General features: G+C 36.7%; 2 protein-coding genes across 6 annotated transcripts; both read right to left on the reverse strand.

Moving 5' to 3' along the window:
* Window positions 1–8996: 8996 nt before the first annotated feature.
* On the reverse strand, window positions 8997–27041 carry PRR27 (proline rich 27). 5 transcript variants are annotated; one of them, XM_017347272.3, is made up of 6 exons: window positions 26833–27040; window positions 18481–18542; window positions 17448–17471; window positions 15804–15827; window positions 13393–14194; window positions 8997–9144 (listed from the first exon to the last, which is right to left on the reverse strand). In XM_017347272.3, exons 2-5 carry the CDS (start codon window positions 18529–18531, stop codon window positions 13409–13411), a joined length of 885 nt encoding a protein of 294 aa, XP_017202761.3. In that variant the 5' UTR covers window positions 18532–18542; window positions 26833–27040; the 3' UTR covers window positions 8997–9144; window positions 13393–13408. The 5 variants fall into 5 exon arrangements, with proteins under 5 accessions (XP_017202761.3, XP_069904157.1, XP_069904155.1 ...); XM_070048056.1 differs by lacking the exon at window positions 26833–27040 and adding an exon at window positions 22771–22789; XM_070048054.1 differs by lacking the exon at window positions 26833–27040 and adding an exon at window positions 22681–22788.
* Window positions 27042–28350: 1309 nt separating this feature from the next.
* CSN1S2 (alpha-S2B-casein) lies at window positions 28351–50249 on the reverse strand. Its single transcript, NM_001082401.1, is given in 13 exon segments — window positions 28351–28622; window positions 31746–31790; window positions 32524–32652; window positions 33618–33662; window positions 38915–38956; window positions 39963–40091; window positions 41651–41674; window positions 43074–43100; window positions 43863–43889; window positions 44414–44452; window positions 45037–45060; window positions 46433–46495; window positions 50195–50249. Coding segments are annotated over 11 exon segments (549 nt in total). The 5' UTR covers window positions 46484–46495; window positions 50195–50249; the 3' UTR covers window positions 28351–28622; window positions 31746–31778.
* Between the last annotated feature and the right edge of the window lie 21840 nt (window positions 50250–72089).

Consider the following 72089-nt stretch of genomic DNA (forward strand, 5'->3'; position numbering starts at 1 on the left):
TGTGTGAATTTTTTTTACCTATGAATATTTGTTAACACTATTGGAGGGAAGTGAAGGGATTTTTAGAATCATTATGAAATGGCCGGCGCCGTGGCTCACTAGGCTAATCCTCCGCCTTGCGGCACCAGCACACCGGGTTCTATTCCCGGTCGGGCGCCGGATTCTGTCCCGGTTGCCCCTCTTCCAGGCCAGCTCTCTGCTGTGGCCAGGGAGTGCAGTGGAGGATGGCCCAAGTGCTTGGGCCCTGCACCCCATGGGAGACCAGGATAAGTACCTGGCTCCTGCCATCGGATCAGCGCGGTGCGCCGGCCACAGCACGTCGGCTGTGGTGGCCATTGGAGGGTGAACCAAGAGCAAAGGAAGACCTTTCTCTCTGTCTCTCTCTCTCACTGTCCACTCTGTCAAAAAAAAAAAAAAAAAAAAAGAAAGAAATCATTATGAAGTGTCTTCAAAAAATTCATGGAAATGCATATTATGAAAAGCTATCAAAGATTTTAAAGTCTTGCATCAAAATAAACTTACTTCATGATTCCATTTTTTCCATGACCTATTTGAAGTATCTTACTACTTGATTCTCTTTCCTCATATGAATCATTCTGCTTTTCCATTGCATTTGTCAGACTGGATTAACTTCCTTCTCTATAATTATTTGATGATTTTAGCCATAATTAAAATATGCTAATCAATATTTCCTCTGTGTTTTGCTCTCAAGAACCACTGATTTATATGGAGAAAGACTGAATTCTCTTAATTTTACTGTAATTCAGAAATTTATTAGGGTGAGATTTTTGCAGGAAACTTTTACCTTTTACAATCATTTCAGGTATTGATTCTTTTCATTTAACATTATTATTTCCATTCTCCTTTGATCCTTTGTTGAAGAAAGTTGCACAATCAGAAACTATAATAATGCAAAGAAGAGGGATACTGGTTGAAATAGGTGTGAAGGGACTTCAAAACAGTAATGGAAAGATGAAGTTAAAAATAAAAATATAAACTTTATTTTGTAGCATAAGCTCTATCAAGGTCAGGCACTTTTGTAAGTGATGATATCAGCCATCAGGTCTATCCCTAAGGAACTGAGGTTCCTGGGAATTTGACCTTGTCAATGTAGTCTTTTCTACATTAATATCTGAAGAGAAGTGGCCACAATGCTTTTTAATATTAGGGGACAAAAAGATGGTGAAAGGAGCCAAATTAGCACTGTAAGATTGATGCCTAATGATTTCCCAGGGAAACTCAGAAAACTGTTAGATGGCAGGGACTCCATCCAGGTCTCCCGCTTGTGTGCTGGGAATACAAGTATTTAAGTCATCAGCAGCTGCTACCCAGGTACATCGACAGGAAACTGGATCAAAGCCAAGTATCTGGAACTTGAATCAGGCCCTCCCAGGTGGGATGTGAGCATTCCAAGCAGCTACTTAACTGCTCTCTACCATATTCCTGCCCCTCATTCCACTTTTCCATGAGCTTTTCCAAGTGCTCTAATCTTTATAGCATGTGATGGGATGATATCAACAAGGAAGTAAATGTAGACAGAGAAGGAAAATGTCTAAAAACAGATACCCGGGACACTGCAACATTACTGGGGAGAGGGCTCCCTGTTGTTATTCAATGTGTAAAGCTGCCACCTGTGGCACCATTATCCCATATGGGCACTGGTTCATGTTCTGCTTGCTCTACTTCTGATCCAGCTCCATGCTATAATGGCCTGGGTAAAGCATAGGAAGATGCTCCAAGTGTTTGAGCCTCTACACCCATATGGGAGGCTTGGATGAAATTCCTGTTTCCTGGTATCTAACCCTTGTTGGCCATTGTGGCAATCTGTGGAGTGAACCAGCTGATAAGAGACTCTCTCTCTCTCTCTCCTTCTCTCTGTCTGTAACTCAGAATTTCAAAATAAATAAGTATGTAAATAAATACATCTTTTTTTTTTTTAAGTTGGGGAGATGCTCAGGAATCTGCAAACGTGACTGAGACTGAGATCTTCAGGAGACAGGAGGAACTCCATGACAGTATGTTAGTGTGCTGTTTTGGATATTTGCTGAAGAATGTATTTTAAGGAGTTGAGAATGAACAAATGAGCCAAATGTTTTAAATAAATGAAATAAATTAAAAGTCACTAAAATCAGTATCATGAATGTCATAAGTAATTGTTCAGAAAGTTTTAATGAGATAACATAGAGAAAGCCTGAATAGAGCATATTTAAGAGACATTTGGGTGAGAAAAATACAGAAAATATTTTTCATTAGAATTGCTGTAAATACGTATCCTTCATGGTCGCATCAGAAGATAAACCGCAATTAGCTGAGAAGAGAGAACATAGTGCAACTATTAACCCAGTGCGGGAGAACTGCGAAGGCGAAGGAACAACTGCAAGACAGAGCTGTCACCCTTAGGTGGCGCTGCCACTCTTAGGGTGAACTGAAAGACCAGGATGATGGGTAGACTTCGTAATTGTGGAATCTAATTAGACTCCAGATTTCTGACGATGAGGCACTGGCTGGCTAGTGCTGCTGTCTCAGAGACGGATCAAGTTTTCTGATGTATATCGAGAAAACTGCGTGAATGAGTCAACTGATGCTCTGCAAAGCTCTGTTGCTGCTGGGATGAAGACATACTGCTGTGAAGAGCTGACAAGAATAGGAAGAAACAGGAAAAGTGTTTCCAGTATCTCTTCCTTCTGGACCTCTTTTTGAGAAATTTTAATTGACAGCTGGAGGAAGGAGGAATGCAGCGTGGTTTGCAGATTTTCAGCCTCACTATTGTAAACAAGAGACAGATGATGGTTCTGAGATGATACAACAGTTTACTGACAGTCAACCTCTTGGATGGCATGGACTATTGCTTTCACATTTATTTCAATTTTCATACAACAAATAATCAAATCAGTTTCTTAGATTCCATGTAAGAGTATGTAACTATCCTGCATATAAATGACAATACCACACATTTCATGTTTTATTTTTTTCTTATTATTTATTGCTTTCAATCAAGATTTAGGTGATTGGAGCTCTTTACTTGAGTTGGAGGAATGACCCAAACTTGTATTACTGAAATTTTAGGATACTCACTACTTTTAATTTTTAGGTAATCTAGTTTTTCACTGATTTCCATTGGCAGCTGAGAACCAAATATCTGCTCCCTGTCTCCACCCATCTTCTCTATTTATAGACAAAGTTCATTTTGACACTATTGTCTTGATGTAATCTGTGGGATTTTTTTTGTCTGTTCAGTGATTGGAGGTGTTGAATGACCTAGAGCCCCCTAAATTTCCAATTCAACTGGAACATTTTGGATCCTCAAAGATGCATTCTTCCCACTTAATACAGGCCCTACAAATCAACAGAGTTCAAAATTGTAGAGATGGGAAGCAAAAATTCTATGACTGTGTTGTTATTAAGTATAATAGTAAGAAAAGCTATTCACATTCTATTATCCCAGGAACAATATATTATGGTCATGGTGGAAAGAGCACCATCTAGTGATCATTGAATTAAAGGGTATATTGCAACTTATTAGGTAGATGTTCATTTGTTCAGAATTGCTAATCTCTCAATTGGTTCTATAATTGATAACCATTCCAAAACTCTTATCAGTCCATCTACTTCTGGATCTGGGCTGCATAGTAAGACCTATGGTTGTGAGTACATTATTGCTGTTCTTTTCCTGTGAAATGAGTTACTAGAAAAGAAACAACATTGTGTTGAACATTTCTATGGAAAATGAGACATTTTGTAAGATTGTGAATGATGATATTGGTAAAGTATTATGGAAGGGTAGGGATGCAAGTTTATAAACAGAACATAAGCTTATTTCTGTGAGAACAAATGCTGCTCCTTGCATAATAAAAGTAGTTTAGCATAGTCAACCTGTCATCAGCTAGGCTGGTTGGTCCCCTGAGGGAATGGTGTTGTATTGAGGGCTCAGCTGATATCTGCTGATGGCACGTGGGTACAGCTGAATCTTCAACTTACATAGGCAAAAGTCCATGGTTTTAATTCTGTACCTGGTATCCATCTTTGTCACCATGGTCACTTATTACATAGGTCTCTGTCTTTTTCAAAGATTGATTTATGTATCTGAAAGGCAGGGTGACAGAGCAGGTGAGAGAGAAAGATAAAAGTCCTATCTGCAGGTTTATCTCCCAAACACCCACAACAGTGAGGGCTAAGGCAGGCTGCAGCCAGGGGCCAAGAATTCTATCTGGGTCTCCTAAGTGGGTGGCAGGGACCCAAGTGTTTTGGCTATTATTTTCTGGTGCATTAGCAGAAAGCTGTATCTGAGGCATGGAGTAGCTGGGATCTGAACCAGGCACTCTGATATGGATTGTGGGCTTCCTAAGAGGCAGCTTAACCCATGACACCAAAATGCCTCACCACAAAATTCCCTTGAACAAACTTGTGAAAAGTAAGTAGAAAACAAAATATGGCAGACATTCACAGAACACAGATCACATGTACTTGATTTAAGAAAAAAATTGAGAAGCAGAAATATGCAAGAGGACACACACACACACACACACACAAGCACACACACAGGAAGGAAGAGAGAGAGAAAGGTACCATTCACTATTCACTCCCAAATATCCAGAGGCTGGGGCTTAGCCAGGTGGAAGATGGGAGCTTGGAACCCAATCCAGGTCTCCAACATGATGACACAGACCTGACTACTTGAGCCATTGTGGCTGCCTCCCAGGATCTGCATTAGCAAAAAGCCAGAGTTAAAAGATGGGGCCAGGAGAGCTGAGGAACTCCGATATGGGATTCAGGCACCATAACCACTCCGGTACTTGATTTTTTAAAAATTAACATAATTTCTCATTTTTGTAATATATGCACTTGTGGCTACATAACATTATTATTATTATAATATAACATAACATTATCATTCTATTCTAATGTAGAATGGGGCAATCATGTACATTAGTGATGTTTCCAGAAATTACTTCAAACTGAAAATATGTGGAATGTTTGTAAAAATCTTTCCTTCTTCCATGGCTTAATTTATTCTATTTTTTCTCCCACTCCATCAAAAATTTTTACTCTTATCTAATGTGTCTCAGGCACTGCTTTAGACCCATGGCGGGTAAGACATAGAAATTCTTATCTCTAAGAAATTTATATTTTTGTGGACATTGGATAAAGGCAGCAGTAAAGATAAATATACAAGTAAATAAAATCTAAATATAGATGACTTCTATGATAAAAGAAGCCAGTAATAGAACAGAAAGCAACTTGGTTAGAGAGGAGAGACTGATTTACATGCAATATTCAGAGAAGATACTCTGAAATAGAGCATTTATTTCAGACCCCAAAGTAGAAAAGCACCCCAGTCATTCAGAAATCAGGGAAACAATTTTAGATAGCAGCAAACAGAACATATTTGGAAAAAGAAATCAAGGCATTCCACCCGGAATGTGGAGCAAGTAGAAAGTATGGTAGGAAGTGAAGTTGGAAAAATCATTAGTAAGACCAGGTAAGTCTTGTATCTAGGGTGAGCATCAGCATATATTCTAAGTCAGAAGAGAAAGCATTGGGGGCTTTTGAAGAGAGAAATTATATTACTGGATAATTTGTGATTTAGTGTCTGTGGCTGGTCACTGGATAATGTATGTGAGTGGGGAGGTGGGGGTGTGGAGCAGAGGTGGAAGCAGGCAGGCCAGTTAAGAGACTAGTCTGTTAGTCCTATGAGGGATGGCAATAGCTGGAACTGGGCTCCAAGCAGCAGAGAAGGTCAGAAGTGTTAGGACATAGGGGTATATTTTGGAGGTAAACCAAATGACAGTTTCCCACCTCTCCTATTTGGAGTTTATTTCCTCTTTTAGAAGTCTCCACTTCTACCAATTCTATATGATTTATTTCTAATAGCCATGTGATCATGCCACCTGTCTGCTCATAAAATTATATAATGATTGTCTATATTTTTCTCACTGATACAGTAAATTCTTACAGGTGTTGATCTTTTAAACTGGCATATCATATATTTGATGTGTAATAGCTGTTCAATTATCATCTGATGAATAAGCAAAAAATTAAGGCATTCCATTGTTTATTATTGCTAAAATTATAGAACAGGGATTTTTATTGATGTGTTTCAACTCTTAGAATTTAATGATATGCATTCCAATGTTGTCTCTAATGTGATCTTAGGAAGTGCTGAATACATTTTAGATGAATAAAATCAGATCCTTATCTCCAGTTTTCAATCTACATTATTACATTAGGTATTTTTTAAAGATTTATTCGCTTTAGAGTCAGAGTTACAGGGAGATGGGTTTTCTATTTTCTTGTTCACTCCTCAAACAGTCACAACAGCTGGAGCTGGGCTGATCTGAAGCCAGGAGACAGGGGAGTCTTCTCTTTCTCTCACACAGGTGCAGGGGATGGAGTACTTGGGCCATCTTCCACTGTTTTCCCAGGCCATCAAAAGAGAACTGGATCAGAAGTGGAGCAGCTGGGACATGAATCGGCGCCCATATGAGTTGCCCAGGGCCGCAACTGGAGACTTAACCTACTAAGCCACAGCACGGGCCCCTTTACTCTTATCTTTTGCTATCTGATATTTCTCATTGTTTTTTTTCTGTCATGTTTGCCATTTCAACATTTACATAACCAAATAGTGTCCTTTACCTTCTCTTAAAAAATGAAATAAACAAAACTTCACACAATAAACCAAATTGATCATCTTTTTCATGAATTACCTATTCTCTGTCCACTTTTACTTGGTGAAACAGGACCTTTACCATTTACCCCTTAGCAATCAGCAGGTCAGGCCTTGCAAACCACATTTCATGGTCTTTCTTCTGGAAGATATTTTTTGCAAGCTGCCATCACCACCCTTCTATAAAACAAAGTTGTATAGTATAGCCATCATAGAATTTGACTAATATCCAAAATCTAATTTTATGTTTATTAAGAATGGTATGGATCTCAGTAAAGATATGAACACTTTGAGTGACATGATAGTTCATATATGATATTTCGGATCTTGTAGGCACAAGAGGCAAGAAAAAAAAAAGACACTCCAATGAGGCATTGATTGAGTTATTTGATGGCATTGCACATTGCAATTATTTAACAAATATTTGGTATCCACTTGTGGAAGAATGAAACCAGACCCCTGTTCCGCACCATGTGAAAAATAATCTCAAAATGGATTAAAGATCTAGAGTTTCAGTCAGCCATAGAGCAAAGAGGATTAATTGCTAAATGTTATGAAACTTTTCTCTCTTCCTTCTTTTTATTATATGTATATTTTATTTATTTATTTGTGAGGCAGGTTACTGACAGAGAGGGAGAGACAGAGAGATCTTCCATCGGCTGGTTCCCTCCCCAAACGATGGCAATGGCCAGAGCTGGGCCAATCCAAAGCCAGGAGCCAGGAGCATCTTTCTGGTCTCCCACTTGAGGCAGGGGCCCAAGCACTTGGGCCATCTTCTGCTGCTTTTCTCAGGCCATTAGCATGGAGCTGGTTTGGAAGTGGAGCAGCCAGACAGGCAGAAGCTTAACCCAGTATGTCACAGCTCTTGTCCCTTGTGTATACAGTTTAAAACAATTAACAATAAACAAGGTTTGAGCAGGTGGCTTGTCTTTTGAACTCAATTTTCAGGAACAAGATGAGTCACATTCTGATATGGTAGACATCAGAATCCTGAATTTTGTCTTAACTGATAAGAAAGTAAGTTTTCTGTGTTTGAGAAGGAAGAGTGATATCGATGTATTTTAGGTAGTATGGTGAGATGTGCAGAGATTGGCTATTTACTCACAAATCTTGTTCTTTTCAGTTCCCTGTATTGTGTTGAGATTAAGTGATCGCCTATTAAATAGGAAAGGTGGGAAGTAGTCAGGGACTGTCACAGCCATAGGGAGAAGCTGGAAGCAAGGCTGCCCACAAGCCTATGGAGGGAGCATACCACCACTGCCACTGTTGAGTTAAGCCACTAAAATTGGTTTTGGAATTCCAGCCTCCAGAATTGTGAGGCCACAAATTTCAGTTGTTTCAAGCCACCAACTCTGTAGACATTTAATGAAATAGTTGGAAGAAACTAATACAAAAACCTGCCTAACTTCATGTTGATTTCCTTCATCTTCTAACTTTTAAAAAGTTCGAAAAAAAGAGTCTGTATTTTCTTGTTATGCTGTTTTATCCAGTCTCTGACACATTTTCATCGTGACATCTTATGCAAATCATTTGTCTTGACTGTCACTCCATTTCTTAATGCTTGAAATTATGGTTAATAATTGAAGAGATCCCATAAAGTTTTAATAAAGGTTTAACGAGTTAATATTTTTAAAGTGCTTAAAACAGCTCCCTGACAAGTGTGGTATAAATTGGTATCAAATGCATTTTTAAGAAGTATATAAAATATTTTGGGTTTAAGAGAGTGAAGAGACAGCCATGGAATGAAGGTTGCCTTCCCATCAACAGCCTTCTGCCACTTGCAAATCTTCAAAACAATATTAAAAACAAAATTTACTTGTATTTATGTTGCATTTTTCTAGATAATGTTCAGAAGAAAAGTGTTGATTATCACAGTGGGTTTAGATGTCTTACAATGGTTATTTATATATTTATGAAGTAGGCTTTTATATTTTGAGTTAGAAGAAAATCACAATATCAATCTTTTTTTTTTTTTTTTTTTTTTTTTTGACAAGCAGAGTGGATAGTGAGAGAGAGAGTCAGAGAGAAAGGTCTTCCTTTTGCTGTTGGTTCACCACCCCAATGGCTGCTGCGGCTGGCACGCTGCAGCCAGCGCATCGCGCTGATCCGAAGCCAGGAGCCAGGTGCTTCTCCTGGTTTCCCATGTGGGTGCAGGGCCCAAGGACTTGGGCCATCCTCCTCTGCACTCCCGGGCCACAGCAGAGAGCTGGACTGGAAGAGGGGCAACCGGGACAGAATCCGGCGCCCTGACTGTGACTAGAACCCTGAGTGCTGGCGCCCCAGGTGGAGGATTAGCCTATTGAGGCACCATGCCGGCCAGCAATATTAATCTTTAGGTGAACTTTGATATAAATGAAGTCCAGTGAAAAATCATTGCAAAGTAATCACTGTGGTGAAATGGATAGTTTTAATATAATACGATGAAATAGTATTAGAAAAAGAAACAGTTTTGTAGATTTCACTGGTTTCTGCAGCAGTATCTGAAAAAGAAAAATGAATATTAGTTTTATATAATAAAATTACCAAATTATTTGCATATAAAGTAAAATGTTACTTTAAGAGAATTAAGCTTGTTATGCTTTGTCTTATAGATGTTATGCATTCTTGAAATAATCATGCATTCTTAGAATAATCATACATTTTTGTAATAAATATTAATGCATTTTTGTAATAATTCACTTAAACTATAAAGTTAATTTGATGTTATACTTTACTTGCATCCATATATATATCACACAGATGTGTTTTTGGTACTGATTCAGACAAATATTGTCTTCTGATACTGAATGTTGTGAAGTAAAGTTCCTTCTCCACCTTAATGTGAGACTTTATTACAGAAGAGCTATTTTTTTCTTTACTTATTGTGAATTAAGTAATTAAAATGGTAGATATTAAAATCCTAATGCACAATGAAATTATTAAATATTTTTAATATCTTGAATGAGCTAACCAACTTCTCAATTTAAATAGTAAAATAAATATAAAAGAATACAGCAGGGGTCAGTATTTAACTAAAAATTGAGGTTTTAATTTTCTTGGCAATGATCATTGTTAAAAGGCACTGTAACAACACTAATCACTAGTATCTACTACCGCAGTAGAAATTTTGATTTGGATGACAGTGAAATAAAGCTGTGTCCTTTTCTATCCAGTAAATATCTATAACATTAAAATTGGAAGAACTTTGGGACAGGATAAAGGAATCAGAACTTGCAATGAAGGGGACCAAATGTCTTGCTTAGCTCCTTGATCAGGTGACTAATACGAAATGAATCTAATGTGGCTTTTTAGTCAGTGAGTGTCTTCCCAGGAGAGTGCGCTGTTGCACAGGGCGTACTTTATGTTGGAGGAGGATATATGATGGAGACTGGGAGAGTTCAGGTCCACACTGTTTGTTTATATAGAGACTACAAAAAGGTGGAAGTTGATAGTAAAATGATGGCTACCAGAGCCTGGGTATGGAATGGAGGGGACCACAAGTGGTTGATGAATGGGTACTAAAGGTGTGGCTAGAAAGGAGTCAGAAGCTCTGGTGTTCTGTTGCACAGTGAGCTGACTATAGATAATGTCCAGGTACTGTGTATTTCTCTAGAAAAAAGAAAAATCTAGAAGATAGGATATTTGATGTTTTCATAATAAAGAAATGTCAAATATTTGAGGAGATATAGTTATCCTGATTAGATATTTGTCAAAACATCACATGGTACTACATAATTGTATTCAGTTCTATGTCTATTAAAATGTTTTTAAATAAGAAAAAACAGTGGTCCTCAAAGTGGGGTAAGCGAGGTGATGGAATGGACAACACAGAATGACCTTTGAGAAGTCCAACTAAAAACGCATCTGCCCATCCACAGTTCACCGCTTCCCCTCCAACCAGGGAATTTTCAGTAATATTTGAGAATATTCAAGTACTAATTAATTCAGAATTTTCAGTAATATTTGAGAATATTCAAGTACTAATTAATTCAGATCAATTTAAAGAAGAACTTTCCAGTTGTCCAAAAGGAGCCCAAATTGCTTACACAGGGCAGGAGTTCATAACTTCAGCAGTTTTGTGGCACAGCCTACAGTGCTGATCATTTCCGTGCAGTAAAAATATATTCAAAGGTAGTTTCAGATGATGGGATCTATCCAGTCTGATTTCTTTTTTTCTTTTTCTTTTTAGACAGGCAGAGTTAGATAGTGAGAGAGAGAGAGAAAGAGAGAGAGAGAGACAAAGAGAAAGGTCTTCCTTTACTGTTGGTTCACCCCCCAAATGGCCGCCATGGCAGACGCACTGCGCCGATCCGAAGCCAGGAGTCAGGCACCTCCTCCTGGTCTCTCATGCAGGTGCAGGGCCCAAGCACCTGGGCCATCCTCCACTTCTCTCCCGGGCCACATCAGAGAGCTGAACTGGAAGAGGAGCAACCGGGACAGAATCCGGCTCCACAACCGGGACTAGAACCCGGGGTGCTGGCACCGCAGGCGAGAATTAGCCAAGTGAGCCGTGGCGCCAGCCAATCTAGTCTGATTTCTAAATCTCACTATGCATGTATGGCTACTTATGAAGACAAATGCATGACACTCTTCTCTTTAGAAAATTTCATTTATCTAAGAAAAATCTTTTTATATGTAATAAAATATACTTCAGTTCATAGTACTGGACTTATATTTTCTATGCAGTCTTTCTTCTCTAAACTGTCATGTCCAGCTGATCTCTTTGTATTTACAAAACTCTAGGAAATGGGCATTTGGCTTAGTTCTTACAATGCCCACAGACCACGTTGGAATTGTCTGGGTTCAATTCCTGGCATTGGTTGCCACTTCCGCCAATTCAGCTTCTTCTGGGTCTTCCACATGGGTGGTAGGAGCCTAAGAACTTGGGCCATCCTCTGCTGCTTTCCCAGGCACATCAGCAGGGAGCTGAATTAGAAGTGGAACAGGTGGGACTTGAACCTGAGCACATATGGAATGCCTGTGCTGCAGGCCATGGCTTAACCCTCTGAGCCACAGTGCTGGCCTGAGTTTTTTTTTTTTTTTTTTTTTTTTTTTTTTTTTTTTTTAATGATTGTTTTATAAAAACATAGTGAACCATGTTTTAGCTAAATAAAGATCTGAGGATCAGGTTCAGGACAGTGATCACAAGGAGACAGGTAGCAAGGGAAGTGTCCTGGGCTACTGTCCTGGGTTACTGCTTGGATAAAGATCCAGGGTTCACACATATTTCCTGGCTATTGTACATCTACATGTGCATATGTACATTTGTGTGTATGAATAAAACTTACCACTTGACTAACAGGAATAAGGCAGACATATTCATCTAATCACTTTTATTTAGTGCACTCTAAGCCAGTACACTATGCAATAAATAAATGGCATTCTAAGATAAAATGTTCATTATTAGATGAATGAGGAAAAAATAATTAGGATATGTCTTGGGGTGGGTGATGTGATGCAGCAGGTTAAGCCTCTGCTTGGGATGCCTGCATCCCATATCAGAGTTCCTGGTTCAAGTCCCAGCTATTGAGTTTTCCATCCAGCTTTCTGTTAATGTGCTTTGGAGAAGAACACACATATTAGTTCCTGCCACCTTGTGGGAGACCCAGATGGAGTTCCTGGCTCCTGTCTTTGGCCTGGCCTGTATTTGGCTAACGTGGGCATTTACGGAGTGAACCAGAAAATGGAAGATCTCTCCCTGCCCCTGCAACCCCCAGTTTTTCTTTGCCTTTCAAATATCTTTAAAAAATCAGAGCATGCCTACATAATAAGATAATATGTGCCCCCAAACTTTTGGTATATATAAGAGAGCTTCAAAAATTGTGTAGAAAAATGGTATTCAAATATGTTTATTTTGGGCTAAAAAGTGAAATGTAGGCATAATTTTTTCATAATGTACATTCTTATGAACTTTTTAAAAATTTTTATTTAAGTTATCCAAGTTTCATGTATTTCATATACACAGATTTTGGAACATAGAACATGCTCCAATACTTTTTCCTCCTCCCTCTCCCAATCCCACTCTTAAATTTTACAGAGATCTACTTTCAGTTTACTTGATGATCATAAAGTTAACCCTACACTGAATAAAAGAGTTCAACAAATAGTATGAACTGTTTGAAGATCTTTCATACAACTTCATGGAGAAGTCTGTAAAAGTGAAGAAATCTTGAGGTGTGGTCGTTACTTTCATCATTCTGGTATTTTTTTTTTTTTTTTTTGATAGGCAGAGTGGACAGTGAGAGTGAGAGAGAGAGAGAGAGAGAGAGAACGGTCTTCCTTTGCTGTTGGTTCACCCTCCAATGGCCGCCGCGGCCGGTGCACCGCGCTGATCCGAAGGCAGGAGCCAGGTGCTTCTCCTGGTCTCCCATGGGGTGCAGGGCCCAAGCACTTGGGCCGTCCTCCACTGCACTCCCTGGCCACAGCAGAGAGCTGGCCTGGAAGAGGGGCAACCGGGACAGAATCCGGCGCCCCGACCCGGACTAGAACCCGGTGTGCCGGCGCCGCAAGGCGGAGGATTAGCCTGTTGAGCCGCAGCGCTGGCCATCTGGTAATTCTTTTAATGGGTGTAGACCTATGTCAAAATTCATCAAAATGTGCCCTTTCAATATATATAGATTGTTGGATGTCAATCTGTCTCAATAATAAAGCTGTTCAAAAAGTTTAAAGGGGTTATATGTTTGTGGAGAGGCTGGGTTTCTTCCCTTCTATAAATCATGCATTACTGTGGTGAGATACGGGCCACCTACCTGATGAGAGAGAAGGCTAAGGGTCTTCCAGCGAAAGAGGCTGGACGATGAGAGGGTTAGTTGTCAGAGGTTCATCTGCAGCAGGCTCATCCATAGTAGGCTCATCTGCAGTAGAGTCAAATAGAAAGGGCTCAGGGGCAAGGGGCTCGGCTTCGGCAAGCTCAGCTGCGGCTGCCTCTGCTGCAGAGATAGGTTTGTTTGCAGGAGGCTCAGCAGAAGGATCGGCTCCAGCAGGTTTGGGTACAGCGGGGCCAGCTGCAGCAGGCTTGGGTGAAGCAGGTTCGGCTGCAGCTGGTTTGGCTCCAGCAGGATGAGCTGCAACATGCTGAGGTGCAGCAGGCTGAGCCACAGCAGGTTCTGATGGAAGAGGTACAGATGCGGCAGGCTCTGATGGAGGGGGTATCCCTGCAGCAGGCTCCGGTGGAGAAGGCAGGGCTGCAGCAGACTCCGATGGAGGAGGCAGGGCTGCAGGGGGCTCAGCGGCATTAGATGGAGCAGCAGGTGCAGCAGGAACAGCAACAGGGTGGCCAAGGGGGGCTGCCCCAGGAGCATTAGCCTGAGCGGTATACCCTCTAGCTGAGGGATAACCAGGGACTTGGTATACATAGGGCTTCCCAGAAGCACTGAGAATCCAGGGATAGGAAGGTGCCTCGGAGTCAGAGCCAGCATGCCCAGGGTAATTGGGGCCGGTCTTCACTGGGGGATAACCAGCAGAGGAAGTAGGAGGTGGCAAATTATTGTTCCATAGACCAAAAGGAACATTTAGAGATGGATTAAGTGGGTAACGATAGCCATTGTAATCCTGAAGAAGAAGCAAAAAAGTTGATTAAAATTGTTTGTCCTATCTACTTGCTAGTCATATTATGACTAGCATACATACATTACTTATATACTGTAATGATTTTTCAAAATGAGAATTCCAATTTATTTTCTTTCTTAAGAGCCATATAACTTTCTAAATTTTTGAGCTGGAAAATAATAATTTCTTAACAAATTTGGATAAATATTTGTTGAGTGAGAAATATTTTGTGTTTAGGCAAATAACAGTGTTATCTACAAAACATACCAACCTAGGCTGGGACACAAAGAATAAGGAACTCACATACTTCTTAGGATTGGCATACAATGATAGCATTGGCGCTTCCACGCCTCCTTTTCTGCGGACGCTGCCACCCTGCCAAATCTCTCAGGACCCTCTGGGTCTCCAAAGTGCCCCACTGAGGACTCCACCTCATTCTATGTCTTCCAAGTGCCTAATTTTCTAGATTTGTCCTTTTGAACTCCACCTCACCCTTCCTCAAATCCTTTATTCCTTCAAGGCCATCCATCTCGAGTTGTTATTAGGACAGTTAGCAGACTAGATGTGAATGCTGCACTATTGGTTTTTCATATTTATGAAGACACTTCAAAGTATGTTGAAAAATTGAATTAAATGATGTTTACTTCTGTACCAAACAATTTTGAAATCCATGCACGTTTTTCATGACCTTCTTCAAAGTTGTTTTGTACCCAAATAAAATCTTCTACTTCTATTTTTCATGAACTCCTGTGGTAATTTTCCCTGTTGTGTTAGGTATGCCAAGTTAGTTATCTTATTAACACTGATTACTAATTGATCATCAAATTTCAATTTTTTTTTTTCGTTGAGCCTTCATATTTCCCTCAGCTCTATGTTTGTCTTTCACATGTATGTAAGACTGTCAGGAAAAGTCCCAAGATCACAAAATTGTGTAAGAATTTACAGAAAATTATGTTTATTATAAGTCTTAAATACAGGTATTCTCTGTCATAAATTTGTCAGTTTTTATAAGTAAGCCAGTTCTGGTCTGTGTATCAGAATACTGTATTTCTTGTTTTTTTTGCATACTCAATTATAATTCAAGGAATTTGATTTTTATAACATAAGTATCATTTTAAATATGGAAAACCATACTTAACACTTCTTACATGTTTATATTAGTGCTAGTCAATAGATGAGGTTATCTTCCTTACAGGTTTTCCAAGTAAATTTTCCAGTAGCAGACAGTGATATGAGCATAGACTTGTTTTTGTATTTGGTAGAAAATCCTGCTTTCTTTATCTGTAGTACTTTTCTATGATGTAAAACTTTATATAATTAAATCCATTTTAAATCATTTAACGTAATAAGCAGACAGTGCCACTAAGCATGATATTCATTTGAATAAATAATTAAGGGTATATCAATATTGATATGCTTATATTTAAATCCATTATTTTTAAATTAGCCTATCTTAGGTAAAGAAGTGAACATGTTCCCAATTTACTTCCTTAATTTTCAAAAAAAACCATAATGCTTTGACATTGATCAATAGATGATACTATTTTAAAGAAAAATAGTGTAAAATACATTTAAATATCTTAAGATATAAATGAACATGAGAATATTTTACCTCTTCACTGGATGAGAAAAATTTCTAAAACAACAAAGAAAACAATATTGGTTTTGATTTTCATCTTTCTGATCTCATCTTACACTGAGAATGACTATCACTGACCACACTCTAACTTGGGGTTTTCTTTTGTAAGAGACTGAGATGTTGGCTTTGTTCTCAGTTTTCCTGTGCCAACGTATACCTAGCCCTACATACATTAATGCACAGTCTTGCAAAGTAGATATGCAGCAATTGATTATAATGTCTTATCAATTCTAGTACTATCACAATATCATTTAAATTTCTTATTCATAGCTATTCATAAGCTTTCAGATGTGGGGAATCAAGTACTGTGATTTAATTTTATGTCTGGTAAGCATATTTACTTCCAGATATTCACATGACTTCATCACTTGTGTTCACCACAAAATCTTAGTGACCAAACAGGGCTTTGCAATATCACTTCTTAATAAACATAGATTGTACTTTTGGGGCATTGATGTATTTTATGCTTTGCTTTGAACTGTATAGTTTATTTTTAAAAGTATAAAATAAGTGACTGCTTTATGTTGTCCCTGTGTTAGGTACTGGGATCCTATACAGTAGATAAAACAGGCCAGGTTTCTTTGCTGTTGTGTCTGGAATATTATATCTTCCAAGATTTCTAAATGAAATGTCCTGTTTTGTTCCTTCCAATTTTAGGTTGGTTTCCTGAATTGCTGAGTGATACATTTTCTCATGCATCATTTTGCCAGAGTCTCCCTAAGGTATATGATGTGACAACTGATGTGTGTGCACACTGTGTTCCAGTGTATTCACAGAGGCAAACGTCAATTATTTATTTGGATTATCAAGCCCTAGAGTATGATGATTGTAATATTAACTCATAAAGAATACAAAATTATATTTCACCCTGCTTCAATTTTTTAGTTTATTTTCACAAAATTCCTGCTTCTCTGTATATGTCTAATGGAGTGCACCTCCCAGACCATATCTTGTGTTCCTTCTTTGCTAGAATGTCACATCTAGTTACTGTATATTTGTGGATAGGTACATTTACACTTGTAGCATACTCCAGTCATCAGATTCTGAGGCAAAAATGACAGAGACCTAGAAAACATTGTGTAGCAGTTAATGATAAATGCTTTGTTCTCCTAAATAATTTATGGATATTTACTACACAGAAATCATAGAACTCCTTGGGCCACACCCTTCTACTGATAAGTTTCTGGCTTCAAAACACCACCTGAATACATGGCTGTCCCATTTCATGATTTCTTCATCTGTAATCTGGCATGTAGGCAAAGCCTCTTTGGATATATCACTTTCCTTGGTTGTCCAAGAAAACTAAGTCCATCATGAGAAAATTTTGTAGAAGCATGACAGCAAACTAGGCATAGCAAATGCTTTGAGCCACAGAGTAACTGCCCTTATGCGTGGTTCTGCACATTGAAAAGAAATACAGACCTAATGGTAAAATATGATTAGTGTGAATAACTTTGCATTATATCTAAATATTTTCTGTCAAACTAGAAGAGATTAATAATGGTGCTAATATTTTAAGTTATGTCACTTACATTGTAAAGAAATCAGAGAGTTTCTCAGTACAAAATGCAATTTAAAGTAACAACAAATACATTTACATAAATAAAAATGTTTTACCTCACGAATGAAGGGGAAACGCCTCTGAAACAAAGAAAAACATTTAACATGATTATGAGTATTTAGTTGGATTAGCCCATGTGGGATGCTAGCACCGCTGGTGGAAGCCTTACCTACTATGCCACAGTGCTGGCCTCTTGAAAACATCTTTACCCACATTTCCATATTACCAAAGAATCTGCAAGGCCTTATGATCATTATAATTTATTTTTAAAATATAAATCACCATTGTGAATTATTTCTCATCATCACCATTATATATATATATAAATCTCATATATATTGAAATTATATATATATACACATATATATATACATATATAATGAGAATAGCCTCAGGAAGCTTTACTTTGGCTGGGTGGATTTTGGTTTGTAATATTCTACATGAACATTAATATTTACCATATGAAATATCAGTCAGCTCCTGTCCCTTTATTTGGTTTTACTGTTCTCTTCTATCTTCCGGCTTTGCCTGTGTGCAAGAGTGTGCAGTTGTACATGTCAGGGAATGTATGTGTGTCAGTACATAGGGGTGTGTGTGTGTGTGTGTGTGTGTGTGTGTTTGTGTATCTTTTTGTGTGAGAAGTGGTCTGTGGCCACCTCTTCACAGTACCAGAAAAACTATATACAAGGAAATTTTTAAAAATTTATGGAAAAATAAAATTGAATGAAAAGCTTATTTTGGTACCCCAAGTTTTTGAAAAATGTAGTTTTTCTGTAGTGTACATTTCCATGAACTTTTGGAACACCTTACATATGTACTTGTTCTCCAATGATGTTTCAACATATTCTATGAATTCAGCCCTGATTATGACTACAGAATAAGAAAAGAATAAAAAAATAGTGTAGAGAATTTGCTTGCTATTTTAAAGGTTATAGTTTAATTCAGCTAAAATCTAAGTGATAGAATAATATTCTAAAAGTGAGACAGGGTGATAAGAGTGACAATAGTTAATAACATCCAGTAGCTGTCTTTCCAACAATTACTTGAGGGGTGTCCTGTTGCCATAATGTAAAGAGTTCATATACTCACCTTCCTTGCGAAAGCAACACACAGGATGCAGGCCCAAATGAGCAGCTTCATTTTGATTGAACCTATGAATATCAATATTATAAGTTTTTTACAGGTGATATATAGTATATTTCTTAATTATTTCTTTTATTCTAGAAAGAAAGAATGCAATAAATGGGCTTATTTGTCTGACTATGAAGACCCCAAACAGAAAACCAAGCAGAAAATTAAATAACAGAACCCAATTTAATGACTGTCAGGATGACCTAACAGCATAGTCACTAAAGCCAACATTCATTTTTTTGTATTCTTTGGTCTCTTTAATGAACAAATTTATTTATTTTTATTATTTTTTAATTTACTTTTTAAATAATACAAATTTCATAAGTACAACTTTAGGAATATAGTTATTCCCACCATATCATCACTCCCACCCATATTCCCACTCCTTCTCTTCCTCCATCTCCCATTGCGAGTCCCATTCTCCATTAAGATTCACTTTTTTTTCTTGCAGATAGTCTTCAACAATTAACTGACTTCTACCAACCCTAGAAATCAATCCATGCTTCTACAATCAACTAATCTTTGACAAAGGAGCTAAAATCAATCTGTGAGGAAAGAACAGTCTATACAACAAATGGTGCTGGGGAAATTGGATCTCTGTGTGTAAAAGTGTGGAACAATTCCCCTGCATTCACCTTATACAAAAATCAACTCAACATAGTCAAGAATCTAAATCTATGACTTGAAACCATCGTATTAGTAGAGGAGAATATTGAGGAAACTCTGCAATCCATTGGCAAGGGCAAAGATTCCTTGGAAAAGAACCCACAAGCACAGGAAATAAAACCAGAATAGACAAAAGGATCACATGAGCTTAGAAGCTTCTGCACTGCAAAGCAAACACTTTGCAAAATGAATTGGCAACTTACAGAACGGGAGAAAATATTTACAAATATTTACAAACTATGCAACTGATAAAGGATTAATATTTAGGATCTATAAAGAGCTCAAGAAACTTAACATCAACAAAGAAAACAATTCAGTTAAGAAACTGACAACAATCTTGAAAAGGCATTTTTTCAAAAAAGGAAATTCAAATGGCCCACAGACACATGAAAAAATGCTCAGGATCACTAGCCATCAGGGAAATGAAAATCAAAATCACAATGAGGTTTAACTTTTCCCATGTTAGAATGGCTCTCACACATAAATGAAAAACAATCGCTCGTGTGTATAAGGAGAAAATGGTACCTAATCCACATTGATGGGAATGTAACCTGGTACAGCTATTGTGGAAGACACTATGGAGATTCCTCAGAAATCTGAAAATAGAGCTACCCTATAACCTAACCATCCTACTTCTGCGGTTTTCCCAAATGGATTGAATTCAGCATATGAAAGAGTTATCTGTACTCCCATGTTTATTGCAGCTCAATTCATGATAGCTAAGATATGGAATCAACCCAGATGTCTATCAACTGAATAAAGAATTGACTGAATAAAGAAAATGTGGTACATATACACTATGGAAAACTACTCAGCTGTAAAAGTGAAATCCTATCTTTCACAACAAAATAGATGCAACTGGAAACAATTATAGTTACTGAAATAAGCCAGTCCCCGAAAGACAAGTATCATATATTTTTACTGATCTGTGATAACTAATAGACTGCAAACAAAATGTAATGTGTTTGAGCAAAATTGAATGTATGATTTTGATTTTTGTTTATAGCCCTTGTCTCTATTGTTGAACAGTGTTTTTTTTTCTTTTACTTCTTGCTGTTTTTTTGAATTCTTTGCTTAGTGGAGGATTAAGTTTATGATTATAAAATAAACTGAAAGTATGTAATTGTAAAAATTAAAAGAAAGTATAAGAAAGGAAGGAGAAGGAAGTGTAGCAGTGTGGGTGAGAGGGATGGTAGGGTATGAAGTAGCTCTGTGTTCCTAAATCTGTGTATATGAAATACATAAAATTTGTTCACATTATATAAACGAAAAAAAATTGAAAAAAAATTGACTTCTACCTGACCTGTTTTTACATGACAGTCAACTCAATTTATCATCCAGGAACATAATGCAATTAATTTTTCCTGGAGCAATGACTGGGATATAGAATTACTTAAAACCAATCATTCTATGGGTAGTTTAGTGAGATTTTGCTTTTAGTGGGTTCAGTGGGAGATTTATAGTTCTAAACTTTTTGCCACTATGCTCTGTGGCACGAATCTTTAGGTTTGGTGATGAGAAAACCATATATTCAGGTCTTGGTTAGGTTATTTTCTTCAGGGAACTTAAAATCAATCTCCAATTGATTGATTATTAAAGTTTATGCCTTCTCCCTCTCAAAAGCATAAAACATTTTTGCTCATATATATAAAGTTATAAGATTATTTGGAATCTCAAAATATGAAAAAATATAAATGGCCAACTATAGTCACTTTATTTAGAATAACAAACTCAGACTTATGTTTATTTCAAATTAGACGTTGGTTTTTATAACTATTTTCATAATTTTATTTTATTTCCTTTGTGTATACCTTTTTGAAGTGAAAATGGTTTATACTTTTAAAGACTATATTCTAAAAATATGATGAATTAAAATAAATATTCAAGTATCCATTACATTTCTGAATAATAGTAATGAACATTTTGAAAATATAATTAACATTAACATTTAAGGTAGCATCAAAGTGAAAATACCACTAAGAAACTTAAGAAATAAAAACCTTGGATTCTGTAGTGGAAAATAAAATAAAATATAAGAACAAACATACAATTTTAAAAATCAAACTATTAATTCAATAAGACATTTAATATTGCAAAACAGATATGATTACAACAGGTCACTGGGGAAATACAAACTAAACCTAAAGAAGATATCAGTTAATATTCAAGAAAATGATTCTAGGAGCCGGTTCTGTGGTACAGTGGGTTAACGCCCTGGCCTGAAGCACTGGCATCCCCTATGGCCACCAGTTCAAGACCTGGCTGCTCCACTTCTGATCCAGCTCTCTGCTGTGGCCTAGGAGGGCAGTATATGATGGCCCAAGTCCTTGGGCCCCTGAACTCACATGGGAGGCTATAATTAACATCATGTAAAATGTGATTTCATTTTTATAGTCTATTCATGATGATGTAAGATTCCTTCAGTAAAGCCTTTTTTCATCTTGTACTAAGATATTACATTGACAAATCCTGCTTGGTAATGCTGTTGCCACATTTTTTTTGTGTTTTACAATGCTTTCCCATAATGTTATTTTCACAGAAATATTGTTGAAAATGATATTTCAAAATATTGCCAAACCTATTAGTCAAAAAATGTCTTCACACCGAGTTTGTAAAGGTATTAGATACCATATTTATTCTGTTTAAGATAGTACTATTTTATGCCAATGTTTGTGCATTTTAGTGAAATGATCCCTTTCATATGAAATATTTAATTAACAAATTCTAAAGGGGGCACATTTACCATACACTTTGATGCTTTCTCTGATTGTTTGTAGCTAATATATAGAATAAAAATAAAACCTTAATTATAGCAATCTTAACTGGCATGTTGTGATTTTATTTTTCTTCATAATCTTTGTCTATACCCTGTGGAACTGAGGTCTATCTACCTTTCACTTTGTAGAACTCTTTGTTTAGAGGAGCATTGAACCTTTTCTTATGGAATAAATTGAATTATGTTTTGACGAAAATTAACTTAAAAAAGGAAAGAAAAAGAGGGGGTTAGGGAGAGAAGAAGGAAAGTACCATTGCATTCTTGGAATTGTATTTATGAAATCTTTTTTCTATATACTAGTAAATTTTAAAAATAGCAATAAAAATAGCTAGGCCCTATGGTGGTGCTAGCTTTGTGGTTGAAGTCAGAAGGCATGTTAGTACCTTGGTCTATACTTACTGTGGAATCATGGAAAAGATAAGTTAATCTATTTGAATACCAATGACCTCTGTGTAATGAAAAATTGTGGTGAAAATGTAAAAATAGTATAAACTGTGAATTGTATATACAAATACAAGGCAAGCATTAAAAATAATTCTATTGAAAAATAATTCTATTAAAAATTCCACACATTTAATAATAAAGTAGATAACTAAAATTAGTAAAGTTTTCCTAATTACTGAAAAAGTCAAAGTATTCTATTTTCTTTTACTTATTTATAATTCTGCCATGTTCGCACATGTATTTATCAGTTTTTTCAAGCAAATTTTCTTTACCATATTGAGGACTCTGATAGTAGACAAGAGATTTCAGCAGAGATGAAAACCATAAGAACCAAATGGAAATGTTAAAAATCAAAAGCTCACTAGCAGAATGCATTTGATTGGATGGTCAGAAGACTCAACACTATCCAGGAGAAAATCAGAAAACCTGCAGATGTATAATAGAAATTACCAATTAAAATATAAGTTGAAAAAAATAACAAATGTTCTGCTTTATGTATAATTATAATCCCAGGAGTAGAAAAGATAACAGGACAAAAAAAAAGTATAAGAAAAACATAATGGCTTTCCACAATCTACAAATCAAAAGCACAGATACAAGATGATCAGCGAAAATAAAGAGGAATAAATCCTACCCCCTCCGAACACACACCCACACCCATTCCACACATCCATATACCTCCCACCCACCTCCCATGCATAAACATACACTTGGCTATTAAATTATCAAAACTATTGGGAAACAATGATACAGAGAAAGTCTTGAATGCAACAAGAGAATTGAAGATTACCTACGGAACAATAAAGGTAAGTATCACAACAAACTAGTTAGAAATCAAGGAAGAAGAAAAGGGTGTGCTGATCTTACAAGTGATGAAAGAAGAATCTTGTCTATATGTAATTCTATGTCCATAATAAATAACCTGCAAAAGTCAAGGAAAAATGTTCTCTTAAGCAAAACTAAGGGACTAAAACAGGAAAAAAAAGGGTTTGAATGCTACATTTAACCAATCTGATGTAACTGATATTCACAGAATATTCCACTGAATAATAGCAAAATACACAATATTTTCAGTATCCCACAGTGATAGTCAAGATGAACAATATTTAGGAACATAAATGAACCTAAACACATTTAAAAGAGAAAGTAAAAATTATGTATTTAGTCATATAATTTATTTAAATAGTAGTAATAGAAAAATACCTAAATATTACCAAATATTTAGGCACTGTGGCACAGCTTACTAAGCTGTTATTTGAGATGTCTGGATCCAATATCAGAGTGCCGATTCAGACCCTGGCTACATCTCTTCCAATATAGCTTCTGGTAATGCATTCTGTGAGGCAGTGGATGGTGGTTCATGCTTGGAACCTTGCTACCCACATAGGAGACCTTGATGGGGTTCCGAATTCCTGGCCTTGGGCAGGCCCAGCCCTGCCTGTTGTGTATTAAATAAAGGAAGATCCTCTCTCTCCCTTTCTTTCTCTTTCTGCTTTTCAATAAGATGAAAATAAAAATTTGATGTATTTGGAAATTAACCCACTTTTTAAATAACATAGGTTAAAGATAATGTCTCAACACAAGTTGTGTGTGTGTACTTTGTTTCATTGTCTTTAGCCCCATAGTATCCAGTCAAGTCAATGTTTTCCAGTTTCTTAGGTCAGCTGTTTTCTCTCCACCTTCTTAGGTGAGGGTAGGCTATATATTTGTAACACTGTTGTATTCATCTGTCACAATCTATATCTTATATTTGGTTTCATCAACATCCAATTTATTTCCTTTTTTCAATTGCAATTAGGAATATTCCCACTTAATGATTAAACATTCAATGGAATCTCACAAATGCATGGTTCCACATCTACCATGACTTTACTGTACTTTAGAGTTCTTTACCCTAAAGTTTCCTTCATGTGACGCCACTGTAATCAGTGCCTTCCCTGCCCACTTCTAGCAATTACTTAGTAGTTTTATACTCCTATAATTTTGCCTTTTCTCTTCCATTTCCCCCTTATATTTTTCTTTTCTTTCTTCATGCCTTTCCCCCCCTTTCAGCTCCCTTCCTGCCCGCCTCCTTCCTTCTCTTTGTCATTCAAGCAATGATGATTGATACCTATTTTAGGATCTGAAGATACACAGCACATGCAAGGCAGTAAATAAAAGGAAGCTAGGGGAAAATTAATGTAAAGCGTCTAGGCTTTAAAACTCTGCATTTTCGCAAATGAAATTGAAAATTTTAACTTAAATTTAATTGACCTGTATTCAACATGGAACACTAAAAATCATGAGTGTTACTAAGTTCATCATTTTGTGGTTCAACAAGGTAGGAAATCTGTTTGCTATCTTTAACAGTTGGAAAAAGAATGAATAATATGGGGCAGTGCTATTGCATAACCCATAAAGCTGCCACCTGCAGTGCTGGCACCCCACATGGGCACCAGTTCAAGTCCTGGCTGGTCATCTTCTGATCCAGCTCTCTGTTATGGCCTAGGAAAGCAGCAGAAAATGGCCCAAGTTCTTGGGCCCCTGCACCCATGTGGGAGATCAGGAAGAAGCTCTTGGCTCCTGGCTTCAGCTGGTCCCAGCTCTTGCTGCTGTGGCCATGTTGGGGAGTGAACCAGCAGATGGAAGATTCTCTCTCTCTCTCTCTCTCTCTCTCTCTCTCTCTCTCTCCCCCTCTCCTTCTCCCTCTCCCTCTGCCTCTCTGTAACTCTGCCTTTCAATTAAATAAACAAATCTTAAAAAAAAAAAGAATGATAAGCATATGAAGTATCTTCTTTGGTTGGGGACAAACTTCATATTCCACTAACAGTAGATGATTTTAGAAGACTGTTGGACCAGAACATTTCCTGTTTTTTTTTTTTTTAAGAATTATTTTATTTATTTGAAAGTCAGAGTTACACAGAGAGAGAAGGAGAGGCAGAGAAAGAGAGAGAGAGAGAGGTCTTCCATTCCGCTGGTTCACTCCCCAGATGACCACAATGGCCAGATCCAAGCTGATCAGAAGCTAGGAGCCAGAAGCTTCTTCCAGGTCTCCCACGTGGGTGCAGGTCGGAAAAGGAGCAGCTAGGACTCAAACCAGTGCCCATATGGGATGCCGGAGCTGCAGGCTGGGGCTTTAACTCGCTATGTCAGAGTGCCAGCCCCCATATCCTCTTATTTTGTAGTAATGGCAATAGGGTACCTTTTGTCCATGACTGCTTGTTATATGATTCAAAAAAGTCAAGAGTTTTAATTTACAAATGAAATATTCTACAAAGATAAATTACTAGATATGTTGCCATAAATATGTACTCACGACCAGGTTTTTCTAATGTGTTTTTATGTTTTAATATTTTGTGAATCTCCTTCAACTATAGGAAAAATTTTAGTCATCCATCTATACCGCTGAGAAAGAAATAGAAACTGGAGTGTGATAAATTCATCAGTGGCAAAAGGAGATAAGAAAAATACTACTTCAGTGAAATGTATTATTCTAAGCTAGTGGGGCTGAATATGTAGAATAATATGAGAATTCATCTGAATATTAAATAATGTTTTGAGTAACAAGGATCAAGTAAAATGACACTTATCCTAGTCCTTTATGTTGTTTTTGAATTGGAAAACCAACAAACATAGAGACATATTAAAGAGGCAGTTGGATGTATGTTTGTAAACTGAAGGAGAGGATTTAGAGATGAATTGAGAGAATTAGCAACTAATTTCAATATATTTACCAATTTACATGATTAGAGTGGATAAAATCTTTAGTTGTGTGTAGAGTTGGAAAAGAAGTGGCTGTGCTCAGAGTCTTACACATCAAAATGATTGTGTAGGTGAAAGATGAAAAGTATAGGAAAATTTTGGGAATATTAAAAAGAATTATAAGAATTACCAGGAAGTAAAACTTAATCAATAGGACCAAATCACTTAGTATTCCTGATGGAAGCTTATTTCTGTCACAATTTTCTCATCCTCAAGGTGTAATATTATTAGTTATATCAGTGATACATGCCTAGGCTTAATATTGGTAAGGTTACTGAGACAAATACACACATTAACTCTTCATATAGCTGCTCAGTTGGTTTCAGTATTATCGTCATTATTACCTTTGCCACAAAGGACATCATTGAAAAGGTTAGCCTACAGAGAAAACTAAAACATATGGATCAGAAGAGCTGTTAGCTATGAATTACAGGAAAGTCACATACCCTTTGTGACTTGAAGAGAAAAATTATGTTCAGATTTAGATGAGGTTTTTGAAGTGGCATATCAGGAGAGAGATGGTTTTATGTTCCATGGAGTAGATATTGTGTGCGAGGTGGTAAGGTTTTCTGATGAGAAGAATTTGGATCTTAAGAAAAGTTGAGGAAGACAGCTAACTCTAATGCCAACAACAAGGCTTGATGTCCTTGGTGACCAACAAAGTTCAGAAGACATGAACTTACTTTAAGATTCAGCAGCTGATGTAGAGTGGCAGCAGAAATCAGATCCGAAGCATTACATCACAGGGTGTTTTCTAGGAAGGGTTAGTTAAATGTCAAAGGACAAAGGAGTTATATGAACTATCACGATAATAGTTAAAATGATCGAGGGTGAAGTCTGGGCTGTGTAAGTAGGGAGGTGAAGCCAGTAGAGAATAGAGATGATGTAACAGAATCTGGGTGTCAAGGGCTTAGGAATTCTATAAAGACAAAGAAAAATTCTCTTGGCCTCTATCTGCTCCGCCTTTTAAAAATACATGTCACCTATTAAAAATTAAAAACCCTTCAATGTTCAAGTTGCATAAGAAAGGAAGTGAAGCTAACAGGGATTGTATTATGGGAGAAAATAAGAGGGCTAAAAGATTGGAACATTTTATGAAGACAGAGGGAAAGCCTTCAAACTTTAAATCTTTTTCACCTGACAAAGACATATATTATGTAATGTTACTCTCTGGCAAAAACTCCCCTCCCTATGACAACCAAATTTCTAAGCTTAAATAATCTTCCATTATCCTTTCTTTCCTGATAATTTATTTTAATTTTCTTAAATCATCCTTCTGCTTTGGATATGCTTAAGCCCCAAAATGCCTGTTGTAACTCATGCATACACCCAATTGTTTGCTTTTACTGTTTCTTCATTTGGGATAACACTAATGGGATCTTTGAAGCCTTATGGATTTAATTTCTGTATCTCTACTTAAGTGTGACTTTGTGGACAGAAAGATTGAGGATTCTGGTGATTTCTGAGATAAATTCTGTGGCCAATTATACAGAAGAATAAATCTGAGAAATGGAAGAATAAAGGCTGAATAATACTGAGAACCAGCTGTGATTGAAGAATATAATTTGTAGTATAATAAGTTATAAGTTATAAGTTATAAATTTAAGAAGTAAAAGGGAAGTGCCCCCAAACTGCACAAAGTTATTTAGGTGGTGGCCAAGATGGTTGAAGTTAATTGTTAAAGGGATATATATACACATATATTTAAAGATTTTTTAATTTTTATTCATTTGAAAGGGAGAGGGAGAAGGAGAGAGAGAGGGTGAGGGGAAGGAGGTGAGAGAGAGGAGGGAGAGGGGAAGAGAGAGAGAGAGAGAATCTTTATTTTCTGCTTCACTTCCCAAGTGGCTGCCATGGAGCCAGGAGAGAGAGAGAGAGAGAGAGAGAGAGAATCTTTATTCTCTGCTTCACTCCCTAAGTGGCTGCCATGGAGCCAGGAGCTCCATCTAGGTCTGACCTGTGCATGACAGGGGCCCAATACTTGCGCCATCTCCTTCTGCCTTCCTAGGGGCACGAGCAGGGGTGGATCAGAAGCAGAGAAGCTGGCATTCAAACTGGCACTCTGCTGTGAGATGCCAGTGTCAGCAAGCAGCAGCTTAATTTGCTGTGCCATAACGCCTGCCCCAGTGCTGCTTAAAATAACACCGATAGCTTCCTGGATCAACCCAAACAGTGTAAATGATGATTTCACACCAAAGAATGCGCTTGAAATTTTATTTCCTTGGGAAAAGAAAAATGTTTCCATAATTCAGAAAGAGTGATGAAGCCATGTTAAATAATAAACCCAGTTCATGTGAAATCACAATACAGATCCAGCATATTTAATATGAACTAACAGGAAGAGCATAAGCAATTCAGGACACTTTCTTCAGAATCTTTCTTTGGCTCAAAATTTCCGCCTTATCAATCAGCCTGTCCACGCAATGCTGGTACTATGAAGTAATATGGTAGAAGACAGATTTCCCAGTCACATCTAAAAAAAAAAAGACAGTGCTGGGTTTATATTCCAAAATATAATGTCTGTCTGTATACAGAACACACACAAACACACACACATGTCCATTCATTCTTGACAGGCAGAATGTTGTTAATTATAACTATCATTAGTTTCTATTTTCTAGTGCCCTGGATAATATCAGGCACTGCATATGATTTTCATAATTATTATGGTGCTTGACAGGCCCAGTAAAGTCTACAAGGTAGAAAAGGAGATTGATTATTGATAAGATAAAGTTGAACAGTTTGGTGACTGAGAGCTTACACATTGCCAGCCTCTTCAATATGGGATACAAAAATAGTATTTCTATATATTTATTGAGTGATACAAATTTACATTTCTAGTCAATTGTGAAGGAAATTTTAATTATTTTATTTTCCACATAGCTTATTGGACATATAAAATATTACTGCTTATTATATTTTAAACCATTTGTTCTAACTGGAATCTAGATATTACTCAATTTTATTGTGCAAAATAACTGTGCATAGTTCAAGAAATAAGTTAAAAATATTTTTCAAAATTCCATTGCATATTTTTTAACTTTTCTGTTTCTTTTGTAATTTTCTTACGAAATACAATTTGCCTGATAGTTTTCTTCTTGATCTATCACCTGCCCATATCGTTGTACTGCCATTTCCTTCTCCCATCTCTAACTCAACATTTGACAGATCACATTGCCAGTTCTACATCCTGGTCTAGCAGAGATTAGTAAGGGTAAGTTCAATGTTTTCATTCTGAAATTTCTCAAGTCTCTCTCATCATGGGACATAAGATTTTTTTTAAATATATGATAAATATATGAATAATGATAGTAAATGAAATATTGCTATTTATATAATAGAATTATTTTTGACCATTAACTCTAGCAATTAAGATTATGATATTTCTCCCTTGAGATTATTTTGTGATGTGATCAGACTATTTTCCATTATGAGAACCAAAGAGAAATGATCAAAGACAAGACTGTAACAGTGCACTCAAGTCAAAAACATCCTCTCAAAAATCCCCCAAGCTGGCTTTGGGTGTAGCTTGACATCAGTCGTGGAATAATTGAGGCCTAGTGCTGGAGATCTCTACTAGATTTTTGGTTCTTCTGTAGCCTCAGGGTTATCATGAAAATTTCTTTAATCTAATTTGGGCTTCAGATTCCTTAAACCAAGTAGTGTTAGCTACCTCATGGGTTTCTTCTGAGCATTAAATTAGCTAATATAGGTAAAGAGCTAAGAAGTATAAGCCTTTAATGAAATATTATTATTACTATTATTAGTCATTTTTGTGAAGCCTGCATTTTTATTTTGCAAATGTGTGCTCAGGCCATTTAAAAAAATAGAGAAGATAAATTGAGTGAGACAGAATTCCAGGATAGGAGACAACCTAAATATTGAAAGGACAATATAAGAAAAATAAAGGGGCTGGCACTGTGGCATAGTGGGCAAAGCCACCACCTATAGTGCTGGCATCCCTTATGTGCGCAGGTTTGAGTCCCAGCTGCTCCTCTTCCAATCCAGCTCTCTACTGTGGCCTGGGAAAGCAGTGGAAGATGGCCCAAGCACTTGGACTCCTGCTCCCATGTGGGAGACACAGAAGGAGCTCCTGGCTCCTAGCTTTGGATCGGCCCAGCTCTGGCTGGGCCATTTGGGGAGTGAACCAACAGAGGGAAGATTCTCTCTCTCTCTCTCTCTGCCTCTGCCTTTCTGTAACTCTAACTTTCAAGTAAATAAATAAATCTTAAAAAAGCAAAATAAAATAAAAAACAGCTTTCTATAGCATCAGGCAAGAGCCTGCAGTCTTCTTTCCTGGGACTGCTCCCATCCTGCTTCCCTGGACACCGAACTGTCATTTCACCAGGGTGGAACTGGCCACAAAAACCAGCACATTTGCTGCCAGTGTGCATGGAAAGAAGCTGCAGGAGCGAGGGACGGGTGGGCAAAAACCTGCAACGTTTTCAGCTGATGATGTGACGTTGATAGGAAATCAGAGAATAAAATGATAATAATAATAAAAAGATGACGGACATTTGACTTGGAACATAAGGCACAGATTAAGTTGCCACATCCCACATCAGAGTGCCTGGGTTCAATTCCTAACTCTGGCTCCTGACTCCAGCTTCAGTGACTGTGGACATAGATGAGTCCTGCCACCCATCTGGGAGATCTTATTTGAGTTTGTGGCTCCCAGATTCAGCGCCCCCTAGCTGCAGCTAGTGGTTGGGGAGTAAACCAGTGCCTGGGAGCTCTCTCCCTCTCCTCTCTCTCTTCCTCTCAAATAAATAAATAATAAATAAATAAAAATTAAGCAGAAAAGGTGACTACAGACAGAAGAGTAGTCCTTGAAACTCCATCATGATTCTAAAGCCATTCATTAAAATGTCAGAGAGAGCTGTGGCCTGGGAAAGCAGTGGAAGATGGACCAAGTGCTTGGGCCCCTGCACCCACATGGGAGACCCGGAAGAAGCTCCTGGCTCCTGGCTTCAGATTGGCACAGCTCTGGCCATTGTGGCTATTGGGGAGTGAGCCAGTGGATGGAAGACCTCTCTCTCTGCCTCTGCCTCTCTGTAACTCTGCTGTTCAAATTAATTAATTAATTAATATTTAAAAGCGGTCAGAGAGAAATAAGAAAAGGAAGGAAAGTAAAATATTTGGTGATTTTTTTTCAGAGAAAATGATGTAAGGAATTTATTTTGAAACTGTTGGAGTTGTATATGAAATGCTTCAGACCTTACACAAGTATACCTTTCCTCAAACCAAAATACTTAGTCTGAGCTTCTTGGCTTAACTTTAAGGTGAAAGGAAAACATCTGTGTGAGTGTTGTGATTTCCACTCAGAAGCATTGCTTGTATCTGAATGTATCACTAAGTATTGAGAAAATTTATCACAGTTTATTTTAAAAGTGTTTATAAAGCATATATATATATATATACGCAAATTATGTAGATAGTTGGTGAGCCAAAAGATGCAAGCACAATTTAATACATTTCAATGTGAAATATAATTTCTCCAAACTTGAAACTATATTACTTAACATTTAAGATCGCATTATTCACATAAAAATTCCTTTTATGCCATTGCTTAAATTTTAGTCTCAAAGGCACTTACCAAGATAAGGTAGAAGCAGTTATTTCAAGAATTTTATAAGTATCTCTTTAATAAAAGAAAGAAAAAACACATTTTTGAAAGTTTATATTAAGGAACAAGCAAAAACAATGTTCACATGTCTATGGAAATATTTAGGAATTCTTTAGGCATCTTGTGTGCAATCCATAACAACTAAATTCTCATTTTCTCTAATAATAAGAGAGATATCTTTCTATGTTGTCTAAATTTCTAGAAAGACAGATCAGTTAAACAATGCACTGGGAAATTATGTGACTTGCTTAAAGTCAAAAGCTTTTTTATATTGCCTTCTGATTCTAAATCTATATTTTTGTATTCAGATACCCATTTGTTGGATTCAATTTCCTGTTTTTCTTCCACTTATTCCTCATGTTAGAGAAAATGTTTTGTAAGTCAAATTTCTCTTTTTATTAATGAAATAAAGGATAATTGTTATATAGAGATTGATCTAGGTATCTTGCATAATGTTATACTTTTGGAAAATATAGATAATGTTCTCTAGTTTGACCCATCTCTAAAAATTGCTATAGGAGTCAGCTGAAATATTATAAGCAAGCAGTTAAATTATTATTTTCACCTATGATAATTGTGTTTGTATTATATAATTTATAATTTAATTTGCAGCCTATAAAGCTTTATTTAGATTTGCTTTGGCTTATGGTTGAGAGCTTATTGGGATCTTATTTCTCTATATTTTTCTATATAATTTTACCACAAAAGGAACTAATTTTTAAATTAACAGTAAAAAGAGAGTACTCACCAGAGTGGGTACACTTTGGTAAATAATTGTCTTAACATGATTCCAAGGGTTCATAGTTTTCTGAAAATGATGAGCATTTTTTAGGTATTGGGGAAAAGTGAACTTCTGATAATATTGTTTCATTTCATCCTAGAAAAAGTATATTATTATTCCAATATTCCATTAATCAGAGTAGAGCTGGACGTAAGCAAATGAATTAAAATTACTTTAGATAAATTCTCAATGACACCAAATGGACCTAAATGAAATTTATTTATACAAAAATTAATTCTGTGTTCACATTCATAGAATAAACTGCAGTGTTAAGAGAATCCTTTGGTTAATTCAGAACCTAAGACCAAAAAGTTTAAGTGAAGAAAATAAATGAAAAGGTGGTTGCCTTTAAGAAGGCAAGAGGTTGCGGGTGGGAGGGATGTTATTGGGGGGAAGCCATTGTAATCCATAAGCTGTACTTTGGAAATTTATATTCATTAAATAAAAGTTAAAAGAAAAAAAAAGAAAAAAAAAGAAGGCAAGAGGGTGATGTCTTGATCTAAGTTTCTCAGGTTGTGGTTTCTTTTCTCTATCTAGTAGAAAAACCCTGGTCCTTAGAGCCATATAGGACATGTGATTTGATTTAGTGGAATCCGAGACACTGAGCCAGCTAGTCTTAGTGTTAATATTGATATAGAAGTAAATGGATTGGTACAGAGAAAGCATTTTGCATAGTGCCTGCCACACTTTAATGATGAATAAATATTCCCCTTCTCCATGTCCTGTTTTGAACCATTTATACAGAGCTGGATATAGATTATTGTAGGGATTAAAGTTGGAATTAAGCACAATGGCAACCTTCTTCAGGATACTGTCAATTACTATGAAGTGGAAAATCAGTGGGTCTTTAGACTTACCAAGAAATAATTGTTCGGTGGATATGTGGCTATAAGACAATTAGTATACTGTAAGAATGTTCCTATAACAATTTAGACAAACTATAAGGAAGACTTTTATAAATATAATTTACTAAACACAGGTTTTTCTTATCAAGAGAACTGCAGTTCAGTAGTGTACAAGTAAAATCACATGTGTTATAAATGTTTTTATGGGAAATTTACCAAGTATTTTAGAAAAGCCTTTTCTTCTTCAGTCGGTTCAGTTTTCTGTTAGAAACAAGAACAAACTGTTATAAAACACAAGAGGAAATGTTCTGGGGTAATATTTAATTAAGTTCATCTAAAGAAAATTTCTTACCTGAGTGAATGCTTCAGCTACATTATAGAAACTTATTATGAATTAAATGAGTTTACATATTCATTATCAGACCTCTGTGACAACATAATGGTACTTGACAGAAAATATGATTTATTTCAAATTTTGTATCTGCACTGCCCATGTAGTGTCACATGGGGTGTAAGCACTTGGAAAACACGAGAGAGAGAGACAGAGAGTCTAATCCAACCTGCTCAGGTGTGTTTGCCACCCCAAGCCCTTTCTTAGAGGATCATGGGTTTAACAGTGGTCCACACTTAGAGATGGAAAGAAAAGGTAAAGCTTGATTTCAACCACACTCCAGAGGAAGACTTTGGGCTGTGCTCCAAGCCACAGGACTCAGAATCCTCACTTTGCCTTCTTCCAGGACAGTTTCCAGCTGTGTTTCTCCACTTGGCTATCTATTCCAACAGTGTACCTGTAATTTATACAATTTGCAACCACTCCAGTATCCGACCCTCAAACAATACGAGGATGGGTCCTGGGTACTACAGTAAAGGCAGTGAAAAGGATCCTGACTTGACAATGGTTTGTTTTAGAAATGAACAAGAGGAGTGCTGGCATCCCATATGGGTGCCAGTTTGAGTCCTGGCTGCTCCTCTTCCCATCCAGCTCTCTGCTGTGGCCTGGGAAAGCAGTAGAAGATGGCTCAGGTTCTTGGGCCCCTGCACCTGTGTAGGAGAGCTGGAGGAAGCTCTTGGCTTCGGATCGGCACAGCTATGGCCATTGCGGCCATTTGGGGAGTGAACCAGTGGATGGAAGACACCCCCACCCCCTGCCCTGCCTCTACCTCTCCCTACCTCTACTTTTCAAATAAATAAATGAATCAAAAAAACAAACAAAAAAAAAAAAAAAGAAGAAAGAGATGAACAAGAGGAGCCAGCATTGTGGCATAGTGGGTAAAGCTGCTGCCTGCAATGCTGGCATCCCACATGGGCCCTGGTTTGTGTCCTGGCTGCTCCATTTCCCATCCATTTTCCTTCTAATGCCCCAGGGAAAAGCAGTAGAGGATAGCCCAAAGTGCTTAGGTCTCTATGGGAGACCTGGATGAAGCTCCTGGTTTCTGGTTTCTGCCTGGCTAAGCCCAGGCCATTTCTGCTATCTGGGGAGTGAAACAGCAGATAGATCTTTCTCTCTCTCTATGTCCCTCCCTCTCTGTACTTGACTCTTTCAAAAAATAAATACATCTTTAAACAAGAAATGAACAAGAGTTCAGCTATACATTGTCTAAGTGCGTGGGCTATAAAAGCTACTCTGGGCTGTGAGAGAGTTCAATTCACATCTCTATAATGACTTTGATTCTATATCTGTTTATTAGGAGGCTTTTTCTTTATTTCCACTGGATGTTTTGATGTGTTTCTGATAAAAAAAATAGCAGAGATTAATTTACTTAAAATAATTGGCCAGCAGCAAAAGAACACAGTTAGGTTGCTTGATTCTAAAAATATAGTTTCCCTCTCTAGATTATCTACTAGAAGATTCCTTGAGAAATAAAAAGTAATAAGAATCAAAATTTGGGAATGAAGATGGCTGAATTTAGCTGTATTTATTAATATTTGTGGAATTACAGATCTTTCTCTTATACAACAAGGGTGTTAGTATGACAGATGAAAAAGACTGATTGTAATAAGATACCATGTTGAAAAATAATAAAAAATTCTTTTTAGAAAAGAAATAACCATGTGAAATTTGAGCTTTGTGTAAGTGTGTTCTAATATGCAACTTCTTAACTAAAATAATTCAAGTTAAATGACATAACAGCAGTTAAGGAGTACCAAGAAACTGTAGCTCTCATAAGCTAAAGTCTCACTCTATTGTGCTGAAAGTGTTTCAAGAGTAATACAATATTATTTTAATATTCATTTTAAAAACTAAGAATCAAATATAGTTTCATGAGGAAATAATGCTTCTCCAAATCAATAGTCTTCTTTGAAATACATTAAGTATTAGACTCATCATTCTCACTGTGTTGCTTATAAACATAATTTCATTTTGGATGTATATACATATAAACTTCTCTCATAAAGAAGATGAAAAAATAAACTTATCTGTAGTGCTTTTAAAAAATCATTATTGTACCTTCATGATCTTAAGTGAATGAATGAATTCCTCAGATTAACTTATAAATCAAATAGTTTAAGTCAGCCTATTTTAATAATATATTTATTTTGAAAATTGTAATAAAGTGACACATGAGTTTAGTGATATGCATACAGTTTTTATTAATAATTTAAGTTTAAAAATTAATAGTTTCAAGAAAGGGATTGTATAGAAAATGGCTTAGGTAGAGAATGGGTAAGGAAAATATTTAATCAACAAACAGAACTTTACAAGAATGAAAACTTTAGGAAAAATAAAAACCTAAAATAATTCAGGGGATTTCCTACCCAGAAAGGAAACTGCCCTTTCAGGAGTTTGAACGACAAAGCTGGACTCCATATCCCCTCACCTCTGTTGCATTTAGAATTCCCTACCTGCCTGCAGGCCAAGGTGGATACCTGTCCCTGACCCCTGCTGCTCCATTGCTGTCCACAGGCATGAGGTTGTCCTGAGACCTGACCTGCTTCATGCTTCTTACTTCCTCTACCCTACTTTGTGGCATAATAAGTTCTTTCAGGGGAGATGGTCCATTTGCTCCATCTAACAAATTCAGAAAAAAATGTCCAAGGTAGAAGATAAGTGCTGGAGTTCCTGTGAGGTTACTTCTTAGGTGCCTGGAAGCCTCCTAGCTTGGTACTGTTAATGGGGTGGTCTTGGCTAGTTCACTGCTGCCATGAGGCCTCCTTGGAGCAGAGATCTCTTTTCTGGTCTCTTTATTAATGACCATGAAAGAACTCCTCTGACTCACTGATTTGACATCCAAATGTAGCTTCAGAAATATCTACAAAATTCAAACTAAAAGGTGTGAATTCTCATTCATCGATAATTGGACAGAAATATACTCCACCTTCAAAGAATGACAGCTTGGAAATGTCTCTCAAAATTAAAAATGCTTTTAAAACCAAAACCATCCAAATACTTTTCAGCAACACAGAAATGAATAGCTGAATTGTGAAATGTCATCAGTAGTGTAAATGGTTGGATGTTACAAGCAACGATATGGATGCATGTGCTAGAAATGTATTGAATGTAAAATGCAAGAACAAGAAGACTACTTATAGTATAATATGATTAATACACCTTAAAACCAAAGAAAGCACACAGAGACATACAGAGAGAGACTAATTTTAAATTCAGGGTATTTTAAAAAATATTTGTAAAAATAATCAATCTAAATGATAATATGAGTTACACAATTTTTACTTGTTATCAGATTTCGAAAGGAAAAAGACCCTTTGGATCTTCTCATATTATCTGCTCTTATCATATTTAGAATCTACAGTTAACTATGAAAACCTAATATTGGGTCAAGGCAGTTTACTATTTAATTAAGGGACTTAGTGTGCATTCACTTTGTTAATGGTAATGCAATTATCTAATGTGTTCTAAAGGGAGATAAAACACAAGCAGGACTGAGCAATACATAGGGTCACAATATTTGGACCACATATGTATGTAATAAAACTATCACAAGACTGTGAACTCTCATTTGGATACTATTGTGCTATATAGATTCCATATGTGTTTCATACATTCAGTTATGATATCAAAGTTTGTTATAAACATATAATTTAAAAACATTAATGTACATATCCTCTTACCCAGAAATTCTAACTTCAGGGATTTAGTCTCTTAATATATTCATATATGTGTGCAATAAACTATGTAGAAGAATTTCAATTTTTTTTTGTAATTGACAGAAAGTAAATATTTATCTATAAGTAAGTAACTAAATAAAGATGAACACAGTGTGATTAACTGAAAAAAATTTTTAAAAAAGTGAAAATCACTAAGTGATTAGGTCTTTACTTTTTATGAGAATTGACAAATTTAGTTTGATTAGTTCAATCATGCAGTATTAAAGTTTTAACTGATTATTCACCAAATTATAACAAAAGTAGCTGTTTCCATTATTACTCAGTATCTGTGTTCTCAAATTTTGTATGATAATCAGTACTAAATCATCAGGGAAAATAGTTTAAAATGAAATACATAATTTAAGAATTATATATATACATTTACATTATATATATATATACACACATATGTTGTATATACTCAGTGCTTTCATGTCTACATATTATTGGAAAAATATAAAATGTCTTTGTTCTTCTGATAGTATGGATAAGTCTCAGAGAATTTTTTTTATTTTTATGTGCTTAAAAATATCAGTAAAACTCAGATAATTCTCTTTGGAAAAAGGTAGCTATTCACAAAATAGCAAAATTTTCCTATTTGCTAACCTGCCCATCAGTCTCAAATTAAGATCTGGATTTTTTCTCCATTAGACTATTTAGCAACTGTGAAAATAATAGCTGAGTTTACTGAATCACTGGGGTGGATGGAAGAAGAGGACTGATATGATAGGAAGTTTGGTGTTTGTGTTGGGTGCAGCATCACTGTCCAGATGCTAAAACATGTGTTAGTCCCAAAGGGCTGCTCATGTGAATGGAGGACTCTTTGGCATACTAAAGCTGTCTTACTTTTGTATACAGAATGTCTTTGATGTGTATTTTAATAATGACTATATTAGCAATGACAAATGTAAATTAATAAACTATGCACAAATCCTGTTATGCAGATATGATTTAATATTGTATACTGTCTGCAATTCTGCTCTACTTTTGGTTTTGCTCAAAAGCATCACAATTAAGTTTTTGTTTCTGTTAGATTTGTAGTGAGGGGTTTTATTCATGGAACAGAATAAAGATGCAAGTGTCCTCTAATTCAAGAGGATATAATATAATCCAAGCAGTCTGGGGCAATCGTGCAGCCATGATGGTAGAAAGGTGATGGACCACTACCAAGAAATCTATTGATATTACTCCACTAACTTTGACAATGTGGTTCACAAATGATCTGCAACTATGGTTTCTAAGGATCCTTTTCACATCCTCTTGTGGCATGTAAACCCATGAAAACGTCACCTCTTTCACTCAAAGATTGAAAAAGATCTTAACCAGTGGTGAGACTGATAAAAAAAAATCAAGAGTGTAAATATTTTAAGATGTATCTTATCAATGAACAGATAAATAAACTTTACCTGACTGGTATGCTTAGTGGCATCCTTTTCCTGCTTATATTGCTACAAAATAAATAACATTTGTTACAAATATAGAAGGAAGTAGTCATAACAAAGTAAAAAGTAATATAAAAATACAGAAATATACATGTTTTTGACTTACTTTCTGAGGAAAGATGGCAGATTCCTTAAAAACAAAATGCATTTTAATAAAATTGGTATTTTTCTTTACACTTCTTTCTCTTTTATTGATCTTTTAGTCATTTCTGATCAGCACGAGAGTTTTGACCTGCTCCGTTTCCGACCTGGGCTGGTTCACCTCTCCTTAGGCAACCTGGTGTTCCCCTGCTCCTGGGAGGTCACCATATTGATGCCGAACTTAGTGCGGACACCCGATCAGCATAGCACACGACAGCCCAGAACTCCTGGACTCAAGCGATCCTCCGGCCTCAGCCTCCTGAGTAGCTGGAACTACAGGTGCGCACCACCGCGCCCGGCTCTTTTAGTCATTTCTAAGAAATGGAATAAGTGGGAACACAGGCAGCTTCTATATGGGGTTGTACTGAGGATGTCTTTGGTCACCTGTGATATGCTGGAGGATATTTGGAGAGGAGTACTTTATACGGTTCTGGATGTACCAGAGTCCTGATTCCAGGTTGACAATGAGCTCCTCTCATTCAGCTTATAAATTTCAGATACACACCTTGTCTCCTGGGATGATAGCAATATTAGTAGGGAACTTTAAAAAAAATGGAAGTAGTATTAAATTCTTGGTAGCATCTCCTAGTACAAATTTACATTAGAATCCTTGGATATATACATTTTTGCTCTGTCCTCCTCCAATTTTTCTTAGAAGGCTGCAGTCCCAGTTCCCCAAGATTTTATTCATTTTGACTCATTGCTTTAAAAATTTACTAGAGACTATTCAATATATGGTACAGCATCTTGTTAGTTAGAAGAGTATTGTCTTAGTAGTAAAATGTAATAAGAATTTTAAGGGAATTTTGCCTCTGGTTATTTTAAATATTTTCATCCTATTCTCCTCAATCCCTTAAAACATGGAACTCACCATAGTGCGAATAAAGGGGATGGCCTTTGTCTCAGCCCGAGTCCATGGGTCCATGACAGTGGGATATTGGTAAAGAGCCTGGAGATACTGGAGGAGGTTCACCTTCTGATAAAATTCCTGATCTTTTATCTACAGAAAAAGAAAATGATAGAATTTAATCCAATATTTGGCTCTCCAATGGGCCAAAGCAGATGTTGGCAGACCTATGTAAAGTAGACCTTTAATGAGATAATTTGTAAATGTTGCAAAGTAATCCAGTGAAAGAATAGCCTAGACACATAAAACTTACTGTGTCTATATTTATAGTCAATTACATAATTAAAGAAATTATCTGATAAATAAGGCCTTCTGGGAAGAGTATCTATAAAAATGTATGTGAAATAAAGAAAAAAGAAAAAGTTTTGAATGACAGAGTGTATGTCTCAGTTTGTCATTCCTTTTGCATGTGTGTTAGAAGTCAGTCTGGTCTTTGGCATTGGAGAAAACAGAAGTTTAATTTCCTTCAAACTGGGTACAGGAGTTTAGACCCTGATCAATTTCTTAATCTTTGTTCATTATTTATTGTGAAGGAGAATGAATGTTAAAATATTTCAGGCAGTGTGCAGAGTTTCAAAGCCTTTGATCTGGCTGTAGAAAATTCTGTTAGAGGTCTAATATGAAATGACAGTGATATTTTTCCTTATAAGAATTTTCATTTCATAAGGAAAACAAATGGGTGTGTAGAAAGTCAGTCTTTAGAATTATCTGGGGATAATTGTTGGCTGAATCCACAGTGCTGAGAGTAGTACAAACTGAGATGCTATTGAAATTATTTTGACAAAACAAGAGAAAGATCAGTATAACAATGAGAATTTCCTAAAAAGAAAAATTTTATTTAGGGTGTTCCAGGTTTATGAGTTCTAAGAAAGATAATATATTACTAAGATTTAAAAATAAATATCTGTTCTCTATAAAGCAATGATAAGACTAATTTCCATGTCTTTTAGATGCATCTGTCTACTGCATAGCACTTTTTAAACATAATTTAATTGTATATCATCTACTATAAGCCTTCATGGTCAACTTAGCTCCCTTCACTTTTAGTTGAGGAATCTGTAGCTTCTGTATAACTTGTATAGCTGCAGAGTTAAAATACAAATTTTGTGACTCCAAAAGCCATGCTCTTTCCCTTCACACGGAGTAAATTTCTCCACTCCACAGAGGGTGGCTTCCACAACCTCCTATGACTGGAAACCTTTACTCTTGAGAAACCTGCCTATGGTGATACTGTCAGAGAAGTTGAGTGAGTAACAGTGCTTAGCTACTCTCGTAGCCAACCTAGATCATTTACACTTTGAACAAACTCTCTGAGGTTTGTATCTCCTCCAAAACCATGTGGATAATTGTCTAGTGCTAAATTTTTTTAGAATATAAATCCACAGATATTGGCTGGAAATGAGCTGGAAATGAGAAATGACTTCCTACAAATTGTTCTCATTAATGTAGAATCAATTGTGTGGCCATTTGGGAAAAGAAACAGCTATAATCTGACAGTTCACTTGAAATTATTTGTATGAGAAATTTGCCAGTTGTTGTAAGTAATGCTTTTATCTGGTGGTAAGGAAAAAATTAATTTGCTATAAAAATACACAAAAAGAAAATACTGTAAGTTATAATAATTTTACTTTATTTGAATAAGAATTACTTACCTCTGTGGGAACTTCAACATATTCCTGAGGTAAGAAAAATTAACATTACTTGTGTGACTTAGTCTTGGAGTAGTACTAATGATTTTTGGGAACAATTAAATATATATTCAAGGCCAAAGCCACTGTTATTGAGAAATTACATTATTTATTAGAAATTTAAGAAACTAGAGTAAATCAAAACATTCAGAATCAGAGACATCACTCTGTTCCAAAACAGTAGCACACAACTAAGCTATGTTCTATTTCAACATTTTCATCAATTTTACATTATTCATACAATATCAAATTCCTGCAGAAGGTAGACAGGTGACAAAGTATTACAACACAGGCCTGGCATGTCATGTAGCAGATTAAGTCTTTCAATCTTTTCTAGAGGACATGGATGCTATTTTTAAGTGGCCATTGAATACTGAGAGATGGTAAGGTATGTTTGCTAATTCCACTCATTAAGGACACTTCAGGTCTTGTCCAAGACCACATCTCAGGGCCACGACTTTGCCAGGTACCTGGTCTCGTGATGCGCATTGCCTGCATATTTATATGACAGTGAATGCTTCTTGTACCAGCGACCTGTATAACTACTAATTTAATCCTTTACTCTCTCCCTTATACAAGAAGTTGTCAAATTTTAAAGTGCATCAGAACACTCAAACAATGTAATTGTTGCTAGTTTTGAGGGACAATACTTCGAGCACCACTGATCTAAGCAATATTGAGAAGTTCCTCAGCATAAAACTGTATCAAAGCAAGTGGAAGACACTTGAGTTGACATTGATTTGATTTAACAAGCAGTTTTGTCTGGAGTCAGATATCTAATATCTAAATACACTTTCAAAAAGAACTGATAAGGAAATCAATGGACACTGTATAAATAGTCCATTTCCATTTCCCCACAATGATGTTAAGTTTGGATAACTAGTTCATGTACAATCTAATTGCTAAAATCTGTCTTTTTTGATAAATGTACTTTTTGATGATAAAAGAAAGCATCTTCTAGAAGATTCTTTGAGAAATTGTAAGTAATAATCAAAATCTGGTCACCACATGAGATCACCAGCCTTATTTCCTTAATGATAAAAGTTATTTTAGATAGGTCGTATTTTACCTACATGATAATTAGTATCATAAGCTAAAGGATTGAAATAAAAAGAAACAATTAAGTTTCTTGACTGTTTATTATAAATCACTTTTGAGAAGCCAGTGACAAAGATAAAAATCACTTTCAATTCAAGTGTCTCAAGAGAATATACACTGACTTAGGTGTATAATATTTAAGTGGGAGGGGAGAAATTTGTTTAAAGCAAGTATTAATCTCTAGTTTAATAAAAGAGGAAGCAACATATATTTTGCATGTTTCACTAATATTATATTACATGTTGAAAATATGAATCAAAAATTGTTCAAATAAATAAGAATTTCTCACCACTTCATTGATATTCTTTATGGGTTCCTTAAATAAAAAACAAAAGCAATTAAACATTGGTGTTACACAAAATACATAAACCATTACATATAAAAATTTGCTCCTGAACGAAAGTGGGAGAATCTCCCTTCCAGAAGCAGATCATAATAATAGATCCATTTTCAATGTAAAGTTTTGTTGAATTGTATTCAGTTTTCCTATTTGGTAATAAACAAGCAACCAGTATACTAGAATTTGAACATTAACAGGGAGGGGTTTTGTATCCAATGTTCACTGACTCCCAGAGTCTAGGATAAACATCAGTGCAGATTTGCCAAATGAATGAATGAATAAATAAAGACACAGAATCACTTAGACATTGAGCCGAAAACTTTTCAGTTCACTTGCCATTATTTAACATATTGTGAATTACAAAAAAAAAAATCCTAGGCCAACTGACTTCTGTTTTTGATAAATACGTAATGTTTCTATTATGAATGTATTGACTTAAATTTCATCGAGTCAATATCAAGAAAAAAACACAGTAATCTAAATAGAAAAGATAATTTGGGGCTGGTGGTGTGGTGTAATAGGCTAAACCTCCACCTGCAGTATGGGTATCCCATATGGGCACCACAATGTGTCCTGGCTGCTCCTCTTCTGATACAGCTCTCTGCTTATGGCTTGTGAAAGCAGTGGAATATGGCCCACATGCCACATTTTTACAGATTTAGATTAATTTCATTTTGGCTCAGAGCAAGACAACAGTTTTACATGATGATGTTCTATAAGTGTGAAATCTGTATATACCTCACAGGCTGTAGAACAAATGTTTTCCTAAAAAGAAAAGAAATAAAAAGGAACTTGTCACTTACTGAGTTGCAATAATATTTTTAATATAAGTTTATGACAAAGAAAACTTTATTTTATGAGTAAAACAGTGTAGAGTTGGTGACAACATTCAGAAAAAATTCTTTCAAAATTTTCTGCTTTAATAATGTGCATAACACACAGCTAACTCATCTACACTTGATCTTAGCCAAAAGTCCGAGAAGTGATACAACTAACTAGTCTATTTCTGGGACCCCTAAATGCTGGCCCAAAGCATTTTGGTAAAACCAGGAAAAGATCATCATTTTCACTAGGATAGTTAAAATACTCATTATTGAGTGAGTGAAAAAGATTAACTTGATGGGGAAGGATGTTTCGTATCTCATCAGTGGCAAATAGATTAAAATAATTAAATTTTTACCTCACTGGGGAAAATGACTACATTCTTATCCTCTTTAAATTGCTATAAAATAAAAAAGTTTATTTTACAAGGTTTGTAAAGTGAAAAAATTAAAATACATTTAACTTACTAAGTTTGGGGATACTTCTTGGGAGACAGCAATAGTTTCCTTAGGAAAGAAAAAAAAAGCTTATTTTACTGTATTATCTTCATACTGATATACCTATTTTCTCTTGGGCACATAAAACAGTTATTTGTGCTTGAATACAGGACAAAGTTGAGCAAAATTTCACTCCCTGCATAATTAACATTTCATAATCCAGAGGAAAAAACTCATTCTATATCACATTTGGTTTATGAACAACTGAAACAAAAATTTCCTAAACATTAATTGCAAAGAAAGAAAGAAAAGATTTTCTATTTCTCTGCACAATCTCCAATTTCTTTTTGATTTTTCTGAAATTTTTTTCTTCTGATTTAAGAGAGGGAACAAATATACAAGGCAAATTAGAACATCTTTGGTTGACACTGAAGATATCTTTAGGCATCTTCTGTGCATGTTGCCCATGAAATAATTTAGAAATCACCAATTAATATGGATCCAGATGATCATGCGTCCTTTCTGTGGAAATGCAGAGAGCCTTCTCTCTCTCTCTCCCTCTCCCTCTCAATAAAAGCATGTGATGCTTAGTTGAGGACATATGCTGTGTATACAAAATAAAAGGATTTCATCTTTCTGTTAGAGGACCTTACCTCACTTGAAGATTGCTCAATCTTCTATAGAAAAAAGAAAAAAAAACAAAGAACAATATAAATTTCATTTTTATGAATTTTAAAACATGCAATTGTCTCTTTTGTTTTGCTTTGTTTCTTGGTCCTAAGAAAATTTTAGTTATGTGTTATTGAGAACTTTATTGAGTTAAGTTAATTTATAAGCAAATCATGTTATACTTTAGATAAATTTAGGTTATAACTTTACACATTTCCTACTTTTAGGAAGAAGTTGGGTTCCTAGTTTTTATGTATTAATCCTATCATAATTTAAAATATGACATCTGCATACATATACCACATAATATTAAAAGGAACTAATACTATAATATCACATTTTATGTTATTTAGTTGATATTAGTTATTAGATTGGGCAAATGCTTCTTAAAAGTGGCACAAATTTGAAGATTAAAATAATTTTTTTAAAGGAGTGAATGGTTCACGCATGGGCAAGGGTGTGTTTTGAAATTATTTCACAAGAAGAATCTAGTTCCATCTTGTGTTGTGGCATATCATTTTATTTTACTAAAACAATGTGATTTTTTGAGAAAGTAAGGAACTGTTTTGCATTTGGTTATTTGGCAAGCAATTTACAGTTTCTCTTGTTTTGTATCATTCTAGATTCTGAAGTACTACAATCAAGAATGGTGAGAGGCCAGCGTTGTGGCGTAGCAGGTAAAGCCGCTGCCTACAGTGCCAGCATCCCATATGGGCGCTGGTTCAAGTCCCAGCTGCTCCACTTCTGATCCAGCTCTGGCCTGTGAAAGCAGTAGAGGATGGCCCAAGTCCTTGGGCCTCTGCACCCTCATGGGAGACCTGGAGGAGGCTCCTGTCTCTTGGCTTTGGATCCGCACAGCTCCGGCTGTTGAGGCCATCTGGGGAGTAAACCAGAGAATGGAAGACCTCTCTCTCTCTCTCTCTCTCTCTCTCTCTCTGCCTATACCTCTCTGTAACTGCCTTTCAAATAAATAAATAAATAAATCTTTTTTTTTTAAATAATGATGAAATTTGGCCAACTGATAAACATTTCAGAATCTATTTTTTTTTTTTTTTTGAAATCTGTGGCTTTCCTGCACTTTCAAAGAGATATTTTAGGAGTTTTAGACAGTTCTCTGGTAAATTATAACTGAAATAGAAGGAAGCATATGCCCTTTAACCTGTAGCTAAACATCTCCCCAAGCCTACAACTTACTTTGTAAAGTGTGTCCACCTTCAAATCGTGTGGAAGTCAGGGCCAGTGCTGTCTTCGACAATGGGCTCTAAAGTTTGCACATTAAATTGTTTTCTTGCTGCCTACCTCCACCATCGCCTGCATAAAAGATTTTCCCTTCTTATATACCAATGAGAATAAATCCTTATGAAAGTTCTCTATACTTACAGGCTTTGCCAGAGCAACAGCCAGAAGGCAGGTGAAAATGAAGAACTTCATGTTTACTGCGTCCTGTAAAATAAGTATGCAGCACATCAGTTAATATTTTTACTACATTTAAAATTATGTGTCTTCATTAGTTATTTATTCATTTATTTTTGTCCTGGATAATAGAGGAAGGAAAATAAAGATTGAAAAAAGCAAACCCATTGAAGAAACATTGATATGATCATGAAGTTCTTTATAAGGAGAATTTTTATTAACAGAACATGATGTGATTCATAAAATATAGAAAAAATTTTTAGACAGAGTAAATTAGGAGGATTATTATTATATGTATAATTAGATACTTGTTTATTAATTTGCTTGCTCATTGACTTAAAACTTGTTATCACATGTCAAACACTACTTTAGACATGAAATATGGTGATATACCAAATGGCTATAATCTCTTAGTTATACCTCTTTTTCAATCTTATTGAAAATAATCATCAGAATGCAAAGTAGAATAGGAAGCAAGCAATTTGTAAATCAATGCTCATATGAGCTGAAATATGAAATCTGTCCCAATGATGAGCTGAAGTAGCAGGTGGAAATGATACCATGCTGGGCATCAGGCCCACGGGTCACAGCTGTAGATTGGACAGGCTGCTGAATCCTGAGCCAGCCACTGGTTATCACTGCTGCTCATTTCAGAGAATGAGCTAAGGATCAGTATTACATGATTTTTTTTTTATGATTCTTCCAACATTTATTTTCACAAAAGTAACAAAAACACACATAAGGAGGAAGAAAGTTACCCATATGATACAAAAGAGCTAGCTTATTTATATGATCTCCAAAAAACTTTTCCACAGAAATGTGCTTGCTCCTTGAAATTCCTTTATAGCATTTTCTTAGATCTTATAATTCCTTGAACTCTGTAGCAACACAATTTGTTTTTAGTTTGTCTATGTGTCCATACTTTAACCTTCTCTGTCATAGTTATGTTTTGCTAGGTCATCATCAGGCATCTAAAAATTGTAATCCAATGACTTTATAGTTAAGTACTGTACTCACATCATGTAAAGACCAGCACAGGCAGCAGCATTTATTTAATTGGTAGCCACTGAATATTTAGTATAGCCATATGCACAACATATATTGATTGAAAAGCCCTAAAAGGTTTCCCAAAATTTAAATATCCCTTTTTTTTCTGATCTGCTGAGACAAAATATTTTTAAATACTTCGACCTTCCCTCAAACAAACCTTTCAGAACTTTCTACTAAGTGATTTTAGGGCCTATGTATTGCGGATAACTTCTGAACCATTCTATCTAAAGGGTTTCCAAGGTATATTTTGCAATATGTTGAATATCTAATACAGAATTCTAGGTAAACGGAAAATAAATTCTGTATACCAACTTTATACTAAAGAGCTAAATTACTAAGATATGTCAGCTATTTTCAGTACTAAATAGTACGAGTTTCAAATTTCAATACTTAAAAACAATTAGTAACCAACATTAAAACATGCTAAATGCTTAGAATATCCACCCCAGCCTTCACTACTATATTACTTTATTTTTTTTTCACTTATAAGACTCTGTTTTATTTCCTCATCAATTCTCATGTAATGTGACACTAATACAAGTATTACATGATTTCTAAGATTCCTTCCAGCTCTTTCAGTTTCCGGTTCTAGGACTAGACAAGTCCACAAGGTTTTCTGATTACAGAGCTTAAAAAGGAAATAAAATTATTCTAAAGCATTCTTGATATGATAGTATCTAGTTCTTTATAACCTATAAGTAGTAAATTAACTACTTATTATTGAAGGGCATGTTTTTAGTCAAATGGTATTAAATATGCCAGTGGGTTATATCTATACAAATCTGGAGAATGTGCACACACAGTACTGCTAGATTGGGAGATCTGCAGTGCCTAAATTTGGTATAATTTTTCGTTCTATTAAAAATATGAGATATATTTGCTTACTTCTATAGGATAAAATATTGATTCATTTATATTAATTTTAAAAGTACTTAATGAAATATATTTGTTTTTATTATTTTTTAAAAAATTATTTTTGAAAGGCAGACAGTGATACAGAGAGAGGAATATATATGAGTATAGGTATATATCAATATAGATTTCTTTATATATATAAGTTTATCTATCTATATTGGTATAGATAGATGATATAGATAGATATAGATATAGATATAGATATAGAAATATGCAGAGAGTGATGAGAAAGAGATTCCACCTGCATGTTCCCTTTCCAAATGATTGAAACAGCAGGCACAAGGCCAAGCCAGGCTGAAGGTGGGGGCTAGGACTCCATTTGGGTTTCCTACTTTGGTGGCAGGAACCCAAGTACTTGGACTATTGTGCACTTCCTCCCAGGAACATTAGCAGGAAGCTGGATCAGAAGTGTCGATTATCTGGTATTCACACCAGCCACTCTGATATGGGATGCATTTGTCCCAAGACATGACATAACCAGTTGCACCACAATGAAAATATATTTAAATGACATACAGTTTCCTCTTAGTATGCAAAATAAATTTATTATACATGTGTTTACAATAAATTTCATTAGTTATTTTCCATGGAAGAAAGAAATTGCAACATGGACAAATGTTACTTGAGAGTGAAGAACACTTTCAGCATGCTGGTACATGACAAACACAGAAATCGGCACAGTTACCAAGCACCTGCTCTATCCCAGACATTGTACTAAGTCTGTTATAAATATTTATTTTTATTTTTATTTTTGACAGGCAGAGTGGACAGTGAGAGAGAGACAGAGAGAAAGGTCTTCCTTTGCCATTGGTTCACCCTCCAATGGCCGCCGCGGCCGGTGTGCCGCGCTGATCCGATGGCAGGAGCCAGGTGCTTCTCCTGGTCTCCCATGGGGTGCAGGGCCCAAGTACTTGGGCCATCCTCCACTGCACTCCCTGGGCACAGCAGAGAGCTGGCCTGGAAGAGGGGCAACCGGGACAGAATCCGGCGCCCCGACCCGGACTAGAACCCGGTGTGCCGGCGCCGCAAGGCGGAGGATTAGCCTAGTGAGCCGCGGCGCCGGCCTGTTATAAATATTATCTCTAGTTCAGCAAGTATTTTGGTGTCTGAATATTAGACAGAGAAAATGATTTAATAGGTCACATATCAAATTCACAATGCCTTGTATTTCCAAAACCCTAATTTTGATGATTTTTCCTTAAAATAAGACTTTGGCACTCAGAGCAGTGTAATAAACAATTTCATGTGTCTGTGTTAGTTCTATCTAGCAGCATTCAAAATGAGGTAAATCAGTAGCTTATGTTAGAAGATAATTCCTTTTTTTTTAGCTAATTTTTTATTTATTTGACAGATAGAGTTAGACAGTGAGAGAAAGACAGAGAAAAAAGTCTTCCTTCCGTTGGTTCACTCCCCAAATGACCGCTATGGCCGGAGCTATGCTGATCTGAAGCCAGGAGCCAGGTGCTTTTTCCTGGCCTCCCATGCGGGTGCAGGGGCCCAAGCACTTGGGCCATCCTCCACTGCCTTCCCGGGCCACAGCAGAGAGCTGGACTGGAAGAGGAGCAACCAGGACTAGAACCTGGTGCCCATATGGGATGCTGGCGCCACAGGCGGAGGATTAACCTAGTGAGCCACAGCGCTGGCCCCACAAGATAATTTCTTAAAGCATCTCAAGGCATAGTGGTAATAATGTTTTTAAAATTTCTTTTGCAGAACACTATTATTAGGCATACAGGATAGCAAAGGGATAAATGAAAATATTACCTTGTTTCCCAAGTGGAAGACCAGAAGTCCACGCAGAGGGAGACCTGAAAGAGGTGATTGCAGCACTTTTTAAATGCTAAACCCACAGTAATTCTGTGGTTTAAAATACCTAAAATGGATTTCAATTCTAGGAAGTCATGATGATTAGAAATTGTTGTTCTATCCATTTTGTACCACTTATTCCAAGGACTCCTTCCACTCAGATTGATTTAGAACATGATAACATGAAACGAGGATGCCACACTGTAAAATGATTATCTATGTTCCCTATTTGTGCACTTTGGGCAGCTCACCTCTGCCAGGGACTAGTTGTCTGGTCTGGTATTTGTTTTTCCTGTTTATCCTCTATTCTAAAATATTTTGAATAAATACATATCTAAAATGTTATTTTAGATATGTTCAGTAAAACTTCACTAACATGTGAAAGAATTTATCCCCCAAATCCATGAAAAATGAGTGGTCAACATTACAAATAGATAGGGTTAGCCATATGCAAGTTTATGTGATAGAATGAGAAGCACAACTCTCCTACTTAACATTAATAATAACTTTCATAAATATTTAGTTTCTTAATTTCTTTCAGAGGTTTCCACATCCACAATATAATCAAGTATATGCAATCCAACTTATAAAGTTGTAATAGTTAGCAACAATTTATGTAAAGTGAATGAGTATCTACTTAGAATCCACTTACTCAGAATTCACAAAATAAAATGACCATAGTGAGTTTGCAGGTAGCATGAGTGCTTGAAATAAATTCAGGCTTAAGGAAAACATATATCTCAGCCTTCCTAAAAGAGCAAGCCTAATCTGTAGGCAAAAGTTAAAAATTATCTCCAATCATTCTTTTTTCTAAAAAAAAAAATTGGAAGTGGAGGGAGAGGGGGAGAGTGGAAGGGGGAGGAGAGGGAGAAGAGAGAAGAGACGCTCACATCTGCTTCAACAGTCAGGGTGGGCCAGGCCAGTCAGCAGCCAGGAACTCAATCTGGGTCTGCCACTTGGGTGACAGGGACCCAAGTACTTGAGCCATCACAGCTGCCTCCCAGGGTGTGCATCAGCAGGAATCAGGATTGAGAGCAGAACTGGGATTCAAACAGGAGCAAGCCAATATGACATGTACTTGTCCCAAGCATTGTTCTAAAGGCTGTCTAAAATACCTGTGGTCCAGTTGATTTCGACAAGTATAATATATGCCTCTTTGTTGTCACTTACCCTGTTTTCCAATGTTTATTTGAAATATTTTTATACATTGTCAAGAACTTAAAGCAGTTTAAAAATACTGTGTTTCTACAGAACCTAAGTAAAGCTGGATTTTGTCTAAGTGCTGCAAATTTGAGACCTCAGAAGAAAATTCTAATTTCTAGGTGTCTGCAGTTATTGAAAACTGGATTGTTTTAGAAAGGTGAGAATAAATAAATCTTCCTCGCTTCTCTCTCTCTTTCTCTCTCTTTTTTTTTTTTTTAATTTGACAGGTAGAGTTAGACAGTGAGAGAGAGAGAGACAGAGAGAAAGGTCTTCCTTCCATTGGTTCACCCTCCAAATGGCTGCTATGGGCTGGTGCGCTGCACTGATCTGAAGCCAGGAGCCAGGCACTTCCTCCTGGTCTCTCATGCGGGTGTAGGGCCCAAGCACTTGAGCCATCCTCCACTGCCTTCTCAGGCCACAGCAGCGAGCTGGACTGGAAGAGGAGCACCCGGGACTAGAACCTGGGGTGCCGGCGCTACAGGTGGAGGATTAGCCAAGTGAGCCATGGCGCCGGCCCCCCTCGCTTCTCTTGTTTGCATATCTGTCACTCTGGTTGGCCTGGTACTCAGTGTTAATCAAAACTTTTATATCCCTTGAAAATCAGTATTGCTTTTCTTTAGTAAGAACTGTTCTACCTTTTACTTATTGCTTTTAGTTTCTGAGAAACTGGGAAACACATAGTTCATTTCTGTGACTCTCTAGTCACTGATGAGTTGCTTTTCTATCAGGTGTAAGCCCATTTGTTTCTTCATCCTCTAATAGTTTTCTTATATGTTTAACCACCTCTCCTCTTACAACATTGGCATCTGTAGAAGGAAAGAGAAATGAAGGCAAAAAAATCTGCATCTCATGGAGTTTATTTTAAATTTATTTATTTTCATCTTATTTGAAATGCAGAGAGACAAAATGAAACAGAGAGAGGAAGAGAGAGCTTCAAATGCCCATAATGGCCACAGATGGGCCAGGCAGAAGCCAGGAGACTGGAACTCCAACCAGGCCTGGTATTCCAGGTGGGTGTCAAGGAACCAAGTACTTGAGTCATCATCCACTGTTTTCCAGTGTACATGTAGGTAAGAATCTGGGTCAGAAGTGTAGTAGCAGGGACTGGAACGAGGCATTCGTATATGGATTGTGGGCATCACAAGCAGAGACTTAATCATTGCATCACATGCCTGCCCCTTAGAGGTTATGTTTTAACTGGGAAACTGAGAAATGAACATGTGAGAAGTAATTTATGGTTGTTTTCATAGTGATACATGATAAAAAGAAAGCGGAGTAGGAAAAAGAGGATTTAAAGGATTCATGGAGGTAGAGTGTTCACTGTTAGAGTAACCAGGAAATGCTCTCTAATCAGGAGAGTTAAAATTTCAAAAAAAATAACAATGGAAAATTTGTAGAGAGTTCAAGAGGAACTGATATGCAAGGCCCTGAGATATGAGCATGCCTGGCAAGTTAGGGAAATACTGGGTAGTACTGTATGCTCAGAAAATAGTGGATTGGGTGGAAATGGCTAATGGTCTCTTTCACCTTGTGAAGGCTTCAGCATTTTGCTCATTGGACTCTGGTGCCAACTGAAAGAACTCCGGATCACAGCTAAAAGCAGGGCCAATGGGCTAAGGGAAGAACTATGACTACAATGTTGGCAATGTAACAATCCTGACAAAGGATTTCAGTTGCGGATGGGTGGTGAGGAATTGTCATATTCAATACACATCTTTTTTTTTTTTTATTATTTTTTTGACAGGCAGAGTGGACAGTGAGAGAGAGAGACAGAGAGAAGGGTCTTCCTTTGCCGTTGGTTCACCCTCCAATGGCCGCCACGGCTGGCGCGCTGCGGCCGGCGCACCGCGCTGATCCGATGGCAGGAGCCAGGAGCCAGGTGCTTTTCCTGGTCTCCCATGGGGTGCAGGGCCCAAGCACCTGGGCCATCCTCCACTGCACTCCCTGGCCACAGCAGAGGGCTGGCCTGGAAGAGGGGCAACCAGGACAGAATCCGGCGCCCCGACAGGGACTAGAACCCGGTGTGCCGGCGCCGCTAGGCGGAGGATTAGCCTAGTGAGCCGCGGCGCCGGCTGCAATACACATCTTTTGAAAATTAGATCAATTGGAACTTGAGACTGCAAGTGAGATGTGAGAGAATAAAAAAGGTTAATAGTTACTCCAGGGTTTGGCTCAATCATGATCCCCTGGAATGGTGCAGTTACCATTCACTGCAGCTGTGACAATGGCCAGAAGAGCTGGTTTGCAGAAAATATTAAAAGCTTGGTTTTGTTAAAGGTAAGTTTGCAGTGCTAATTAGACATTTAAATTGTAATATTGACAGTGTGGTGTGACAGCCAACAGCCTGAAGTCAATGGTGAGGAAGTTAAAGGGCAGACCAAACATAAAGCCTGCATCTGTGTGATCTTTACCAGGACAGCCTTTTCTGATGCTAAATTCTTCCTCTAGATAATGATTAAAGCGCAGAAATAAATTAACCAAAAGGAGGTCAATTAAGAAATAAATAAAAAAAAAGGAAAGAAGAAGGGGGTTTGAGGAAGGGAGACAGGAGGAAGAGAAGCATGGTTATCTTCTTAGAATTGTACCTATGATATACGTGAAATCTTTTCTCTTTATATTAATAAAAATTTAAAACAAAAAACGAACCAAAAAAACCCACAGGGAAATAAAGAGAGGCAGCCTGGTTAAGAGCGAGTTATGAGACCTGGTAGTAACTCATATAAGTCCTTTATTAGTCAAACAAATGTATGCAAAGCTCTTCAATCTCTGTTGTAGGAGGTAAACAACATATTAAAGATTTTAACAAAAAGAAGTATATAAAGGTGCTGAAAAGAGTTGTAGGTGCTGTGGCGTGACAGGTAAAGCCGCCGCCTGTAGTGCTGGCATCCCATATGGGCACTGGTTTGAGTCCTGGCTACTCCACTTCCAATCTAGCTCTCTGTTATGGCCTGGAAAATCATTAGAAGAGAGCCCAAATCCTTGGGCTCCTGAACCCACATGGGAAACCAGAAGAAGCTCCTGGATCCTGGCTTCGGATCAGCTCAACTCCAGCCATTGTGGCCAATTGGGGAGTGAACCAGTGAATGGAAGACCTCTCTGTCTCTCTCTCTGCCTGTCCTCTTTCTGTGTCACTCTAACTTTCAAATAAATAAATAAATGTTTTATAAAAAAAAAAGTGCAGCCGGCGCTGCGGCTCACTAGGCTAATCCTCCGCCTTGTGGCGCCAGCACACCGGGTTCTAGTTCCGGTCGGGGCGGCAGATTCTGTCCTGGTTGCCCCTCTTCCAGGCCAGCTCTCTGCTGTGGCCAGGGAGTGCAGTGGAGGATGGCCCAAGTGCTTGGGCCCTGCACCCCATGGGAGACCAGAAAAAGCACCTGGCTTCTGCCATCGGATCAGCGCGGTGCGCTGGCCGTGGCGGCCATTGGAGGGTGAACCAAAGGCAAAGGAAGACCTTTCTCTCTGTCTCTCTCTCTCACTGTCCACTCTGCCTGTAAAAAAAAAAAAAAAAAAAAAAAAAAAAGTGCTGGAGAGAAACCTGATACAGGGGCCAGTGTTGTGGTGCAGTGTGTAAAACTGCTGCCTGCGATGCTGGCATCCCGTTTGGGTGCTGGTCCGAGACCTGGATGCTCCACTTCTGATGCAACTTCTGGCTAATGCACTGGGGAAATTAGCAGAAGATGCCTCAAGTTCTTCGGCCCCTGCCCCAATGTGGGAGACCAGGAGGAATCTCCGGGCTCCTGGTTTCAACCTTAGAGGCCATATGAGGAGTGAACCAGAGGGTGGAAGAGCTCTTTCTCTCTCTCTCCCCATCTCTACCTCTCTTTCTGTAACTCTGCCTTTCAAATAAATAAATAAATTTCAAAAGAAGAAAAAGAAGAAGAGGAGGAGGAAGAAGAAGAAGACTGGCATAGTGTAATACAATTTTGAAACAAATACATTTTGCAACAAAATGGATGTAACTAGAAACCACTATACTTAGTGAAATAAGTCAGTCCTCAAAAGACAAATTCCATATATTTTCCCTGATCTGTGGTAACTAATGGAGTACCTAAAAGGTAATGTATAGGAGTGAAATTGATGTGTTGAGATTTGTTGATTGTTTACAGCCCTCATCTTGACTGTTGAGGAACAATTTGTTTTCTTCATGCTATGTGTTGAACTGTTTACTTACTGTAAGTTTAATCTTATAAGTATGAAGTAAACTGAAAGTAAATATTTGGAAAAGTTAACAGTGGAGACCCGGGCAGGGGGAGAAATGTAGAGTCTGGGGAGTGAGGGAGGGGAAGGTAGGAAGTATCATTATGGTCCTGAATCAGTATATATGAGATATATGAAATTTGTATACCTTAAATAAAATTTTAAAAAGACATAATAGTGTTATATATGTTTTAAGAACTATGTTCTCACTTTAACATACATCTTTGAAAGTTTCCAATTCTGTAACAATAATTTTGCTATAAGAATTCATGTCATTTTGAAGAAAAAAGACTTGAGGATGGGCATTTAGCCTAGCAGTGAATCTGCTTGCATCACACATTGTACTTTCTGGGTTTGATACCTGACTTTGTCTACTGATTTCAGGTTCCCGCTAATTCAGACCTTGGGAGGTGGCAGAGATGGATCAAATAATTGAGTTCTTTGTACCAACATGGGATACCTAGATTGTGTTCTGGTCTCTGGCTTCACCCTGGTCTTATCCTGGTAGTTGTGTGCATTTGGAGAGTGAACTAGTGGATATAAACTCTGACTATCCGTCTCTATCTCTCAAATATATACATATTTTTAAAAAACATAAAAGACTTATCTCTGATCCAAAATTGAAAGCTACAAGTGATTATAATATGATACATTCATATCTGAGCAGCTTGATTTGAATTTGAATTGACAACTGCTGGGACTCCTTTTTTCCTTCATGACAAATGGGAAATAATTTAGTATGATGGGTGATAGGGAACTTTAAAGGCCTTTGATTGGAGAAAGATGTAGAAATACAGATAAAAGCAGAGCAGTGAGCAGAAAAATATGAGAATGAAAAACAATGACACTGCTGCCTACAGCTGGAGATAGGCATAGAAGATCTAAATTTAGTAGGCTATTAAAAAAGAGAAAGGAGGGCAGGCACTGTAGTGGGTAAAGCCAGGTATTTAGTTTAATGGTTGAAATGCCTGTGTCCGACATTGAAGTGCCTGAATTCAACACTTGGCTCTGGCCCCTGGCTCCATAATGCAGACTCTTGGAGGCAACAGTGATGGCTTAAGTAACTGGATTCCTGCTACTCATGTGAGAGACCTGGAATGAGTTCCTGGCACCCAGCATTGGCCTTACCCCAGTCCCACTATTGCAATTCTGGACATTTGGGGACTTAACCAGTGAATGGAAGCTTTCACTGTCTTTTCACTATATATGTCCTTCTCTCTCTCTCTGCCTTTCAAGAAAGAAAAAAATTAAACCCACACTTTTGCTATCCATTGTGATAGCTATATATGTGTGTAGTACAAGTATACTATTATAATGCCTGTGGAGGATACACACTAATTTAAGAAGTATAGTAAGGATAGTAATAATATTGAGAAGAGAGAATAAATCCTGAGTAGTTTTCATTACAATTTTTATTTTTATTAACTTGTAGCTTTAGAAAAAAAGTGAAGTGTAGTTACGTGTAGTGCGAACATATTTTAGATGAATGGGTTTATCAGTACCAGGGTAGAAATAGGTAACATTTCCATCATCCCAGAAACCTTACTCCAGTTCTTTTCCAATTGATCACCCTTGCAAGAAACAACTACTTGTCTAAGTTGACCAATAATTAATTGTGTCTGTTTTAGGATATAATTGTAATGTAACTACATGGAATTTACTCGGTGGTGTCTAGATTTTTTCAAAGGAAAAAAATGTTCTGGGGATCTGTTCGTGTGCTGAAACTTTGTATCATCTCTTGTATTATTATAACACATAAAGAAAGGAAAAAAGAAGCAGAATAAATGGGTTCTATCAACAGCAAATATTTGGATTTAATCATCAGTTGTTCTTAGAATCTCTGTTCACTACTAGTTTTATAATGACATTAAATGGAACCAGTATTTAATGTGCAAACTACTCAATTATCTGTAATAATTCTATCTATAACAATAGCAGCACAGAATTACTTGTAACTTTTCTCTCAAGCATGTTAAGCATTAATGTTTTCCTACTTTTCTCTTCTAAAAGCTAGTTTACCTCAAGAAGTAAATACACATTTATTCACAATCTACTCTTGAAATATTTATCCTTTATGTTGGTAGAAATAGTACTATAGAAGACATTATCATGGAAGCATTCTTTTAGAAAAACATGATATTCCATCTTGTAATATGTAGATATTTTTTGTTTATTACTTATTTTATCTTCAAATAAATCTCCTTATTTTCCCTACCTTAATAAGTTGACAAAATATGGTTTCATAACTCCTTTGTAATACTAAACTTGGAGGTGAGTATTTGGATTCTTGCCACTATAAACATGTGTTTCCCAGTAATGAGATTCCATGAACGCAGAGGGAAAAGGTATTCTAATATTACTAGAAGAGAAGTCCAGAGAAATCTGCCACAGGTTGGCAGACACAGTTGGGTTTAAGTCAAGAAATCCTGACTCTGATTCCAGGGATTTTCACATTTCAGTGCTCTCTAGTGGCTCAGCACTCTCACTGCCCAGTGTACTGAGCAATCTTTTCTGACTTTGACTATTTTAAGCTAAATGTATCTGTGCATGTGAAAATATATTTAATATTCCTGAATGAAATTTTGTAAGCTTAACTTGAGGAAAATATATGTATATTAACATTTAATAACTATACAGCTAAATACAAGCATATCCACGAGATCAATACTTATCCTTCATACTTTCTCACACACTGGTAGATGTGTCCACCATAAGAACAAAGATAAAGATAAAGGTAATGAATGGAAACTTTGCTTTGTTTGGCTCCTAATAAAGTGAAGTGATCAAATAGTAGCTCAATTGTGTCTTTTTCAAACCCTACTGACATTCTACATGCTGAAATATTAACAACCTAGTGATGCAAGGAGAACAAAGACATGTCTGTATTTCAAAGGGCTTCATTTTGATGAACTGATAGAAGATATATTAACCAAAATGGGAAATTTCTCTAAAGTCAAAATATCACAAAGACATCTAGATTGTATATGTTAAAAGACTGCAAGAGGGTTGTGTGAAAATAGAATTAACATGTGAATTCATTTAGGTGTAAAAATGTGAAAATAATGCATATTTTTTCATAGTATGGATTTTCTATGAACTATTTGAAGATCCCTTGTGTCATCTAGATTGTGTAAATGAAAACATATGTGTATAGCTCAAATTAAACATCATGGTATGTCTGAAAAATGAGTGGAATTACAGAAATAATAAGAGGATATGGAAAGTAGTGCAGGCCTGCTCAAATGAAAAAATGAGAAAAATGGATCATGGTGAACGAGCAGAGTTCTACGTAAGTGTACAGTACAGGCAGTGGGTAGCACAGGATTAAAGCTAATAGGATCAAATAGCTTCTATGGTTATGCAGATTGAAGACAGCACAGAAGGTTTTAAGCCAACATGTGAGATAGAAAGAATTGCATTTTAGATTGATATCCTAATATTGACATAGAGAATATTTAGGAGCAGGAGGTTGGGCAAAACAACAGAGAGGGTGACCATGTAGAACAATAATGTTAAAATGATTCATTTATAGAAAAATTCATTAAGAATGATAATTAAAGAACAGACTGAAGGAATGTTTAAAGGAAAAAGTAACAGACTACAAAATAACCAAACACAAGTTTTATGACAAGGTGGGTATTTAGCTTAGTAGTTGAGATGTGCATTGGAGTACCTGGGTATAACTGCTCCTGACTCTGGCTTCCTGCTAATGTGGGTCCTGGGAGGCAGAAGGTGATGGCTTAAATAATTGGGTTTCTGCCACCCACATGGGAGACTTGAATTGCATTTCCAGCTCCCAGCTTTGGCCCAGTCCAGTCCTGGTCATTGTGGGAATTCGCGGAGTGAACAAACAGATGGAAACTCACTTACTCTGTCTCTTTCTCTGGCTCTCTACTTAATAAGTAAATTTCAAAAAATTAAACAAGTTGTAGGACATTTCGTGTATGTCTATTGTAAAAATATAATTGCAGATGATTTTTAAATACTCACAACCATTTTATTTAAAAAAAAAAACAGTATATGGCACTGTTTGCTTTAGTTCTATAGCTCAGTTTTATACTAGTGAAGTCAGAACCAAGTGCCGTGTCATATGAGCTATGCTTAAATCACACATATCAAAGTAAAAATATATTGTGAGGAAATGTTTAATCATTACAGAACTTCTGTGAGTCTCATAGTTTATCTTATTGAAAAATGTGAGAGAAATAATAATTGTATTTCTCTGAAATTTTCCATCAAGAATAATAAAATACTACAGAAGCATATTATACCTGAAAATGGAAATATTCTTTTTCTACTAAAAATGTTAATCATAAAACATGAAAATGTTAATCATAAAACAAGAAGTGATAATGGTTTATGAATTACTTTTCTTGTTTCTAATCTGATGATTTCCTACATTTATTTGTGTGAAGAATGTGGTATGATGTTCAGAATATGAATTATTTAATGTTTCAGAATGGTGTTTCTAACATTCAGGGACAGCACAAAATTTTCAACCACATTATTAGGCAAGAAAAGATACAGTCATAGTATTGCTTTTCTCTAGTATATTTAGAGTAAGGGAGATATCTCAATAAAATGATTTCTCTTGCTCCCCAAAGTCATATTGGCTGGCTTTGGAAAAACAAATTGAGAGAATACAATCATGATTCTTTGAAAAAATAGAAATTTCCTTCCTTTATAAACAACAAATTATACATAGTGAAGGATAAAACAAGAAAGACTGTTGGTTGCATTTTTAATTGTACACAATAAAGGGAAGTTTTAAATGGAAAAAATGAAATGAAAAGAGGAGGAAGAACTTAGACATGGGGGTAAGATAACTTAGAACAATATGTCGAATTTTAAAGCAATAAAAAAATCATTGGTGTTTGTGGGGAGCAATCCGGACTAGACTAAGTTACTCGAATTAAGACTTATTCTATGCATCTGCTCTCCCACAATATGGCGCTGGGAGAGAAGTAAACAGCTTCCGCACAGCTGCCTCCAGTTCAACTAATAAACTGTAGGACTTGCTCCTGATTGGAGGAGAGCAGCGTACTCGGCGTGTGGGCAGCCGAGTTGGGATTGGCGGAGGAGGACTATAAAGGAGGAGAGAGACGGCATGCATCAGGAACATCTATGGGGAACATCTAAGGGGAACGCCTGTGCAGCCCCCGAGAAGAGCCGGCCGGCGGTGTGCCGCTCCCCTGCGGAAGTGGGGAATGTGGCCAGGGGGAACTGCCCTTCCACGGAGGTGGAAGGGATAGTAGCCAACCCGGGAAGAACCAGCAGCAAACCCGGGGAGGGCCGAGCAGACGAAAGAACAGCGCAGGGTCCTGTGTCGTTCCTCCACGAAGAGGGGGAGCGACAGGTGTTGGCCAAGAGGTGACTATAAATACATATAAAGATATAAATATAAAAATCCTGAATTTACCTTGAGTATATATGTATTAATTAATTAGGGAAAGCATGAGGTACAGTGGTTAAATCGTTGTTCGGGTTGACCATATTTCACATTGAGGTGGCTAGTTCAAGTCTTGGCTACTCCACTTTCACTCCACTTTCATGATAATGCACATCCTGGGAGGCAGTAGATAATGCTTCAAGTACTTGGATCCCTGTCACTCACATGACGACCCAGATTGAGTTCCAAATTCCTGGCTTCAGCCTGGCCCAGTCCTGGCTGTTGTGGGTATTTGGAGAGTAACTAAGCAAATGGAAGATCTCTCTCCATCTGTCTGTCTTTTTCTCTCTCTCTGCCATTCAAATAAGATGAAAATAAACTAAAACACTATGAAGTAACTATAACAAATTATATAGATTTATATTAGACTATAAGACAATTAATAAGCTTTCACTTTCTCATGACAATAAATTAGTGGCTCATTTTCCCATTGTAAATTAACCATTTTTTCTGCACCTTAAATAAATGAATACATACAAATGACTGTGAAAACTACATGAATAAATCAACTGTTTGGTGTTTGAGTTTTAAGTACTGTGGATGTGCAGTCTCCTAAATAACCAATGAAATATGTACTGCTAAGATGGACATCTTTGAAATGCATTTGGCATGTTTGATTATATTTTATTCCTTTCAATTTTTCTTCCTTCTTTTTCTTCCCTTCCTCCCTTTCTGTGTTAATTACCATTTTCTGTCCAATCACAGATATTAAACACTATTATAAACCTTGAGTTCACTTCACTGAGTAGATAAAAAACAATATATGAATATGGGAAATATAAGAAATTTAGAATTCAAATTCAAATGGTATCAACTTCTGTATAAGTGAAAATATCACCTGATTCTTGTTAGGATGGATGTTATTAAAACTTCAGAAGATGACAGTATTGGCAAAGATGTGAAGAAAAGCAAACCCTTGCACACTTTTGGTAGGAATGTAAGTTAGTATTATGGACAGCAATATACAGTTTCCTCAGTAAATTAAAATTACAACTACCATTTAATACAGTATTCTTACTTCTGGATACATGTAGTCTAAGGAAGTGAACGCACTATCTCAACGAGATGTCTGTGCTTTTGTGTCCACTATTCAAAATAACTAAGGGTATTCCAATTCAATCCCATCAAGGTGGCATGTACCAATGCCATCTTACTTGTTAAAGTGATCAGTTTAAGTTCATAAATGATCAAAAAGATGGGATTAAGTGTCAAAGGGATTACATAAATAAGACCAGAGTCTGCAAATAATTGATAGAATTAAAAAGTAGAGAATGATCCTACATGGGAAGTGAGATACACAGCAGACTCATAGAATGGCAAAAGCCCTGAACAGCACTCTGGTCTCAGAATCAGCCCTTAAGGCATTCGAAAAAAAAAAAAAAAGATCACATTATTTGTCTTTCTTTATTGGCTTATTTCACTTAGCATAATGCCTCCATGATTCATCCATGTTGATGCAAACGGACAGGATTTATTTCTTTATTAAGTCTGAAAAATATTTCATTGAGTATATTACACCATGTGTTCTTTGGTGCATACTTATGCGCTGATGAACACTTAGATAAATGGCAGTATCTTAGTTACTTAATATCCATCCTAACAAGAATCAGGTGACATTTTCACTTATACAGAAGTTGGTAAAAGTGAAATTTGAATTTGAATTCTAAATTTCTTATATTCTAATGATCTTATTTATATATAGAATCAAAAAAAGTCAAAGTAATAGAAGCAGGGAAAAGAACAGTGGTTACTAGGGATCTGGGATGAGTAAAAATTGGGAAGATGTTGGTCAAAGGCTACACAATTCCTGTCATACAAAAGTATAAGTTCAGAGATGTATCATATAGCATAGTGATTATAGTTAATAACAAGTTTTGTTTACTTAAAAATTGCTAAGAGAATAGATTTTAGCAGTTCTCATCACAAAAAAATGGTAATGTTGTGAGGTAATGAATATGTTAGTTAGATGTAGCCAGTACAGAATGCATGTATACATCAAAATAACATGTACAGGATAAATACATGCAATTTTATTCATGAATTTACATATATAACACATAAAAATAGAAATTCAGAATATACTGCTTTTGCATAAATTAAGGTATCTGTAAACCAAACTGAAACCTAACACACCCTATAGTTCATGTTGGGACACTAAGTTGTAGACATTATTCAATTTATTGACTTAAGATTCAAGAAGATAGGAAGTGAGTGGATTATGTTTGATATTAAGAAATGAGAACTGCCAACATTAGATACAGGAGTGGCATTCTTATTTTATCTATAATCTTATATTCCAAGACCAATGACTTCAGAAAACTGATGTACCAGAACAAGTATTGCTGTTTTTCAGTAAAGGAAGAGTGATTCATTACTCTCCAAGAACAAATATTATGCCCTTGAAAATGTCAAGGTGTTTCCCTTACTAAATACAACAAAGAGATGTTGATAGCTCATAAATGTGATGTAATAAGGATACAGTTCATGGCCAGTTTGTAAAAGGGGTTTCCCTATTTTATGGGTTTAAATCTCCTCCAGTGACAAGATGATCCTTCACCATCAATCCATATAATGAAACAATGGTGAGTCTGTGACAAATTGTTGGGTCACCTGCAGAGTAAAACTGGTCAGTGAATCTTGGGATTTAGAATGTCATTCTTACTTTTGTCAGCATTATTATAGTTAGATTATGTAGGGAATTAGAAAAAAGAAGTTAGCTGTAAAGAGAAGACAATCAACTTATCTTTTGAAATTGGAGGGAAAGTTGGTGATCCTAATAGGCTGACTTATGAGTAAGAATCTGACTTGGAGGTTGATGGTTTCTCTCCATATTTTTTGCAAAGGATAAGGGGAAATAGTTTCCTATCAGTGAGTAGAGAGGGGCACACTGAAGACTGAGTAGGATAATGAAGTTACCAGACAGTTTTTGAAGTAAAAGAGAGAAGATAGCTACTCCAGCTGTAACAAGGAAAGTTTCAATAAAAGATTGAGTGCCCAACAAATTATGAAAAAAATAAACTTAGCAGAGGGCACAATTGCATGGAAAACATTTTCCTTTAGAACTCGGCTGCCTGAATAGAGTAGCATTTGGGATATTTTCAAGCAATCAGCCTCAAGCAGCAGTTGCTCACATACTTAAAATTCTTTTTTCTGATGAAGATACATAAAAATCTACCCTCTTAGCAATTTATTTCTCAATAGAAAGTAATGCAGACAGTGGTAACGTAAAGTTATCTAAATACATTGCTTCCTGAGAAGCAGTTTTCTATAGCTTTCAGAGCAAGGGTTTAGAAAGTACCCAGGATGTAGAAAGGAGGGAGCAGTGTATGTGAAATGATTACCACAACCAAATTAACATTTGTACATTTTGTGTGTGTGTACAGTGGGAATGTTTAAAACCTACTCAACAAATTTGAAGTATTATTATATCAAATGTTATTATCATTTTTATCTACAGCCACCACGTTGTAGATTGGGTTGCTAACACTTTTCATTTTATCTATCTATCTATTTATTTATTTTTTAAAGTTTTATTTATTTCTTTGAAAGTCAGAGTTACACTCAGAGAGAAGGAGAGGCAGAGAGAGAGAGAGAGATCTTTCATCCACTGGTTCACTCCCCAATTGGCAGCAAAGGCTGGAGCTGCGCCAATCTGAAGCCTGGAGCCAGGACTTCTTCTGGGTCTCCCACATGAATGCAGTTGTCCAAGGACTTGGGCCATCTTCTACTGCTTTCCCAGGCCATAACAGAGAGCTGGATAGAAAGTGGAGCAGCTGGGTCTCAAACTGGTGCCCATACGAGATGCCAGCATTGCAGGTGGTGGCTTTACCCGCTATTGCCGCAGCACTGGCCCCTGAAAATTTTTCATTTTATCTTAAAAAATTTAACGTATTAAAAAGTTTTAAAAAATTTTATGTATTTATTTGAGAGGTAAGTTTACAGACAGTGAGAGGGAGAGACAGAGAGAAGAGTCTTCATCCACTGGTTCACTCCCCAAATGGCTGCAACGGCCAGAATTGGGCCGATCAGAAGCCAGGAGCCGGGTGCTTCTTCCCAGTCTCCCATGAGGGTGCAGGGGTCCAAGTGCTTGGGCCATCTTCTACTGTTTTCCAGGCCGTAGCGGAGAGCTAGATCGGAAGTGGAGCAGCCAGGACTAGAACCAGCACTCATCTGGGATGTCAATGCCATAGGCGGAGGATTAACCCACTGTACCACAGTGCCGGCCCTGAAAAATCTTTTCATTTTATAAGTGCAACTTTGTACCCTTATACCAAGATCTTTCCATTTTCTCATTTCTGAATCTTAGTAACAATACTTCTACTCTCTGTTTTTATGAATTCTTTATATTTTATGGACTGAATAGCATTTCATTCTATATGTTTATTAAGTTTTTTAGCCATTCTTCTATAAACAGGCATAGGGCTATTGTGAATAACGGTGCACTGGACATGAGAGTGTGGTATCTCCTCCAGTGATCCCATTTTCTTTTGATATAAACCCAGATGTAAAATTCATGGGTTATGTGGTAGTTCTATTTTTATGTTTATGAGGAACTTCCATACTATTTTCCATAATGGCTGTGACAACTTATAGTTCTACCAAAAGTATATACACATTTCATTGCCTTGACATCCTCATCAACACTACACTTGATATTAGCCAAAAGGCCTAGAAGCAATCATCAACACTTACTTTTGCCTTTTTTAAAAAAGATTTATTTATTTTACTTGGAAGTCCAAGTTACACAGAGAGAGAGGAAAGGCAGAGAGAGAAAGAGAGAGAGAGAGAGGCCTTCCATTCACTGGTTCACTCCCCAATCGGCCGCAATGGCCAGAACTGAGCCGATCCGAAGCCAGGAGCCAGGAGCTTCTTCCAGGTCTCCCATGCAGGTGCAGGGGCTCAAGGACTTGGGCCATTTTCTACTGCTTTTCCAGGCCATAGCAGAGAGCTAGATTAGAAGTGGAGCAGCCGAGACTTGAATTGGTGACCATATGGGATGCTGGCACCACAGGCAGCGGCTTTACCCGCTATGCCACAGCCCCAGCCCCACACCTCTTGGCATTTGTATGTCTGTCTTTGGAAAACACTGTGTTCTGTTGCCTTTGTTTTGTTTTCCTATTGAGCTCGATGAGTTCCTTATATATTTTGTGTATTAATACTCCATTGAATATATGATTTGCAATTATTTTCTGCTATTCCATAGTTGGCTTTTAGTTTTGTTAATTGTCTCCTTTGCTATGCAGAAAAATTTTAGTTTTATATTATCTCACTTATTTTTCATTTATTTACTGTGATTTTAGCTTTTGGATCCTACCAAAAAAAAATCACTGCTAAAACCAATGTCATGGAACTTTACCCCAATCTTTTTTTCTAGGAGTTTTATAATTCATTATCTTATATTTATATTTTAATCCATTTTGAAGAAATTTTTAAGTGTGGTATAATATAAGGATCCATTTCTATTTTTGCTTTTGCTTGTGGATGTACACTTTTGACAACACCATTTATTAAAAACAAACTATCATCTTCTCATTGCATTTTCTTGGTAATTCTGCCAAGTACTGCTTGGCTATATATTCTTGGGTTCATTTTAGGAATCGCATTCTATTCTGTTGCTCTGTATGTTTGTTTTAGGCCATACTCAAGTCTGGATTACTGTGGCCTTGTAATATAAATTGAAATCAGTTGGTGCAATGCTTCTACTTAGCTGCTCTTGTTTAACATTGCTTTAACAATTTAGGATTATTTGAGGCTCTACAGGAATTTTGGGATTGTTTTTCTATTGTGTTGAAAAATGACATTGGCATTATGATAGTGATTACATTGAATCTGTAGATCATTTTGCAAAATATGGATGTTTTGGCCATGTTGATTCTTTCTATTCATGAATAAAACCTCTCTTTCCATGTATTTATGTGCTTAAATTTTTTCCTCAATATTTTATAATTTTCACTGTGCAGATAGATCTTTTACTCTATTTAGGTCATCCAGTGTGCAGCAGAGACACAAGTACTTGAGCCACGATCTGCTGCCTCCCAGGTTGCAGATCATTTGCAGAAAGTTGGATCAAAAACAGAATAGCTGGGACTCAAACCAGGGATTCAGATATGGGATGTGGGTGTCCAGGCTGCAACTTCACCGTTGAGCAAAATTCCCACCGCGCCAAGCTGCATTTTGGACCATCAAGTCTGAGATGTCCCTTGTGTGTCAAATTTGTTGGGAGTAGGGAGAGGGGGGTCCTAAATGCCAGACTCTGAGAGAGCACTGAGCACACACACCTTTCAGTGTGCCCTCATCTTCTGCTCAGCTTTAACCATAGAAAAATAAGTGTCTCATATTTTTATGACCAGAGGCAGATTTGGGAGTAAAAAGCAGCAACTGGCCACAATTTGGCTGTTATCTTCCCACAAGCACTGAGAGATAAGGGCATGAGCTTCCTTGATCATTTCATTTCACAAGAAGATCCCCAGGTCCTTGAGAGGCTCTTCTTGGGGTATAACGTTGGGAAGAAATTGTTCACTCAAAGGAACTTAAGAAGAACCTCTAGATTTTCTAAAGTGAATGCCCTAAGAGAAAGAGGGAGAGGAAGCTCTCTCCTTTTCAACAGAGGGAATTAGCTTTGTATTTTAAATTTATATTTGCCCCATCTGCTACCACAATTTTCACTTCTGTGGAGAAAAGGCATTTAATGCAACCATGGTTAAACTCAGCTTCCCTTCATAATCATGTCTTGTGGTTACTGATTAGGGACTAGAAGAGGAATGCAAATTTTAGGTTCATTGCACAGTCTTTTCGTGATAAACAGAAAGAAACAGAACATTATAACACACTGAGATAGTAGTAAGATTCCTTACAAGTGTCCCATAGTTCTATAGTTTTAAAAGAATTCACCTAGAAGGATTACGATCTTAAAATTGATAATTAAGTATATGACTTATATCTTTATTTTTATCAATCTTCCCTCAATAAAAAACCTTTAATGTTTGATGGAAATTTTATTGTTGTTTTCTATCACTAGGCCTTGCTAACTTAGGTATACCTTTAATGACAGCGTAAGTTCTCTTCATGTTATTATTTCCAAGCTACTTTCCTCTCTGTTCTTGAACAGTTTGTGGGAGAACAAATTTACTAACGCCAAGGTATTGGAGTGAATATTTAATTTTGGCTGCTGCATATAACTCTTGACTCACATTAACTGATTCTCAATTAAAGTCTGTATGTTTTCAAATTTTACTTCTCTTAAATCATATATATCTGGGGACCTATCATTATTATTTTGGAGGAGAACTTCTGAATCTTTTTTCTAATTAAAATTAATCAAATTAGTATATCATTTAATAATAATAGTTTGTGAGTTCATCTAACATGGGCAGAAAATTTCAAAATTCTGCAAGATCAAAGGTTTCTGGCATGAAAATAGGTGGCAAAAAAGACGTTTGAAAATAATTTCTTATTTTGTGTTTCTTTTCGAGTATGATAAAATTAACCAACTTATTTAATGTAATAGGGAAAATAAATGATAGAAAGTTACGCGATCAGAGGTTTTACTATGAACTGGTAAGTTCTATTGGATATAAATCATACTTAAATAGACTTTTGTAGATATTTTAGGCCAAATCATTTATTTTTTTTCCAGTTAAGATAATGAAATTGAGAGAGAACAAATAGTTCACCTCAAGGGGGCACTATAAGTTCGTAACTGAAAGTTCCATGAATGCAATGCTTAGTTTTTTCACTGGGTATTATAAATATACATAGATTTCTACATGCACTTTAGTTATTATTATGATATAGATTCAGCAAAAGGAAAATATGCATTGTGAAAATAATATAAATTCTAAGAAAAGGTACTATAAGAAGCTTACAACAGGTGGCTCTACAAAATAAAATTCTACTGAAATGAAGCATAGTAATTTAGAAGTTAGTACAAAGTTAGCTGATAATCAATTTTAATTAAATTTTATTAAAAATTATTTGAAAGGCTGAGCAACATGGAGAGGCAGACAAACTGAAAGAGATGTCCCATATGTAGGCTTACTCCACATATATCCACAACAGTCAAAGTGGGACCAGGTTGAAGTCAAGAGCCAGGAACTCACTTCACATTTACCACATTGGGTGACAAAGACCCAAGTACTTGAGTCATCACCTGTGGCCTCCCTGTGTGTGCATTAGCAAGGAAGTAGAACTGGGAGCAGATCTGGGACTTGAACTCAGGCACTTGGATATGGGATGTGCGGATCCCAAGCAACATCTTACCTGCTGTGCCAAACACCTGTCCCAACAAATTGTTGTATGTGTTATTAAAATATATCTTACATATCTTTTTGATAATGTTTGAAAGTAAAACTTCAATTGATTTTGTCTATTTTATGTTTAAATCTAAAATTGATGAGTAATTTGTGTGAGATAGGTAATTTCTGTTTAAATATTACTGAAGATAAATTTTCTACATTTTTCTGTGTTCATACTCAAACATCTGATTTATTTTGATCCTTGCTCTTGGAGGGGAGAAGAAAATTATATGATATATAGTAGTTAAAATAGAGGAGTGGAAACCAGAATATCTTCTAATTCAGAGTAAAAAAATTTAAACTCAGAGAAGTGTACGTTGTTCTTAGGAGAATGATTTTTTTTTTACTTTTTCAAAATATTTATTTATTTTTTTGAAAGTCAGAATTACAGAGAGAAATGGAAATGCAGAGAAAGAGAGAGAGAGATATTCCATCTATTGGTTCACTCCCCAGATGGCCGCAACTGCTGGGGCTGGACCTGGTGAAGCCAGGAGTTAGGATCTTTTTCCAGGTCTCCCACGTGGGTAGCAGGGGCCCAAGCACTTGAGCCATTCTCTGCTGCTTTTTCCAGACTGTTAGCAGAGAGCTGGAATGGAAGTGGAGCAGCTGAGAGTCAAACAGGTGCACATATGGGAGGCTGGCATAGCAGGTGGCAGCATTACCCGCTACATCATAGGTCCCATTACAATTATTTTTACGTGACATTTCTGTTAACTAGAAGCAAGGGACACTAGAAATGAGGAGTCCCTTAAATTTTACAGAAAAGTAAGGTTCAGAGTCCACACCTGTGCTGGGTCCAAAAACAAAGTGGGATATGGGTCAGGAAATCCCAACTTTAAGTCCTGTATTAAGAATAGTTTGTTAGAGTGGGCATTTGGCATAGTGATTAAGAGATTCCTGCATTCCATTTCAGGGTGCCTGGATTTGATTTCTGGCTCTAATTCCTGGCTCCAAATTTATTTAATGCAGATCCTGGGAGACAATGATGATAGCTCAAGTAACTGGATTCCTAACACCCACCTGGGAGACTTGGATTGTGTTCCTGGTTCCTAGCTTTGGTCTCCCGAGAGCCCTGGCCCTTGCCTGATGGCAATGCTCTCTCTCTCGCTCACTCTCGCTTTCACTCTCTCTTTATTGCTCTGTTTCTTTTCTATTGCTTTTTCTTATTAAAAATATTTATTCATTTGTTTTGAAATTCATCATTACAGAAAGATAGGGAGAGACAGAGAAAGAGAGGGAGAGACAAATAGAGAGAGATAGAGAGAGATCATCCATCCACTGGTTCACTCTCCAGATGGCCACAATGGCCAGCACAGGGCCAGGCTGAAGCCTGGAGTCAGGAACTTCATCAAGGTCTCCCACATGATGGCAGGGGCCAAAACATTTGGTCATCTTCCACTGCTTTTCTCAGGCCATTATCAGGAAGCTGGATTGAAAGTGGAGCAGCTAAGACGTGAACCTGCACCCGTATGGGATGCCTGCCTTGGAGGCAGCAGCTTTACCTGCTACTCCACCTGCCAATCCCCTGTCTCTCTGTTTCTGTAAACTCCTTCTTTCTAACATTCTCTCATTTCTACATCTTTACTGAATCCCCTCCCTGCTTCTTAATTTTTTAATAAATTGTATATGGTGTCACTTTTAGATGAGTGTGTACAAATGAAGATATATCCTATAGTCTTATTAAAAAGTTAGTAATGCAATTTGAGGAAAATATTGATAAATATAATAATTTAATAAATATTATATTGGTGAATTAAGATGTAATTCAGTGCACTTGAAACATTAGGAACTATTTAGGTAACCCATATGAATTTATTCTCCAAGTTTTCTCATATATTACAGACACAAACCACAGGAGGAATGATAAAGAATGATTAGACAATTTATGTTTGAGTACTGGTAAAGAAGATACGATACATCAGTAACTCATTATTTTGTTAATGTCTGTTAAATGCTCTGTAGCCTGTGTGTTAATGCACTGTTGTATGTATTAGACACTAAAAGAACCTTAACACTGTTTTCCTGATTTTAAAGAGATCATTGTTAAGGAGAGTTGATTTAAATGAATAAGCCTGAAAAGTGCTTTGGTGGAGATATTTATAAAATGTTGTAACTAAAAGTTAAGCTTATATCACCTGAGAAAAGAGGGATATTATGCTAAGCAAAATAATACAGCAAATCATATGCTGTACATTTAAAATTCACTAAAAATAAATTTTAAATGTTCTCATAACAAAAACAATATCATTGACACGATGGATAAACCAATTAAATTGATTTAATTATTCCAGATTTTATTCATAAGTTATAAAATCACTTTGCATCCCATAAATACATGTAATTATAATTTGTCAATTTACACTCCAAAAATAAAAGTTAAATTAAAAAATAAAGGAGTGTATATTGAACCAGATCCTACAGAATCGGTAGAATTACAGAGAGAGGGGAGAGTGGGAGAAAGGAAATATTTCAGTTCATGTGAAGCCATAAAATTAAGAGAACTTAGCAATTAGGGCACAATGCTCACAGCATGCCTGTGGGATGGGATACAATGGAAGAAATTTGAAGAGGGGCCAGCATTGTGGCTCAGTGGCTCAAACCACTGTTTTTAATGCCAGCACACCATATCACAGTGCCAGTTCTAGTCCTTGCTCCTCTGCTTCCAATCCAGCTTCCTGTTGATGCACCTGAGAAGGCCATATATCATGGT

The sequence above is a fragment of the Oryctolagus cuniculus genome, chromosome 8, assembly GCF_964237555.1.
Source record: "Oryctolagus cuniculus chromosome 8, mOryCun1.1, whole genome shotgun sequence".
Classification (NCBI taxonomy): Eukaryota; Metazoa; Chordata; class Mammalia; order Lagomorpha; family Leporidae; genus Oryctolagus; species Oryctolagus cuniculus.

Bases quoted from the DNA above. Each gene is read 5' to 3' on its own strand.
- PRR27 (XM_070048054.1), bottom strand. From the start codon at position 22,783: ATGCATTCTGCTAGTGAGCTTTTGATTTTTAACATTTCCATTTGGTTC. The intron at 18,543-22,680 runs GTAAAGAAAATT...TGATATTCATAG, and splicing joins CTATCAGAGTCCTCAATATG to GTTCAATCAAAATGAAGCTG. The intron at 15,828-17,447 runs GTAAAACATTTT...TTGTTGTTTTAG, and splicing joins GTTTCCCCTTCATTCGTGAG to AAATTTTTCTCATCCAGTGA.